The sequence below is a fragment of the Callospermophilus lateralis genome, unplaced genomic scaffold (assembly GCF_048772815.1).
Source record: "Callospermophilus lateralis isolate mCalLat2 unplaced genomic scaffold, mCalLat2.hap1 Scaffold_959, whole genome shotgun sequence".
NCBI classification, from domain to species: Eukaryota; Metazoa; Chordata; class Mammalia; order Rodentia; family Sciuridae; genus Callospermophilus; species Callospermophilus lateralis.
This window is the reverse complement of record NW_027517765.1, coordinates 149,578-221,666: the sequence shown is the minus strand read 5'-3', so window position 1 is coordinate 221,666 and position 72,089 is coordinate 149,578.

Sequence of the window (72,089 nt, the reverse complement as noted above, 5' to 3'; positions counted from 1 at the left end):
ATTGCTCTGTAGTATAGTTTGAAGTCTGGTATCGCTATACCGCCTGATTCACCCTTCCTGCTTAGCATTGTTTTTGCTATTCTGGGTCTTTTATTTTTCCATATGAATTTCATGATTGCTTTCTCTATTTCTATACGAAATGCCATTGGGATTTTGATTGGTATTGCATTAAACCTATAGGGAACTTTTGGTAATATTGTCATTTTGATGATGTTAGTTCTGCCTATCCATGAACAGGGTATATTTTTCCATCTTCTAAGATCTTCTTCTATTTCTCTCTTTAGGGTTCTGTAGTTTTCATTGTATAAGTCTTTCACCTCTTTTGTTAGGTTGATTCCTAAGTATTTTATTTTTGGGGGGGATATTGTGAATGGAGTGGTTGTCCTCATTTCCATTTCAGAGGATTTGTCGCTGATATATAGGGATGCCTTTGATTTATACGTGTTGATTTTATATCCTGCCACTTTGCTGAATTCATTTATTAGCTCTAATAGTTTCTTTGTAGACCCTTTTGGGTCTGCTAGGTATAGAATCATGTCATCTGCAAATAGTGATAATTTAAGTTCTTCTTTTCCTATTTTTATGCCTTTAATTTCTTTCGTCTGTCTAATTGCTCTGGCCAGTGATTCGAGAACTATGTTGAACAGAAGTGGTGAGAGAGGGCATCCCTGTCTTGTTCCAGATTTTAGAGGGAATGCCTTCAATTTTTCTCCATTCAGAATGATGCTAGCCTGAGGTTTAGCATAGATTGCTTTTACAATGTTGAGGTAAGTTCCTGTTATCCCTAGTTTTTCTAGCGTTTTGAATATAAAGGGATGCTGTACTTTGTCGAATGCTTTTTCTGCATCTATCGAGATGATCATATGGTTCTTATTTTTAAGTCTATTGATGTGGTGAATAACATTAATTGATTTCCGTATATTGAACCAGCCTTGCATCCCAGGGATGAATCCTACTTGATCATGGTGCACAATTTTTTTGATATGTTTTTGAATCTGATTTGCCAAAATTTTATTGAGGATTTTTGCATCTAGGTTCATTAGATATATTGGTCTGTAGTTTTCTTTCTTTGAAGTGTCTTTGTCTGGTTTAGGAATCAGGGTGATGTTGGCCTCATAGAATGAATTTGGAAGTTCTCCCTCTTTTTCTATTTCCTGAAATAGCTTGAAAAGTATTGGTGTTAGTTACTCTTTAAAGGTTTTGTAAAACTCTGCTGTATACCCATCCGGTCCTGGGCTTTTCTTAGTTGGTAGTCTTTTGATGGTTTCTTCTATTTCCTCAATTGATATTGGTCTGTTTAGGTTGTCTATATCCTCCTGCCTTAATCTGGGCAGATCATATGACTTAAGAAATTTATCGATGCCTTCACTATCTTCTATTTTATTGGAGTATAAGGATTCAAAATAGTTTCTGATTATCTTCTGTATTTCTGAAGTGTCTGTTGTGATATTGCCTTTTTCATCCCGTATGCTAGTAAATTGATTTCTCTCTCTTCTTCTCTTCATTAGCATGGCTAAGGGTCTGTCGATTTTATTTATTTTTTCAAAGAACCAACTTTTAGTTTTGTCAATTTTTTCAATTGTTTCTTTTGTTTCGATTTCATTAATTTCAGCTCTGATTTTAATAATTTCTTGCATTCTACTTCTTTTGCTGTGGTTTTGCTCTTCTTTTTCTAGGATTTTGAGATGGAGTATGAGATCATTTATTTGTTGGTTTTTTCTTTTTTTAAGGAATGAACTCCAAGCAATGAATTTTCCTCTTAGAACTGCTTTTAATGTGTCCCATAGATTCCGATATGTTGTGTCTGTGCTTTCATTTATCTCTAAGAATTTTTTAATTTCCTCCTTGATGTCTTCTATAACCCATTGATCATTTAGTAACCAATTGTTCATTCTCCAAGTGATGCATGTTTTTTCCTTCCTTCTTTTATCGTTGATTTTCAGTTTCATTCCATTATGATCAGATAAGATGCATGGTATTATCTCCACTCCTTTATATTGTCTAAGAGTTGCCCTGTGACATAATATATGATCTATTTTTGAGAAGGATCCATGTGCTGCTGAGAAAAAAGTGTAACTGCTTGATGTTGGGTGGTATATTCTATATATATCAATTAAGTCTAGGTTATTAATTGTGTTATTGAGGTCTATAGTTTCCTTATTCAACTTTTGTTTGGAAGATCTGTCTAGTGGTGAGAGAGGTGTGTTGAAGTCTCCCATGATTATTGTATGTTGGTCTATTAGACTCTTAAACTTAAGAAGAGTTTGTTTGATGAACATAGCTGCACCATTGTTTGGGGCATATATATTTATGATAGTTATGTCTTGTTGGTGTATGGTTCCCTTGAGCAGTATGTAGTGTCCCTCTTTATCCCTTTTGACTAACTTTGGCTTGAAATCTATTTTATTTGATATGAGTATGGACACTCCTGCTTGTTTCCGAAGTCCATATGAGTGATATGATTTTTCCCAACCTTTCACCTTCAGTCTATGTATGTCTTTTCCTATCAAATGCGTCTCCTGTAGGCAGCATATTGTTGGGTCTTGTTTTGTGATCCATTCTACTAGCCTGTGTCTCTTGATTGGTGAGTTTAACCATTAACATTTAGGGTTATTATTGAGATATGGGTTGTTCTTCCAGCCATAATTGTTTATTTATGTTACTAAACATGGTTTGTTTTCCTTTTTGATTATTTTCCCCCCCTTTACTCTCCTACCTCCCACCGTTGGTTTTCATTGTATTTTCCATTTCCTCTTCCTGTAATGTTTTGCCGAGGATGTTTTGAAGACATGGTTTTTTAGCTGCAAATTCTTTTAACTTTTGTTTATCGTGGAAGGTTTTAATTTCATCTTCCATCCTGAAGCTTAATTTCGCTGGATACATGATTCTTGGTTGGAACCCATTTTCTTTCAGTTTTTGAAATATGTTATTCCAGGATCTTCTAGCTTTCAGAGTCTGTGTTGAAAGATCAGCTGTTATCCTGATTGGTTTACCCCTAAATGTAATCTGCTCCTTTCTCTTGTAGCTTTTAAAATTCTCTCCTTATTCTGTATGTTGGGCATCTTCATTATAATGTGTCTAGGTGTGGATCTCTTATGATTTTGCACATTCGGCGTCCTGTATGCTTCTAGGATTTGGGATTATGTCTCATTCTTCAAGTCTGGGAAGTTTTCTAGTATTATTTCATTGAATAGGTGGTTCATTCCTTTGGTTTGGACCTCTATACCTTACTGTATCCCAATGACTCTTAAGTTTGGTCTCTTTATATTATCCCATATTTCTTGGATGTTCTGCTCATGGTTTCTTAACAGTTTTGCTGAGCTATCTATGTTCTTTTCAAGTTGAAATACTTTGTCTTCATTGTCTGATGTTCTATCTTCTAAGTGTTCTACTCTGCTGGTAGTATTCTCAATTGAGTTTTTAAGTTGGTTTATTGCTTCCTGCATTTCTAGGATTTCTGTTTGTTTGTTTTTTATTACCTCTATCTCCCTGTATAGTTGATCTTTTGCTTCTTGGATTTGTTTATGTAATACATTGTCGAAGTGGTCGAAATGATCTTTCATTGTCTGATTTTGCTGTCTAATGTCTTCCTTGAGACTCCAGATCATTTGCAGCATGTATATCCTGAATTCTTTATCTGACATTCCATCTGCTGCAGCTATAACCTCTTCTAAAGTTGAGTTGACCTGCATTGCTTGTGGTCCTTTCTTTCCTTGTCTTTTCATATTGCTCGTGTTTCTTTCTGCTTAGTGAAACTGCTGTGTTTTTGAAATTTTCCCCCTATATATTTATATTGCTCTTGTATAGTTGAAAAGTCTCCCTTGCAGGGGTGGGCGGCAGCTCTGCTCCTCCTCCAATTGGGGTGATCTGTCTACCACGCTGGCGGGCCGCTGGGACTGTTCTGCCGGTCGGTCGCAGGTCTGCCTACCTTGGAGGCGTGGGCAGCGGCTCTGCTCTGACCTTCCTCCTATTGGTGTGACGTGTCTACCAAGTCACCATGTCCGTGAACCCCTGGGCCTGTTCCACCAGTTAGTCGCAGATCTGACTACCTTGCAGGCATGGGCGGCTGCTCTGCTCTGCCCCTTCTCCAATTGGGTTGTCGTGACTACCACGCCGGCAGGTCGCTGTGCCTGTTCTGGGCGCGGGCTGCGGCTCTGCTCTGCCCCTCCCCCAAGTGGTGTGATGTGTCTACCATGCCGGTAGGCCACTGGGCCTGTTCCGCCAGTCTGTCACAGGCCTGCCTATCATGCGGGCTCGGGTGGAGGATCTGCTCTGCCCCTACTCCAATTGAGGTGTCGTGACTACTACGCCGGCAGGTCGCTGGACCTGTTCTGGGCGCGGGTGGCGGTTCCGCTCTGTCCCCGCTCCAACTGGGTTGACGTGACTACGACGCTGTCGGGCCGCTGGGCCTGCTCCGACCGCGGGCGAAGGCTCTGCTCTGCCCCTACTCCAATTGGGGTGATGGGTGGCGTGTCTACCACACCAGCAGGCCACTGGGCCTGATCTGCCGGTAGGTCGCAGGTCTACCTACCATGCGGGCTCCGGGAGGCAGCTCTGCTCTGCCCCTCCTCCAATTTGTGTGACGTGTCTACCACACCAGTAGACTGCTGGGCCTGTTCCGCTGGTCGGTCGCAAGTATGTCTACCTTGCAGGGTCGGGCGGCGGCTCTGCTCTGCCCCTACTCCAAATGGAGTGATGTGACTGCCACGCTGGCGGGCCACTGGGCCTGATCCGGGCTTGGGGAGCGGCTCTGCTCTGCCCCTCCCCCAAGTGGTGTGACGTGTCTGCCACGCCGGCAGGCCGCTGGGGCTGTTCTGCCAGACTGTCACAGGCCTGCCTACCTTGCGGACACGGGTGGAGGATCTGCTTTCCCCCTACTCCAATTGGGGTTTCTTGACAACCACGCCGGCAGGTCGCTGGACCTGTTCCGGGCCCAGGCGGCTGCTCTGTTCGGCCCCTGCTCTAGCCAGAGCGACGCGACACCACGCCGGCGGGTCGCTGGGCCTGTTCCGGGCTCTGGCGGCGGCTCTGTTCGGCCCCTGCTCTAGCCGGAGCGACGCGAAACCACGCCGGCGGGTCGCTGGGCCTGTTCCGGGCTCTGGCGGCGGCTCTGTTCGGCCCCTGCTCTAGCCGGAGCGACGCGAAACCACGCCGGCGGGTCGCTGGACCTGTTCCGGGCGCAGGCGGCGGCTCTGTTCGGCCCCTGCTCTAGCCGGAGCGACGCGACACCACGCCGGCGCGTCGCTGGACCTGTTCCGGGCGCAGGCGGCGGCTCTGTTCGGCCCCTGCTCTAGCCGGAGCGACGCGACACCACGCCGGCGCGTCGCTGGACCTGTTCCGGGCGCAGGCGGCGGCTCTGTTCGGCCCCTGCTCTAGCCGGAGCGACGCGACACCACGCCGGCGCGTCGCTGGACCTGTTCCGGGCGCAGGCGGCGGCTATGTTCGGCCCCTGCTCTAGCCGGAGCGACGCGACACCACGCCGGCGGGTCGCTGGGCCTGTTCCGGGCGCAGGCGGCGGCTCTGTTCGGCCCCTGCTCTAGCCGGAGCGACGCGACACCACGCCGGCGGGTCGCTGGACCTGTTCCGGGCGCAGGCGGTGGCTCTGTTCGGCCCCTGCTCTAGCCGGAGCGACGCGACACCACGCCGGCGGGTCGCTGGACCTGTTCCGGGCGCAGGCGGCGGCTCTGTTCGGCCCCTGCTCTAGCCGGGGCGACGCGACACCACGCCGGCGGGTCGCTGGGCCTGTTCCAGGCTCTGGCGGCGGCTCTGCTCCGCCCCTCTGGCCTTCACAGTATTCAGCAGGACCCGGACCGAGAGACAGTTTCCGCGGGTTCTTTATCCCTGGGCCAGAGCAGTTCCGGGAGCCAGAATTCGGCCTCTCCGGACTTGGTGCCTGCTCCGACAGGAGCAGGCTCCAAGAAGCAGTTTCCGCGGGTTCTATAGCCCTGGGCCAGAGCAGCTCCGGTAGCCGGAGCTCTGCCGCTCCTGGCTCGGTGCGTGTTCTGATAGGAGCAGGCTCCAAGAAGCAGTTTCCGCGTGTTATTTAGCACTAAGTCTGAGCAATTTGTCTGCGAGACGCAGACAATTGTCAGCCTGAAATTACCTGTTCTATAGCTGAAAGAGCTGCAATCAGTCAAAAACAAGGATGGTGACGTCAGCTCTCCAAGATGGTGGCCGCTGGCTTCCTCCGTGGTCTGACCGGTGTGGAGAACTGAACTGGACCGTTTCCTTCCCCGTCTCCAACCCAGAATTCAGCTCCGAGCTCAGCAAATGCCTAGCTGGCATGAGCCCGCAGAATCAGCATCGCTGTATCTCTGCGCCACCAGCCCATCGTTTCCCAGTGCGCGCCGCAGACTCCAGCCGCAGGGCGATCTGCCAAACAATCAGCGCTCCGTACGGACAAATCGCTCACTTTTGAGCCCCTGAAGCTGATCCTCGTGCGATGAAAATCCTTCCACTAGGTTTTGGAGCACCCCAATTTTGCTGGAAATTCCTAACAAGATAGCTTTTAGCTGTTCTAACTCATATTTTCCCTCACAGTAACGCAGTACTCGGAGTTACTGCACTCCCTTCGCGGCCATCTTCGATAGCCTCCATCTTGGGAACAAATTTTTATCTCTCACACATCAGATAGAGTACTAATCTCTATGATATATGAAGAACTCAAAAAGCTAAACACCAAAAGAACAAATAATTTAATAAATGGGCCAAGGACCTGAACAGACACTTCTCAGAAGAGGATATTCAACCAATAAACATATATGAGAAAATGTTTATCATCTCTAGCAATTAGAAAAATATAGATCAAAACTACTTTAAGATTTCAACTCTAGTCAGAATGGCACCTATTATAAATATAAACAACAATAAGTGTTGGCAAGGATGTGGGGAAAAAGGTACACTCATACATTGCTGGTGGGACTGCAAATTGGTGCAGCAATATGGAGATTTCTTGGAAAATTGGGAATGGAACCACCGTTTGACCCAGCTATCTTGCTCCTCGGCCTATACCCAAAGGACTTTAAAAACAGCATACTACAGGGACAAAGCCACATCATGTTTATAGCAGTACAATTCACAATAGCTAAACTGTGGAGCCAACCTAGATGTCCTTTAGTAGATGAATGGATAAAAAATGTGACATATATACACAATGGAATATTACTCAGCAATTAAAAAAATAAAATCATGGCATTTGCATGTAATTGATGGCGTTGGAGAAGATAATACTAAGTGAAATTAGCCAATCCTTAAAAAAAAAAACAAATGCTGAATGTTTTCTCTGATTTCAGGAGGCTGATTCATAGTGAGGTAGGGAGAGGGAACATGGGAGGAATAGATGAACTCTAGATAGAGTTGAGGGGTGGGAAGGAAAGGGAGTGGGCAGGAGGATAGAAAGGATGGTGGAATGTGATGGACATCATTATCCAAAGTACATGTATGAAGACACGAATTGGTGTGAATATATTTTGTATACATCCAGAGATTGTGCTCTGTGTTTTTAATATAAATTGTAATGCATTCTGCTGTCATATTTAAAAAATAATTTAAAAAATAAATCAGATCAAAAAATGGTGTTCAGTGAATGCAAATTATGTATTATGTTAGTCCCCAAAGTTGACATGTTTCTTAGAATATACTTTAAAGTTATTCAAGAATCTTAATAATTTTGATTTCTTTAAAAAATAAAAAATAAATATTGCTTATTCTGTGAGTATACCTTTGTAGCAAAATATTTTACTTAACAATATTGGAGGATTGGAGGTAATAACCTATTAATGGTTTCTTTTTTATTTTGTTTCATTTAACATGAACATTTAGTTTTTTATCATATGATTGTTTCATATTCTTATGGACTTTAAAAAAAGTAAAAAAGTAATTAGATAATTTATTTTAAACAAGTTCAAGAATGTTGCTTACAGTGTTTATGGTGCTAACTTAATAAAAGCTTGTTACTTTTTTCTTCTGAGTAATTATATATCTTTTATGATAGGACTGTTATATAATACACAGAGTTCTTAAGATTTATGCAATTTTCCTATAAAAAGTGAAGTAAAAATAAAAGTAAATGTCAAATATCTAGTAGTTCTATCCTAAGTCTCCTAGTTATTTATCAAGTTTCAGGAAAACCTTGCCACTAGTATATTATAACAGAGAAACTCACTAACCACACATAGTATAGTTTGATTTTGAAAGATTGCTTGTCTGTCTTAGGACTACAACATGTATTCAAAAGTAATAAGTAGGTTATTATCTATGTGGTCTTTTATAATTATAGAATCTGTAGAGTATGTAGTTTTTTTGTATCTGTTAAATCCTCAAATATATTTTAAATTATTGAAAAGCTAATGATTGTTGCTGGGTAGTATATCTCAGCTTTAAGAATTTCTTTTATCTGTTTTTGGTTGTTTAATGTTATCCTATAGCTTTCAGTGTGGAACCAATAAAAAGAAGTTTGGTATATAAGTAAGTAAATTGGCAGTGAATGACCTAGAATAGATGATGAAGCTAACCAACTTTAATTTTCTCTAGTTCCATTAACAAGTCTAGTTAGAAAACTGGTCCAAGGGTAATTTGTAACGTGTATTTCTTAATGTTTCTTTTGTGATGTATCATTCTGAAGAGGGAGGTTAGTAAAGAGAAAGAAAATGTCTGCCACCTTTCAGGATAAGAAAGGTTTTGGGGATTTATTTTAGTATGAAGAGTGAGGAAGGGATCCAACTGCTATTTTCCCAACTGAGTAGTCCTAGAAAAGATATTTCTTTTTTTAAATTAGATTGTTTATTAACATACTAATATAATGTGGTGTTTTGATACAGGTATATGCTGTGGAATGATTAAATCAGGCTAATTAGCATATCTCTCACTTCAAATACTTATCATTTATTTGTGATTAAAAATAACGTCCTATGTTTTAGCTATGTTGAGAGAATGGATTATTTCTCAGATGGTTTGAGCCTATTTCATAACCCCAGTGGCTGCTGGAAGCATGGGTTCTAATTATAGCATCCCATTCTTTTTTGCAGAGGAATTTTTCACACTTAGGCTAAGGGCAGGTTGTAGCACAGTTTCTCTTGAGCTTTAACCCTATATCAAGGAAGATTGTCAGAAAACAGTGTGGAAGGAAGATATTGTTCAGAACTCTGGAGAATTGCTCTTCTCAAGTTACATTGTAGGATTATGCCTTCTATTTCTTCTATAGATGCTACAAAAATAGCCTTATAGAACCAGTCCACTGGGTGCATGACCTGAAGGGCTACTTGTAGGGCATTGTTTAACTCAGTAGTCCTTTTTGTTTTTCTTTTACCCCAATCCTTTTCTTCATTCCCTTTTATGTAATCCAGTGAACTTCTCCCCCCCCCAACACCACCTTATTGTGTGTTAGCATCCACATATCAGAGAGAACGTTCAGCCTTTATTTTTGTGAAATTGGCTTATTTCACTTAGCATGATATCTCCATATCCATCCATTTAACAGAAAATGCTATAATTCCATTCTTTTTATCACTGAATGATATTTCATTGTGTATTTATACCACATTTTATTTATCCATTTATTGGTTGTAGGGCACATAGGTTGGTTCTGTAACTGAGCTATTGTTAATTGAGCTGCTATAACATTGATGTAACTGTGTCAATATAGTATGCTGATTTAAAGTCCTTTGAGTACATACTGACAGTGGGATAAGTGGGTGATAGGGTGGTTTCATTCCAAGTTTTCTGAGTAATCTCCATACTGTTTTTCAGAATAGTTGCACCAATTTGCATTCCCACCAGAAATGTATGAATGTACCTTTTTTCCCACATGCTCACCAATATTTATAGTTAGTTATATTCTTGATAATTGCCATTCTGTCTGGAGTGAGATGCAATCTCAATGTAGTTTTAATTTGTATTTCTGTAATTAGTAGAGATGTTGAAATTTTTTTCATATATTGGTTGGCCATTTATTTTTCTTCTTCTGTGATGTGCCTGTTCAATTCTTTTGCCCATTTACTGATTGGGTTATTTGGGTTTTTTGCTATTAAGTTTTAGAGTTTTTTATATCTAATGGAGATTAATGCTATAGCAGAAGTACAGGTGTCTTTGAGAGTTTCTCCCATTCTGTAGGATCCCTCTTCAGGTGTTTTTTTTTTTTTTATTGCCTCTTTTGCTAAAAAAGCTTTTTAGTTTGATATTTTCCTATTTATTGATTCGTGATTTTGCTTATTATGCTTCTGGAATCTTGTTGAGGAATTTGGTTCCTTAGCCAACACCATGGAGAGTTGGGCTTACAGTTTCTTGTAGTAGGCACAGGGTCTCTGGTCGTGTGCCAATGCTACATCATTTTTGTTACTTTGGCTCTGTAAAGTAGTGGTAGGTCTGGTATTGTGATGCCTCCTGGTTCACTCTTCTTGCTAAGGATTGCTTTGGCTATTCTGGGTCTCTTATTTTACCAGGTGAATTTCATGATTGCTTTTTCTGTTTCTATTAAGAATGTCATTGGGAATTTAATAGGAATTGTATTAAATCTGTATAGTACTTTTGGTAGTATGGCTGTTTTGACAATATTAATTCTGCCTGTACAAGATCATGGGAGATTTTTACATCTTCTAACATTTTCTTTAATTTCTTTCTTTAGTGTTCTGAGGTTTTTATTTTATTTTATTTTATTTTTGAGAGATAGAGAGAATTTTAATATTTATTTTTTAGTTTTTGGTGGACACAACATATTTGTTTGTATGTGGTGCTGAAGATCGAACCCGGGCCGCAGACATGCCAGGTGAGCACACTACCGCTTGAGCCACATCCCCAGCCCTGTAGTTTTTATTATAGAGGTCTTTCACCTGTTTTGATCGATTGATTCCTAAGGTGTTTCTTTTTTTAATAACCTGTTGTGAATTAGGACAGTTTTTGTAATTTCTCTTTCAGCTGATTTATCATTGGTTTATAGAAATGCAATTAATTTATGCAAGTTAATTTTATATCTTGTGACTTCACTGGACTTGTTTATGAGTTCTAAATGTTTTCTGGTGCAATTTTTGGGTGTTCTAAATATAGGATTATTCTTTTTGCAAATAGAGATAGTTTGAACTCTTCTTTTCCTATTCATATCTATTGAATTTCTTTCTTTTCCCTAATACCTCTGGCTATAGTTTTCAGCACTATGTTGAATAGACATGATAAAAGAGGGAAGCCTGTCTTATTTCAGTTTTTAAAAGGAATGTTTTCAATTTTTCACCATTTAGGATGATGTTGACTATGAGTTTAACGTATATAGCTTTTATAGTGTTGAAGTATGTTCCTTCTATGCCTCCAATTCTTCTTGTGTTTTGAACATGAATAGATGCTTTATTTTGTCAAAAAGCTTTTTCTGCATCTATTGAGATAATCATGTGATTCTTGTCTTTTAAGTCTATTGATGTGGTGAATTACATGCTCAAATCCATTGATTTTGTAATTGAAAAGAAAGGCAAATGTGACTTTTATACTCTGTTTTCTTACTCATCTAGGGAAGGTTGATGATAATGTGCCAGAATTTGAAAGGAGATTAAACTATAGCAAGGATTTAGGGGAAAAAAATCTTAATGGGTTTGTGCATACGTCTTCAAGGAAAAACTCACTATATGTTAATTGGAAGACATAATGTAGTGCCTCATGTTTGGGATGGTAACTAAATATTTAAGTCAACAGGATGGTGGATTGAGCATCTCTCACTTATTCTAACATTTTTATTACCTATAAAATGTATTTTATTACCAATATTTGAAAGATTTTTAAAAAGTTTCCAAAGAGAAAAGACAGAGGCAAACATCAAATAAAATTGTATTCAAAAAGGTAATTTTTTGAGCCTATAAAAGAACATCATTGAAGGTTAAGTTAGATCTTAATTGTATCTGTGTCTATAATTTTCATTGCTGTGGGGCTATTTCTAGAATGTCAGATTAGAAAAATTCAGAGGTAGGTAATAAGCAGCTTTTGTTTTTCTAAATCTGCATTGCAATACTTCAAATTCATCAAACATAAGATTTGGATGCATCCAAAATCTTAGGCTTTCAAGGGTTTTCTTTTTAGAAGAAATAGCAAATAAATAAGATGAAAGAAAAATGGACGAAAGGAGGTTAGAAAATCATCTTTCTGGGCATATTAGGATATGTCAGTAATCACAACCACCTGGAGGTTCAGGAAAAAAGATCAAAGTTGAAGCTTAGCATAGCAACTTAGTGAGACACTGTCTCAAAAAAAATAAATAAAGGCCTAGAATATATCTTCATTGTAGAATTCCCCCATAGCAAAAAAAGTAAATAAAAAACCCAAATAAAGTATCCTTTACCCTGAAGCCAATGAATACTTAGGAGTTTTAAGAAAATTATGTGTATGTTGTTTTGGGCTGAACATGAGATGGCTCAATATTCTAAGAGTTTCACATAAAGGAGAGAATTAAGCTTCACTTTTTTTAACAAATATTTTGTTATTACCTCTGAATGTAAAAGAGTTCAATTTTTTCATGGAAGGCAATGGGAATATTCAGAATGAGTATCTGAACCAGCATATTTAAAATTGTGAGGATCTTATAAATTATATTGGGAAGGGGACTCTTCTGTAGCAGAACAGCAAATAATGGAGGTAATATCTTCAACCAGTTATTTCCTCAAATGGCCTATACAGTGTCCCATTTTCCTCTGACATTTTTTATATTCTATGCAAGGTTTCAATTGTCAACTTTCAGATTTATATAATTTATAAGAAGTTGGTATACATAAGTGTGTTCTTTTTTATCAGAATAAGAAACTTGAATGAGTAGATGTAGAGACCCCTAATTTATAGAAAATGAATCATAAGTATAGATATTATTCTATTCTTGGGCGTGAAACTGGCAGTTCAGGTATAAAATTTTACAGGAATAACACCAAACTTGTGGGATCTGTACTAGATGGTATCAGAATTGAATTATTAGACCACTAATTGTTGAAATACTGGTTGTTGTTTGCACATTTGGTATCAAAAGTGGTTGCAGAGTCAGGAGTGGTGGCACAACATGTAATCACATTGATGTGGAAAAAAATGAGGTAGGAAGAAAGTAAATTTGAGTCCAATCTCAGTAATTTAGAGACCCTAAGCAACTTTTTAAGCCCATTTATCACAATTTAAAAAAATCAAAACTTCTTGAAATGCCTTTCAGGGGTAGAGAGCCCCTGGGTTATATCTCTAATTAAAAGATAATAATGCTGTTTTAGAAGAAAGATATCACATATCACAATGTTAAACTAACTTCATGTATGTGTTGGTTTGCTGGTGATAAGTGACACCCTGGAAAAAGGAGTATTTTTGTGATGTCAGGGAGGCGTTTAGGGTGCCAGTACCTTTCAGAGTTTTTTTCTTAATTGCTTAGTATTCTCTCACTTTCTACATTGAAATGAACCAGATGAGGATAAAGTTTCACAGTGAGAGTGGTTGTATAAATCTGAGAATGTTAAACCTGATGTGTCAGTTTTCTTATGAACTGAGAGACTAACAGTCTATTCACTCAATTTGCTTTTTCAATTACTTTTGTTATAACTTTGTGCCATGTAATTCAAGTTGACCCAAGTACCTTAGTGTTTTGTAAGAGTTTGATAGTTAAAAATTTTATTTTATTGTTTTAAAAGTGAGTTGTGATGTTGTGGTCTGCAGAATTAAAAGTAATTTTTTAAATATAGTAAGATTTATGGTATTTTTAAATAATGAGAAGATAGACAAATTTGAAGATAACCATTCAAATAAATATGTGGACTGTTGAAAATTTTGGTGCATCTTTAGTGATCTTTTATGTCTTTTACACCCTGAGGTGACCACTGTTGTATGAGTATAGTTATTACTTATAATTTTGCTATGCATGTCTTAAGTATCATTTTTTTTGTTTGGTTGTGCTTCTTTTGAATATTCAATATCTAGCTGCAACTGTTATATATCCTTTGGAATTACATTGGATTTTTTCCACTTTTTTGCTTCAGTGTTTTGCTTCACGTGTGCTGCTCCCTGGGTTTTATTATACCAAATTTATCCACCAATTTTACTGCTTATACTAAATTACTGTGACTGGGGTTATAGCTCAGTTGGTAGAGTGCTTGCCTTTCATGCAAGCACTTTCATTCATTTTTATGGATGAAATCACTACCTTATGTGAAAGCCACCTCTTTTAACTCTCATTAAAATTTGTATGAAATTAAATACTATGTCATTAATCATATGGTTTATGTGATATGTATTTATTCATTTTTTTTTCAGGAACCATTGACATTAAGTGATGTAGTCATTGATTTTTCTGAAGAGGAATGGAAATGCCTGGACCCTTCTCAGCTGACTTTATATGGAGATGTGATGTTAGAGATCTATAGAAACCTATTCTTTATTGGTGAGCCTAAATTTCATTCAGAACTTCTAATTCAAAACCAACACTTAATTTTTTAACTGTATAGAGTATCTTATGCCAGCTTCTATTTTGCATGAAAAAGTTTTAGTTTCTTGTTTTTAGGACAAACATTGGGCATTTGTTTATGTAGAAAAGAAAATGTAAAGATTTTTCTTTATGTTTAACTTATCATTTCTAAATAGTGCTCACAATGTAGAGAATAAAAATGGTCTCAGAATATTTTAGTGTTTTTGTCTGAAAAAAAATAATTTGGAAAATAATTGGGTAGAATCTTATAGAGTGTTTTCTCTTTATTTTTTTCTATGGAGGACAACATTTAAAAGACTTCTGTAGTCACCAATAAAATAAATAAATATGATATATTCTATTTTCCATCAAAAACATCTTGCTCTGTAAGTTATCTTTGGTCACCTTTCTGTCATAAAAAAATAACTTTGGGATTTAAAAGAAAACTGATGGTAGACATATATCAAAGTGGGTAGAAATTAATGAAGCAAAGAATACAGATAAGCAATTCAAATGTCAAAGAGGAATTCACATTTTAAAATGTTAATTGATAAGCTAAAATCTGACACAATTAATTTTTTCAAGCCTAGGTTTGTTTCTTTTGCAATAAATAAAGAGAATTCCATGTTCTATGTTTACCATGCTTATCAATTTTTAAGTTCCTTCTTGTTTTTCAGTGATCTTCCTACATTCAAATTAACAAAGCATTGAAGGAAAATTAAAAATAAAAGACAGAGACAAGAGGCAGGAAAGGTAGCATAATGGCATGGAGGCCAAGCTGCCAAGCTTTACTTATATCAGTAGGTTAATTTTGGTCATTGGCATCACTACTACATATTGTTCATTTTATTAAAAGGCAGATTAGAAACTTAGCAACATTATGGACCTTATTCCTCAGTTGCAATGTGCAGTGTTAGGAGTTTTGTGGGGCTCTGAAGAAAGTCCATTGTATAAACTTACTGTTATGTGGACAGGTTTAAGCTCAGTGAAACATTGTGCTTATCTATAAAGAGAGTTCCTTTATTCCCAGGAGCTGTGTGCCAGAGATCACATCTGAGGCTGATAACACTCTAGTAAAGAGCCTTTTCAAGCATGGAATTACCAGAGCAGCTTGACATTGCACGTGTATTTTATTATCTTACTAGTTCCTGGGAAAATTGCAAGGCATTATAAGGGTGGGAAACAGAGTGCCTGTTATCCCTGGGAGTTTGCTCACCAAAGGAATGCTTCTCTGTATATTTGCACAGTCAGAATTCCTACAAAGTATTCCACAATACATGTGAGGATATTCATAACCTGACATTTATTGGTATTTTGAGGCTCCCTAGAAAATTTGCTCATTTCCAAATATTTCTAAATAAAACAATTGTAATATATTAATATTATAGAAGAGTTTCTTTAATATAATTTAAATATTTATTTATTCAAAATTTTCTCATCAGAGCTTTATATAAATGCTTATACTAGATATTCTGTGAAAGTTTTCTAGCACATAATGAATAGCAGTATTTCACAATACCTGCTCCTAGTGGTTATGTAAGTATAGCTGATCAATGTGGTTTAACGAAGAATTTTCAGGACTGGGGCTTTAGTTTCATGGCAGAGGGCTTGCTTCACACATGTGAGGCATTGCGTTTGCTCCTTAGCACTACATAAAAATAAACAGATATAATAAATGTATTCTGTCCATCTATCACTACAAAAACGTTAAAAGAAATATTTCTATTATAAAACAATTATCCAAAAATTTTTGGGTTACATTTCTCTAATTCTTGTGTGTGTGTGTGTATGTGTGTGTGTGTGTGTGTGTGTGTGTGTGTGTCTTTTGAGTTTCACTCTTTAGAGAGCTTCAGTGTTGTTCATTAAGTTTTCTCACATCAGTGATTTTTTTTTATTTCTACATCTGTATGTTATAATTGAATAGAAATTATCATGATTTGTCACTTTAGGATAACATTAGTTGAAATTAAACTGCACTTGAACCATGTGCCAATCTTCAATCAAGTTTTCTATGATTTTAGTTATATGTATAAATTTTACACCTTTTATCTATAATTTTATATAGTACCTTGATTTTTAATAATAAGTTCTTGTGCTTAATCATATAAAGTATCTAAGTTTTGCTATACACACACACACAAACACACACACACACACACACACACACACTGCGTATTGAACGCAGAGGTTCTTATAATATTGAGCTACATCATCACCCCTTTGAATTTTAGTTTATAATAGAATCTTGCTAAGTGTCTGAAGCTCAAATTCTATTTAAATGCCTCAGTCTTTCTTCCAATTAGCTAGAATTAATGGCATATTTATTATCTCTCCATATATGAATATGTTCTTTTCTCTAGGAGTAAGATATAGTTTTTTAAGGTACCATAAAGATGTTTACAATTATGTTTATCTTTTATGTATTTGTCAAATCTTTAATTGTGATCAAAACTGAATACTGTGTAACTTTCCTGAACTTACTCCCTTATATATTTTGAATTTACTGGTCAATAATGTTCATTTAAATTTTTTTGTAAGATTTTTTTTCTAGAAAGTATGTATCACATAAAAAGTAAGTTCATTTTTCCTCCAAACAAGTGCTCTTTTGTCTCACTTTTTCATCCCTGATGCCATTCTTTTGGGTCTCTATATTTGGCTACAGTAGATATCTCTCATATGTAGAATTACCTTGTATTTTTTTGTGTGTGAATTACTATTTCATTTAATATACTATATTAAAAGTTGATCATTGTGGATATTATATAATTTCTTTGTAAAGTTTTAAAACTTTTCATAGTTTATTCTAAATTGTCTTCATGTAGTCCTGTGAAATGTAATTTGATTGGCTTGCCACATTGGTATCTTTTGAACATTGTTTTAATGAGAATAGATTTGTAAATATATTTTGATTTGACCATCAAGTTGAGGGATAATTGATGTACTTTCAGTTTTATTACTCATGGCTTCCTCATTTAACCTCAAATTAACATAAATCTATAGAATATTTTAACTTTTATTATTTTCATATAAGGAAACATTTTCTTTAAATTTTAATATGTATAGTTATATATGCACCCAGGATATTCCATAGAATTGTTCAAACAACTTATTTTGTACATGCAAAAATAATATTGATTTTTTTATTGGTATTACATGGACTTCATAGATTACATTGGATGCTATAGGCATTTTCTGTAGCAGAGGTGTTTAACCACTGAGCCACATCTACACCATTTTTTGGGGAAGGGTACTGGGGATTAATCTTAGGTGCACTTGCCCACTGAGTTACATCCCAAGCCCCATTTTTTATTTAATTTAGAAACATGGTCTCCTTCAGTTTCTTAGCACCTTGCTTTTGATGAAGCTGGATTTGAACTCACAATCATGCTGTCTCAGACTCTCAAGCTGCTTGAATTACAAGTGTATTATCACACCTCGCTGGCAGCTATTTTTATGTTTAATTTTGTTACAATGTCTAGATAAGTTGTTTAGGACCTTGCTTAATTGCTGAATTTGGCTTTAAATTCATATTTATAAATTTTAAATATCACTTTTGCTTTTGATTTCCAACTTATTATGTTAAGTTACAATGCAAATTCAATATTGTAATATCTGTTAACACTTGTTTTGTGCTTTTAATCTGATCTCTTTGGAATAATATTCCATAGACTTTAGAGAATATTGCCTCTATAAACCAAAATGTTTTTTAATATTTTTGAAGGGTTTTTTAAATTTCTTGGGTAAAAATGCAATGGTATTTTTTATTCTTTTCATTAATTGGTGATTGATGTTTCCTATTATTACTTTGTTGCTTTCCATGATGTTGAATTTTTTCCTGTTTTCTTTCTGTATATGAAAACATTATTTGAGTTACAAATATACTCACTTTGATTATATTCTAGGGATTCGTCATATTTATTTTTATATAATATTCTATTTTGTCTCTTTTTTGTATAAATATTATCAACAATTTCAAATGTAATATTTGTTTATCCTTTTGTTTATAGTCTTTTTGTGACCTTATACCTAAAAAGACCTTTTGTAGATTTACATCTGACATAGTTAACAAGTTTTTTAGGTTTTATCTTGTTTGTCATATTGTGTTTTGATTAGATTTTTTTTCAAAATAGTTTATTGATACTTAAATTATTGATGAGGAAGAACTTCTATCGTTTTCAAGTTTTGTTGATTTCTTATAAGTTTTCTACTATTAAAATATGCCTTCATTTGTAGTTCATACATTTTTATGGTGATATTTTATTTTTTTTCTATTTCTTTTTTATCTTTGATGTTTATTTTGTGATTACTTTGGAATTTTTTAAGTGCTTAAAAACAGTAGAATAAATTGGAAATAACATTCTTATATTCTTAAGTGAACATACAACCAGTGTAACTTCACATAATTTATCACCAAAAGAATAGGTTGTTATAATTTATGAATGCATGATATGTGAAGACACATTCTGCAGTGTCATGTATAACTAAAGAAAAAAATAATAAAATAATAAAGTACTTAGTTTGCACTACATTTTAATCAATTAATTTTGGTTTTCTAAAACAATCAGTGTCTTTAAATGTGTTGTCATGATTTTTTATTGATGTCACACCTTTTTTCTGATTTATACCAATTAACAAATATTTATGATAATTTTTATGCTTTAGTTCTCCACATTCTATAGTAGAATACAATGTTTTATGTACAACAATGAAAGTAAAATAAAATATATATTTGTAATTTTTCATTTCCACAAAAGCTTTCAAATTTTATATGATTTCTGTTGTGCAGATTTTTTATTGGAAATATTTCACTGATTATTTCTCTTACAGTAGGTCAAGAAGTAAAGCAATTTTTGAATATTTTCATATCTTGAAAGCATGTATTTTTCTTAAAGTTCCAAAAAATTGTATTGGTTGATAAAGTATACTAGGTTCATATTTTCTTTTTCTTTCAACATACATACCTATATATCCCAATTCCTTTCTGGAAGTCTTCTGCAAAGAAATCAACTATTAGTCATAAAAGAATATCTTTGTAAATAAAATTTCTCTTTTTCTTAGTTATATTAATTTTTTTCTTGAAGAGTTTTAAAAGTTTAAATATAAATTTATTAACTTTTTTCTTTCTTTTATTTATTTATTTATTGGGAATTTATCTCAGTGGCACTCAACCATTGAGTCACATTATGAGGAGCACTATTGTGTATTTCATTCAGAGACAGGGTCTCACTTACCTGCTTAGTGCCTCACCATTGCTGAGTCTGTCTTTGAACTCGTGATCGTCCTGTTTCAGCCTCCCAAGAGGATGGGATTAAAGTCATGCACCACTGTGTCCAGTACTACCTGTGTCTTTTAATTAATTCTAGCCTTTGATATATTTTCTTTCTCAAATTTTTAATTTATGAGACTGTGGGGGGTGGGATTGCTGGGGATCAAGCCCAGCCTTTTGCATGAGAGGCAAGCAATCTACCATCTACAAAGTATCCCCAGCCTGTGACTTTTTTTTAAAGAATATTTCTAGTATATAATTTCTACTTTTTCTGTTGCTTTTTTTCTGAATTTTTTTTCAATTTTCTACATTCTTATTTAGTTTAATAAATATCTATCAAGTGGTTATTTGGCATTGCTTAGATAATTAACAACATATATTTTCCAACTCTCAATTGTTTGTTTGCTTGAGTTGATTATACCCTCTATTGTGTGAGCTATTATTTTCATTGGTATTTTTCTATTTAAAATTTGTTACACTAGATCATTATAGTCATTTTGGAAAATATTTGGAAGTTACAAAGTAAACAAAAACAGGTCATGTGCAATGATATATTGCTGGGAGCCAGTAGCCAAGTAGGTATGACAATTTCCTTGCCAGCGTGCCCCCATGTTGTTTAGTGGAAGGACTCCTGAAAGGTGACCTTGCTCAAGGACCAGGGCGGATCCGTGTTTAGGGTGTTCCCAGTTTAAGATTATTCCTGCTGAGAATAGGGCGTATCCTGCTGCCTGAGTTCCCCTTGATTTCTCATGGGATTCAGAATATATTTGGGAGACAGAAGCCCAGTGGAGGTGTGAATTTGGCCAGAGAACGAGGATTTCCCCAGAACGTGTTTGTAGAAGGCCAGTGTGAGATCGGGAATAAAGAATTGCTGTTTGAATCTACAAAGCTGTGAGTGGCTGGTGATTTGTGCCCAGCCAGACTGCGGCAATATATGAATGTAATTCCATATAATTGGGTATCTAAGGCAGTGGAATGCCAGTTTGAAATAAATTTTAGCACTGTTTTAATAAACTGTCTCATAAAAAAGTATAAACATAGAAAGGTCTATGGATGTAGTTTAGTGATAGAATACCAGTGTGTTTGATCCTAAGAAATACTCCCCACAAAGGTAAAAAAATAACTAAATGAGAAATTTATTTCCTGCAACATTTGAGTCACAGGTGGATTTTAAATATGTTGAAGTAAAGGGCTGGGATTGTGATAATATTAGTCAGTTTGAATGTTGTCCTCATCTGTGGTGCTACAAAGTCTTAAGATAATTTTCAAAGTTCTCACAGCTTTTGTTATATTCTAGTAAATTCTATATATTTCTTGAGTAATAATGGCCTTGAATCATACTGTTCTGTGGCTATCACCCCACCTTGATAAGGTTTTATATATTTGCAGAGTATATTCACCATAGTTTTGTAAGTGGAATAACTTGCTATTTTAATTTTTTTCAGGTCTGACTTGTAATCAAAACCAAGAATTTTCAGAAGAACAAGAAATAAAATATTTTTTGCAAAACTTGATAAAGAGCAGGTATGGATACCAAGACAGTAAATAGTAAAGGAATCTGAGACAGTGCCATAACTTATGTCAAAAGAGGTAAAGCACCTTATATATTCTATAGACCACATAGGATCTAAAAAACAATGACTAGATAATTTTTCCATTTTTTATTTAAGAGAGTGTACATCAAAGGTAGGGATGAGATTTCAACAAGAAGAGTCTTTTTTCAGACAGGTTGATTGGCATTCTGGCAAGTCTCACCCATCTCTGTAATGCTCTGTGGCTATGTGGCTCCAATGGATGATACCATGTCCAGTGCCATGCTGAATTTAGATGAAACTAGGTAGTATGTAACATGCACTGGATAGTCTCAAACCAGCTGGATTTCAACTGTGAGTTCCCAGATACCAGACATTTTTTCTTAATGGCTTCCATGCTTTTATTAGAATTTCTTGCATAGTTCATAGATATCTTTCAGCAGCTCCATCTGACATGCACTGCTTCATCTTCAATAGCAACATGGATTTTGACCAGACTCCAAGTGAATATCCCAAAAGATCTATGCATTCTGTGGTTGTGGGTGCAATGTGAAAAACTTTCCAAGTGTGAGATCCACAGACTTCCTGGATTTTATACATATCTGAAGTGAATTAAATTCTGTTGCTATTAGATTTTTCTGAGACCCTAGCACTACTCATCTGTGCACCTCAAGGAATATGTTTTCAACAAATTAAAAGTATTCTCTAACTGATTTCAGTCAGCTAGTTACATAGAAAGATTTTTAGCAATACCCTCATTGATAGATATTTTTGCTAGAAAGTTGAGCAGTCCAGCTCAGATGCAGTTTGTTCTTTGGCTTAATGAAAAATGCTGTGGCACATCAGGGCAATGATTATGTCACAGTCCCTGCAGTATTCTCCACAAATTAAAACCAGAAAATAGAATGTTGGAGGCAAGGTGGAACTATGGAGTTATGGGGCATTGGCTAAGCTGGAGAGAGACAAGAACATATATGGCAGTCACATTTGAGGAAGTGTACACTATTAAATATATTTGCACAGCATTTTGTAATTATATCCTTCCCCTATAAAATGAAAAATTTTCTATGTAGTCTACTTCATGCTTTAGTTAGTCACTGCAATAATTTGAAATGCACCATTTTGTAAATATCCACAAATATTTCTGTAGACAAGGCAGAATAAGAAGAAGAAGAGGAGGAGGAGGAGGAGGAGGAGGGGGAAAGGAGGAGGAGGAGGAGGGGGGGAAAGGAGGAGGAGGAGGAGGAGGAGGAGGAGATGATTCTTACTTTACAAAAATGATGCAATGAAAAGTTTCCCCTTGTGGCAATGCATGGAATTATAATGAATGTAGGAGTATTTGTACTAACCTAATATTTCTTAATTTAAAGTTATGTGTAGATACTCAGACAGACCTCTATATTTATGATAAATGTTTCAGGACGTGTAGACAATCTCTACCCTAGGTAATTAGCAGTATATTAGATGTGGTGTAAAACAATGTAAATTCATTAAAATTTCCTTCTTTTTTAAATCCTAGAACACATTCATGTGATAATTTAAAAGAGCTTTACAAGAATAACTGTGAAAAAGTTTTTAATCCATGCCCAATATTTATTTATCCAACCTTTCATAATCAAGAGACAAATTATAGATATAAGGTATATGAAAGCACTTTTAATAAAACTACAAGAATTCCTGAACTCCAGAGAATTATTATGAATGAGAAGCCCTACCAGTGTAAAAAATATGTAAAAGCATTTAAAGATCCTCAATTGTTTATAAGAGCAGTGATAATTCCTCCATAAGTAAAAAATGTGAAAAATATTTTACTCAAATTCCATCCGTTACTAAAAACCGTAGGCTTTACAATGGAGATATACCATATAAATTGAAGAAATGTGAAAATGTCTTTAAGTGTTGCCCAAACCTTTCTAAACACTACAGTAATTATACTGGAGAGAAAATCTGGAAATGTAAAGAATGTGGCAAAGCTTTTAATCAAAAATCATGCCTTACTCAACACAAGATAACTCATACTGGGTAAAAGCCATACAAATGTAAAGAATGTGGCAAAGCTTTTAATAAAAAATCTCACCTTACTCAACACCAGAGAATTTATACAGAAGAAAATTCATACAAATGTAAAGAATGTGGCACAGTTTTTAATCTAAAGTTACAACTTACTTGACACCAGAGACTTCATACGGGAGAAAAGCCATACAAATGTAAAGAATGTGGCAAAGCTTTTAATCAAAACTCACTTCTTGGGGCTGGGGATGTGGCTCAAGCGGTAGTGCGCTCGCCTGGCATGCATGCGGCCCGGGTTTGATCCTCAACACCACATACAAACAAAGATGTTGTGTCCACCGAGAACTAAAAAATAAATATTAAAAATTCTCTCTCTCTCTCCCTCTCTCACTCTCTCGTTAAAAAAAAAAAAGAAAGTTATGTCTGATCTATTCTACTGTCTTTCCTATTAAAAAAAAAAAAAAACTCACTTCTTACTTGACACCAGAGACTTCATACAGGAGAAAAGCCATACAAATGTAGAGAATGTGGCAAAGATTTTAATAAAATATTATGCCTTAAACAATAACAGAGAATTCATATTGGGGAGAAACCATACAAATATCAATAATGTTGCAAAGCTTCTAATTGAAGGCCACTCCTTAGTCAACACCAGAGACTTTGTATTGGAGAAAAGCCATACAAATGCAAAGAATGTGGCAAAGCTTCTAATCAAAGATCATACCTTATCTGACACCAGAGAATTAATACTGGGGAAAAGGCATACAAGTGTAAAGAGTATGGCAAAGCTCTTTATCAAAGATCACACATTTCTCAACACCAAATAATTCATACTGAGGAGAAACCATACATATGCAAAGAATGTGACAAAGCTATTCTATTAGGAAAAGTATTGTTGTTCATCAAATATTCATACTGGATAAGAGCCATGTAAATGTTGAAAATATTGCAAAGTTTTAAGTGTGCTTCAAGTGTTAACAAGAAACCGATCATTCATACTTGAGACAATTCTCACAAATCTATAAACTGTAAAAGTCATTTGTTGTAAGATCATACCTCATTGGTCACCAGAAACTTCATACTGAAAAGAAAAATTACAATTTCCCAGAGATAGCTCTCCAGCACTGACTCCATGAAACCCCAACCTTGCCCAACTGGCCATTACTCAGGAGCCCATGGGAGTGGGTAGGAAGCATAGTTGGATCTTTGACCCTCTTTCCTTCTGAGGACCTCTTCAGATTCACTTGTCCTTTCCTCAGTTTCTCTGTTTGAATTGATTGAATTCAAATCATCTTTTTTTCAAAGCTATCTCTGGACTTAAAGGCCTCTTTCGTACCAAACCAACACTTTAATAAAACTATCTTATGCCTGAAGTCTATGATCACATCAATGTTTTTACCCATAACTTCAGATGAACAGCATGTTCCTTTGTCAATGTCTTATTTATTTATTTTATTTTATTTGTGGGTATACTGAGGATTGAATTCAGGGGCACTCAAACACTAAGCCACATCCCTGCCCTATTTTGTATTTATTTATAGACACAATTTCACTGAGTTGCTTAGGGCCTTACTTTTACTACTAAGGCTGGATTTGAACTTGTGATTCTAAGTGAAACAAGCAAATCTCAAAAAAAAGCCATAGGTGGAATGTTTTTGCTGATATGTGGAGGCTAAACCACAATAAATGAGAGAGGAAAAGAGGAGAAATTCAGTAGATTATCCAAAGGAGCCTTCAAGAAAGGTAGAATAAATAGGAAAAGACAGTAGAATGAATCTAAAATAAGTTAGGTTGTATACATAAGAAAATATATAAATGAATTTCACCATCATGTCCACCCACAATAATGAAATTCATAATTAGAATAATTATGAATTATTGTTTTAACTGGACAAAATATCACTATTTATTTTTCTGGTGCTGAGTATTGAACCCAGATCTTTACATGTGAGGCAAGGACTTTACCAATTTGCTATATCTCCAGCTCCAAATAATTATGAATTTTAAATAAGAATTTATATGCTTGTATAATTTTATCAAAATGGATTCTATGTCATGTATACTTAAGAATAACAACTAAAATAAATAAATTAAAAAATAGTGAATAGGTACATGAAACAAAATTGATAGCATCTTAGCCTGATGATTAAATGTCTTTAATTTCAACTCAGAATTTACTGAATCTCTCCCTATGTGGAGTCTGCCAAAGATATTGAGGTCTGAAAGAAAGGTAGAAGTTCAGGATGGTGCAAGAAGGAGAAGGGACTGCACCCCTGCTGCAATGATATACTGGTGAAGGGATCCAAATGTAAAGATAATTTCAAGGTCCCCCACATTTAACTAGGGCAGAGAGGAGCAGGGTGCTTGATTATATATTTATTTAATGGCAAATACATGGATATATATAGAGAGAATTAGGAAAATCTGGAATTAGTTTTTCTGGGCTCACAATGAAAGTCAAATATTTTTTCCTTGAAGAGAGAGACCCTTGACTCTCTTTTAACAATTAGAATTGTCTGTATTATATGACTTTTGGCACCCCTGATATTTGGGTAGCAAGATAAAGAGCTCTCTTTTGAAACAGATCAAAACAAGCAGGCAGAGGTGAGAATTTTTTAGCATTAGAACCAAACAGAACTTAGAACTCTGGTAACCAGGCACACACATTCCAGAGAGGGTGCATTATTCAGCTCATATAAAGGGAGATGCACAAGATAAAAAGATGTTTTCATAATTTATTCAAAACTTCCAGTGTTCTAGGTCCAAAAATATCCAGAGCACATTTGCATGTTGGCTCAGCCTTCTCACCAGGACCTATGAGTATTTATCAGAAGGCATTTATGGGTAAAATGGAGTAGTTCTGAGAAGAGCAATCAAGGCAAGTCCTTATCTGCGAACACAGCTGGAAAGTTTTTTTTCACCTTCCCATTCTCTGTGTGTGTGTGTGAGGGAGGGCAGTAATTGAGGGGCACCCGCAATGGCAGAATTAGCTTATATCATGACATGGGTGGTAGGGTGGATATTTAAATATTGGTTTGTTAGTTTTATTACTGAAAAAAACTATCCAAAGACCTTATTCTGTAATCCAATGTGTGGAGGTCTATGCATATATTCATCTATTTCTAATCTGTGTATAAATTTTTTCAGTGGGAGTGTCATCTTTGGAAACAGCCAGTATGACTTATTGTCCTACATGTTTTACAAACTTTTTGCCGAGTTCCATGTAGACCACAAGAAAGCTACTTGTTAATTCTGTCACCTTGGGAAAGAGCAAGTGCACCAGAAAACTCACAGTGATATCTGTGGTGTGAGGTTAGCTAAGCCTTCTGGAGAATTGTCTCCTCAGGTGAAAAACAAAAACAAAGAACTGGAGATGGCCAGAATATGCAGAACAAATACCCAAGATAGGGAATCTCCTAAGCTCTGAAAATTTTACTACTTGAATGGTCTACATGCCCATTCCAAAAAATTTCTAGACTGTATTATTCTCCCTGACAACTTAATATATGTAAATCTTCAGATTACATACGTGAAGAAATATCAGAAAAATCATTTTCACATCATTGTCAGTGTTTATTGGGGACTTATAGTTCTTTTTCTGTTGCTACTGTTTTTGTTTTAACTATGTGCACCAGGTAGCCCATGTACCAGTCAACTCCACTGGCCTTCTAGTCCTTTATGAGACTTATATATGAAATTCCTTACCAGGAAAGTTTTGACACAAAGAGAAGTGGGAGTTACACAAACAAAGGAGGTAAATGTAGTCTATATTGTTTTATGGATGTGTCATACCAGAAAACAAGTCTCTATAGCCCCATCTGGTAAGAAACTATGTCCTTGAATGCCTTCAGAATATTCTAGTAAGAAACTTTTTTCTTATTTATTTATTTATTTATTTATTTATTTGCAGCAGGGCAGCCTTTCAATGCTGTTGGAATGTTATTTGATCCAATTGTACATTCATTAAACCAAGGGGCAGGGACAGTGTAGGTGTATCCTAATGGGCTGCATCAGTGTCACAGGGATCTCATAAGACAATGAATAGATGGAGTTACACAGATATTTATTTGTCCTAATTCTTGAATTAGGACAAATAATTCAAGATACTTGCTGGAATGATTTCCTTTGAGGCCCACTCTTTGAGATGTAGATTGCCATCTTCTGTCTCCCTGTTTGTATGACATTTTCATGGGATTCTCTGTGTCCTTAGAAAGTAGGTTGCTCTAAACATTAAAGCTTCAAATACAATTGATTTTACCTGCTGTCACCATTTGCATATTAAGTGAATGAATTAAAATTACCAATAATTTGAAAAGAATATCCTCATTTAAGAGTGTTAACTCACTCTTTAATAAACAGCTATTTTGAGAATAGCTTGGTTATTTTTCAGCCAGTGCCCATGTAACATTATTCTTTGTGGCTCATTGTTCTGTTCTTCAATAGATGTTTAGGTGTCACTTTTATCCCTGAATTGTGTCTAGCTTCTAGTATTGATTTGGCCAGGCCTGCTGTTTACTTGTACAGTGGTGGGCTTTCCTTCCTTTTTTTAAATTGAGCTGAGTTTGATATTACTTTCTCTAATGACAAATCAGTAATCACTGCTTATTTCTCTTTATTCTTTTATCTTATCAATTTTATTTACTTTTGTCTAATTCGTGGCAATCTATTACAGAATAGTCACTTTGTGATTAGTAAAGCATTATTTCAAGGTTTTCTTGCCTATCTCAGATTCAAGATATTTTTATAATGCTAGATTAAGTTATTAACAAGAACATTTTGTATACTTTTTAAAAGATTATATTTTTAATCTAAAGATAATATTCTGAATATAAAGGTTTTAAAAATAATACATTTCAAAGTAATCATGAAAGCTTGGTTTAAAATATATTGATGCAGCCAAGTGGCTTTGCTTGGGTAAAAAATTTATATGTAAGTGTAAGAAGATTTTGTTGTGTTTTGTTGTTCAAAGCAGATATATCTAAGACAATTTTCTGAATAGATTTTAATTAAAATTATGATAGTAACTGTGGCATAAAGTTTTTTTCTCCCCTAACTGATCATCAATGAAATCTCTTTAAGTCCAGTTTGGTCATTTGTCCACCTTGGCCTCCAAATACAGTTTGAATCTAGAGTATTTTTAAACTTATTTAGCAAATATTTCTATTTTGGCTATTGAAACAGGAAAACAAACCTGAAATATATTTAAAAGTCATATTTAAAAATTCTAAAAGCACTGATTACCTTAGAAAATGTGATAACTGCTATCTCATTTGATTTTTATGAAAAATAATTTAGATATACACTTTATGTCAAATTCTATCATAAGAGATGCCTTTTTTGTTTGGGTGAAATAAAAAAAAAGAAAGAATCAATATCTCATTGCCTTAGAAAATTGTTAGGCTGAGCAAATGTCAGTGCAGAGTTTTAGAGAAATGTTGTGGAAAATACCACTCAGAATTATTGGAGATTGAACTCAAGGGCACTCAATCACTGAGCTACAACCCGATTTTTTTTTTTTTTTTGGTATTTTATAGAGAGATGGGGTCTCATTGAGTTGCTCAGTGCCTTGCAATTCCTGAGGCTGACTTTGAAATTATGATCCTCCTATCTCATCCTCCTGAGCCACTGGGATTACAGGCATGTTTCACCATGGCCAGCTGTGTAAGATATTATAAATCACTATATGCATGACATTTTTTACAAGTTTATATATCACTCAAAGACATTTAACTTTACATTTCTAATGAAGTTCTGTTTTTTAATTGAAGATGGAATGACAGTCCTGCATTACTCCTGCCCATATGGTTGACAGGAAAAAGTCAGTTGGCATCAGATGTGTTCTACACCACAAGAAGTGCTTTTTAGCCTGAAAGATGTTGGGAACTGCTCTGGAAGTACACACATTCAAGGTCTGAGTCAGGGGTACTGAATAGTTATTACACCCCACAATATATTGGACTTTTACCCCCACTCAAATAATAAAGTATGGTTCCAGTTTTGGGAATCACCCATTGGGGTTGAGTTACATACTCCTTAGTAATCCTATTCCTTTACCCTTTTTGGATAGAATTTTCCAGGAAACTTTCCCTTGTGTGTTTCCCTATATCAGAATAAAAAATTCCAGTTGCTCTCTCTATTTCTATGGATACCCAAGGTTGGAGAGCCATTCCAAAGTGTGAAAACATACTTTTTTGTCTTATGTGTTTCTTTCACTATTTTCTTAGTATTTGAAGTAGTCATAGTTGTGAACAAAGCATACTTCACCAGCTACATTGGATGGCAATAGGGATATTTGGCTGGAAGCCCCCTACACCTTCTACACATTGAAACATTGCATCAGATTTAAACTTCCTTAGTCAGTTCACAGACACAACAGGAGTGAGAGATTTTTTCCCAGGGAGAGGAACCTCTTCTCCACTCCTACTACTTTTTTTATGTTAGCTCATGTTGAGATTTTAGGCTTACATGTAATTTTTTTTTCAGTTTGAAGAGAAACAGTAAGTCTTATTTTCCAACTTGAAAAATTACTTAAATAGCCTACTAATAATTTTAGTGGATATTATATATTAAGGGCCTCTTGAAACATATATATTTTTTAATTCCAACAATTGGCTTCTGAGGCAAGTGTAATTAGTTTCCCTTACAATTCTCAGAACTGTGGATTAGAGCTGATAACTTACACAAGGTCACTACTGATGAGCTAGGACTCCAACCCAGGTCTACAGATCATGCTCTCCTCTGCATCAGCCTAATTTTTCTTTTCACTTTTCTCACTGAACTATTTTCATGCTCTTGATAATTTTTTCCTAATATTGTCTTTCTTTTTCTTCTTTTATATAGAAGACTGGCTTTCAATTTGAAACAAATTTCCAGTTTTGTCTAAAGATGGAAAGGCATTTTTTTTACTGCTTCCCAAATGGATTGCAGGCAAAACTCAGATGGCTTCAGATGTATTCTGCACCACCAGATGTTCCTTTAAAAAATCTGAAACATTTGACCAAAAGTTTATTGTGCCCAATTAAACATTTATATTCTTCTTATGTAGGTTATATTTAGATTAACCTCAATTTGTGTAGGAGTGTAAGTTATTGCTGCAATTCAAAACTAGAATCAATAATAATTTTATATGGTAATGGCAATCAGCCATGGATAACACTTAGGATTTCTGGCCTGATCAACAAATAGGATAGATCTTTTTCTAAAATAATGAGACTTTTTTTTTTCCAAGATGCAAGTTTGTATATATGTGTGTGGGAGTTGATGGTTGTTTCTACAGTTTATTTTGGACATGTGAAATTTGTAATATATATTGTTTAGTGAAAAGAAACTAATGTATAGAGAGTTGTATGTATGGACCCTAAGTAAGCAAAGACATCTAGGTTAAATTTGGCATGTAATTAAATTTAGCATTTTTTACAAGCCTTTAAACATGTGAGGCAATAGATTAAGCTCAGGGACTCCCATTGCATCAGGCATGCTCTTATCTTGGAGTCACAGTGTTGATTTTGGTCATATTTTGTAATAATACTTATTTTGGAGTATATAGTGATTTGTAAAACTGAATAATAAAAGAGGACTCAGCTGTTATAAAAGTTGCTCTGTTGTTAAGAGAGCAAGTAAACAGTGAAATGATTTCCCCAAAACATCAAGTGCCTAATATCTGGAAATTGTGAACATGTTAGGTTACATGGCACAGGGGAATTAAAGTTGAAGAAGCAGTGATGAAATCACAAAGATGGAAAGAAGGGATGAATGGAAAAAGGGAGACTTCTAGCTAGTGTGGCAAGATTTAGTATGTCTACCATATATCAGGCACACACTCAAACAGTGGCATCTCTTTGTCTTAACATCTTCTTCACAGGCTTTAGCCTGAGAGTCACATTTCAATGTATGTTATCTATACATAAAGAGAGAGAGGTCTAATTTACTCAAGTTTCCTCTTCTTCTCTCTGGGAAGAGAAAGGCTTAGCCTTTCTTATGTAGTTCATGTAGGAGAGGTAATAACTGGATCCTCATACCCACCTTATAGCTGTTCTCATTTGCATGCTTGGGCTCTTACAACATTATTGTCCTAACATTATGATTTTCATTAAAACTGTGAGATAAGTAAAGAATTTTCTATTTTTTAAAATATACTGGTTATTTTATATTGAATAATATTATATTATTATTAATATAATATAATAATATTATATTATATTATTCAATAAATATAACATAATATTATATCTAATAAATATTAAATCTGTAAGTCTTTTCTAGTTTTTGTTTGTTTGTCCCAACCATCTCTCATATTACTGGATATTGAACCCAGGGAGTTGTTCATCTACATCCCTGATTTTTTTATTTTTTTTGAGACAGAGCCTTACTAACTTGCTGAGGCTGGCCTCAATTTTGTGATTCTTATGCCTTTGCCTCCTGAGCCACTGGGTTTAGAAATGTGTTACACCACACCTGGCCCAGATTATTTTCTAATCTTATCTATCCCACAAGCCTAGGTTTTGACCCTCTAAAACATCTTTCTTTTTATAAATATATTTGGCCTGCTGATATGTATAGAAGATATAAAGTACTGGTGCACCTGAACAAATGAAAAGATGTGAAGGAAAGTCATGTACTGTGTTTAAACTTTATCAGAAAAAGAAAAAACTAAAAGAGTAACTAATCTCAAGAAAAAAATATTTTAGAGGAGAAAAAATATGAACAAACAAATTATATTTTGAATAAATGAGAATAAGTTGTATTCAGAATTTTGAATAGGTAATCATGGATTCTATTTTTCTGAGAATATAAAAAATACATGTTTATTCCCTTGGTTACTGAATTCAAATACTTAATTTTCCATCTTTGCATATCAAAGATGAGTATAACTTTGTTTTATACATATAGTCATTTTTAAATATAATTCTTCTGTGTGTGCTTTGGTTTTTATTTTCTCAATTTCCTTCTCTTACTCTGACTATTAAATGCAAATTTTGATGTCAAGTAATGCTTATCTTACCTCTGTGAGAAAATTTTTGCAAACAGTTATCAGCTTATGACACCAAAATTGGGTCTGAGCAATGGCAATCTTCTGCTTAATTTCAGGGCTTTGTGCTTAAATAACATCCTGTAGCCTACATGACAGGAATCTGAAAACATAAGTGTTCTTGCATAATTTTTCTGGAATTGTAAATTATATAGGTTAAATATATCAAACCTTTCATCGGCATTTTGATAGAGGGCTTGCCAGTAATGATCTGGACTGTGAAGTATGGGCATCCCAAGTGAATGGGAAACAATCAGACTCATAATTTTCCATGCTAAAGTGTTTGAAAATCCATTAACTTATTAATATTTCATTTCAATTGCCCCAAGAAATATATGTTTAATTTAGCACAAGTCACAACTTAAGGCTTGCATGAAGATTTGATTGTAGTAACAAAGTATATCTATATGTGCAAACAAAGTCATTTTGAGTTTGAATAATAATAATAATAATAAAAGTTCTAGAAGATATGCATTTCAGGACATCTTCCACTTGAGAAATTTATTTATTTTTTATTCTGTTGTTTCCATTCACTCATGTCAAAAATGAAGATGATGTATTGAATACTTCTAAGATTCTTTCCAGTGTTAACATGCAACAATGCTGTTATGGATGTTGGGAGCTTATGATAAGTTTAGCCTCTCTCTCTCTCTCTTTTTCCCTTCTTCTATGCAGTCTTTGAATAGTTACTGAACATTTACATAGTGCTGGGTACTGTTCTGGTTGTTATGCAGAGAAAGGAGAAGGAAGTCTGAAATTAATTATAGGTGATAAGAAAATAGATTAATAAGCAGGTTCCTGTAAGGTGAGGAGAAAGGCACAGAGGACATGAGCAAGACATAATTGGAAAAGAGCTCTGAGCTGGGGTGAGGATCCTTTAAATTAAGTGTAAATGATAGCCGCCTTGTAAAAGTGATATTTTAAAAACTATTTTATGAATTTATAATTAATGTGTAAAAATGCACTAATTTCAAGCACACAGGTTGATAAATTTTAACAACTGTGTGCATAGAAGAACACACTATGCTAGTGGTAAGAGTTTTCTCTACATTTCCTCCTGCCCTGGCCTGCCAATAATCTAATTTCTTTTACCTCAGTTAGCAATTGTTGCCTATCCTAAAATTTAATACTATTAGAATCATTGAATATGAAATTCTTTGAGGCTAACTTAACTCACTCACTCAACATAATTTATGTGATATTCCTAACTTGATAATTAATAATAACAATAATTAACAATTTTTGAGTTCCAGTCACTGTTTTGTTTTGTAGATAATGATTTGTTTAATCATTACCACATTTCAGTTAGTCAGTGCTGTTATGACTCTCACATTACTGGTGAGAAGAAAGGCAAAAAAGCTGACATCAAGAATGCCCTTGGGTGCTGGGGATGTAGCTCAAGGGGTAGTGTGCTAGCCTGGCATGCTCAGGGCACTGGGTTTGATCCTCAGCACCATATGCAAATAAAAAATAAAGATTTTGTGTCCAACAAAAACTAAAAAATAAATATATAAAAAAGAGTGCCCTTGGATTCCTGAGAACACACTTGACCCTCTGTGCTCTGCTGGCTCTTAGGGTGAAGTTCAAGGGTAAAAAGTAGTTAGCAGTGCAGAGCCCAGTGGAGGCATGTCCTAGCAGAGGATAAAGGCAGGCAGGTGCAGGAAAGAGTTGCATGTATTTGCAAAAGTGAAGAATTTATGGTTAGACAACTTGTTGATACAGGACAGATGGGTGGACAAAGAGATTAGAGTCCCTGTAGGCCCGAGAATCTAAAAAGGATTATAGATTTTATTCTTTAAATTCTAGAATTCTTTGAAAGATTGTTGTTTTTTATTTTGTTTTTTAAAATATTTTTTAATTGTGTAAATTATCTATATAACATGAAATTTACCATTTTAACATGTGTAGATAAAAGAGGCATTAAATATATTCATGGTCTAGCAACCATTACTAGTATCCATCTCCATAACATTGAAAAATGAAGCTCTATACTCATTAAATATTAATTCTTTATTCTCTTTTCTAAGCAGCCCTTTGAAACCACCATTCTATTTTCTTTCTTTTTTTTTTTTAAGAGAGAGAGAGAATGAGTCTTTTTTGTAAATGGACACAACAAAATGCCTTTATTTTTATGTGGTGCTGAGAATTAAATCCAGGTCTTGCCTGTGCTAAGCGAGCACTCTACAGCTGAGCCACAATCCCAGCCCACTATTCTATTTTCTAACTATGAATTTCTCTGCTCTATGGTCCTCATTTACATAGATTCTACAGTATTTTTTTTGTCCTATTTTTTTATTTTTAATTTAATAATGTTGGGAGATAATTTTCAATTCACATGCACTTTCAAAAAGTAAATCAGGATGATGATATGTCCCTTTAGCCAGTTTTTGTACATCTTAAAAAATGAGCACAGTGTCAAATCAGTATACTTATGATGATACAAATAAGATACAGAATATTTTTTATACAATGATCTGCAACATTTCTCTTTAATGACCATAATTATTTTTTTCTCTTGCCTCAACCCCTATCTAAACACTGGAAATCACAAATCAGCTATTTCTTTCTATAATTTTGTCATTTCAAGAATTTGTATAAGAAAAATACTGCAGTGTGTAGTTTTTTTGAAGTTGAATTTTGTATTCAGTATAATTCTCTGGTTTGTCACACAGGTAAAAAGATCTTCATTTATTTAATAAGTCTTTTAAGGGCTGTAGTTGTAGCTCAGAAGTAGAGTGCTTGCCTACCATATGTGAGGAACTGGATTCAATCATCAGCACCACATAGAAACAAATAAAATAAAGGTATTGTGTCCATTTATGATGTAAAAAAATCATTTGAGTCAAAAAGCATAAAATATGTAGCTAAAATAAGAACTATTATTCTGGTAGATGTGAAGAAAATACTCAGAATAAACCACTGAAATAGAAATATGAAAATTATTAAAGAAAGAATAAGAGGATAGGAAGTTAATCAGTAGACATGTAAGAAAAATTTCAGAAAAAAATGGAGATAATTTGGGTTAGATAATGTTGAAAGAGATAATTGTTATAATATTTCCTAAAATGATGAATCTTTGGAGTCTAGAAGCAGAAAAAAAAATTGAGTAAAAACAAATCCAAACCATACACACTACAGTTTAACTACAGAATTTCAAAGACTATAAAGATATCATTTGGGGTGTGGTAGGTACTGGGTATTGAACTCAGGGGAACTCAACCACTAAGTAACACCCCAAGCCCCATTTTGTATCTTATTTAGAGACAGAATCTCAATGTGTTGCTTAGAGCCTCACTTTTGCTGAGGCTGGCTTTGAACTTACATTCTCATGCCTCAGCCTCCTGAGCTGCAGGAGTTACAGGCTTTCACCGGCATGCCGAGCAATAAAATCTCTTTTTAATATATACATTTTAGTTATAGGTGCACACAACACTTATATTTTAATTATTTATTATTGTGTGGTGCTGAGGATCGAACCCAGTTTCTAACACATGCTAGGCAAGCCCTCTACTGCAGAGCTACAACTCCAGTCCAACAAAGATCTTAAAAGCAGCATAAAGAGAACAACAATGAGAAAATAACAGAAAGCAATAATGGACAAGATAATGTAATAATACCTTCAGGAAACCATGGGATGTAACTGTAAGAATAGAATTTAATATCCTGCTAAACCAACATTCAAAAATAGAGAAAAGGTGAATATGTTTTCATATAAGACTGAAAATTTATATTTCTAAGCATGTTACTGAAAAATTGAGGTTGAAGAAACATACTGAATTTAGAATATATAGGGTGTTAGAAATGTTGGTCTTCATTTAATATCTGTAGTTAGGAAAGTTTTACTAATTTAAATATATGAATATAAAAGATGGATACAAAAATTAAGATAATTGTTTGGCACTCTTGTAAATGCCTGTAGAATATAATATAGTGTCAATAGTAGGTACAGTAAGGTGAGGGTAGTGATTTTCCCTAAGATGAGAGATACCAGATGATTTTTGTATGCCAATGGAAATTATCTGATGTACAGTGAGGATGGAAAGATTCAAAACAGTGTGAATACATAGGAGAAGCAAAACTCTGTGAAGGGGATTTGGGTTAGGGACTAGGCAATTACCAGATGAGGACCAGAAACTGAAAGCTATGAAGTGTACAATATCATAACTATGTTGTCTTGCTTTGAGGCACTTAATAAAGTCAGAGAAAGCTTTCACTTTAACAGGTCAGAAAACAGAAAACAGGTATGGACATATGTTGTTTGATAGATGTACTGTGTGAAATCAATGGATTTTTTGTGGACTTGAAGTCTCTGTGAATATTGCAAAGAACTTTTGAGTTCTGGGTAACATATACCACTGGAAGAGAAGTTAAAAATTAATAATCATCCAGAGTCTACAGAAAACAATGCAATTCATTACTTCATGGGAAACACTGAATGCAGGTACAGTTACTGTGTGTGGAGATAAATTTTTCCAGTACACTTGAGAGTTTAAGATAAAGGGGATCAGGAACAAAATGGTAAGGGAGTTTGCAAGGGGGTTATATGTGTAAATTGTCTGTGAGATTTATTAGGAATGGAATGACAATTAGACAAATATGATACAGTTAAGTGGACAAAGATCAGAAAGTGGGCATATAGGCTTAGTTTTCTTGTTCTCACCTAGACCACTCAGCCAATCCAGAAATTAGGCCTCTCCTCCCACTCAAAGAGCTCAGATGATAGAATCCAGGAAAATGGTAGAGCTGAATTTTTTGATGGATGGGTTTTGACCCTTAAAGAAGTAGAACAGTTGAATGCATGTGTATCAGAACATAAATTTCAGCTCCATGGCCCTTCCTGAGGTTTCCCTGTGGGTTATTCACTCTTTCCTCCTGCTGTTCCGGGATCACTTCTGTAAACGTTTGGTCTGCAGACTTTTACAAATGCTGTGCTTTCCAGGAATACTAGACTAAGTTGTGGGATATTGGAAGTCAGGACTTCAGACTGGAACTTGAGAAGGACTGACAAATTTTAGTGAGTGACCATGCTAATAAAGGGCTGAGATAGTAAAGAGGAAAAATTTAAGAGTAGTGGGAAAATTAAGGTACCTAAGCAAATGTTAGAGTGAGTATAATAGTCAGGGGGAAGTGAAGATCCCAACCTATAGAAAAATGGAGTGGAAACAGAAACATTTGGAGCCTTGGAAGAAACAGCACTGAGAAGAAATTCAAGATATCCTGGGCTTTAAGGTATCTGGGAATTGCACAGAGAAAGGGCAGGATGGTTGGTTAGTGCCTGCTTATGACTTTGGTGGGAGCTTGATATGAGTAGACAAGATGGTCTAAATGCCTCCTGGAACTGCCTCTGTGCGTGTTTCATTCCATTCTCTGGCAGCTTTGAAAATCACCAAAGAGCAATGTGTCTAGGGGCACCTCATCTTTATTTATGGAGCAGGGAGAATGTTTTATGGAGCTAGAATAATGATATTCACCACTAGATGCCAAGCAAGAAAGGAATTTTCCAACTAGAGTCCCAATTAGTGAAGTCTGTGCTATATGCACTCCACACACGAAAAAGAAAAGAAAAGAAAAGAAAAACATATAATGTCCATGCATGTAGCCTTGAGGATGCTGTAGATGGGTTTCTCTGCATGGCTGTGCACATGTGTTCTGTGACTCATAGCAGACTGGATGAGTAAAGGATATGCTTCATCCTCAGTTCCTGTAAGATATACTTGGTGATTTTCCTAGTGTTGGTTTCTAAAGTGCAGAAAGTTCTTTTGGTTGTTTCTGTTGTGACCACATCCAGGAGGTTAAGTCACAGGATTCTTTTGTCTGAGCTAATGTTATTCTGAGGCAAAATAGTGTCCCTGAGAGTGGTTAAGTAGAAGATAGAAAGTGTTATGTTGGCTCAAGCAATAGAATCCAGCCTGTTGACTCAGTTGCCTGTTCTGGGTGATTTACAGTGATTTACACAGAATCCCACTGTTCATAGTGAAAGCCTCTGTGACCAAGATTATTATGAGAACTTCATATTTTCTTTCACATTTTCAGGAGTCATGAGAAGGGCAGCCTCACAGATAGTGTTAGACCAGGACATGGGCACTGGCTGGCAGTGGATGGATGGTTAACTCTGAGGTCTTCATCACTGCTGAGTGCAGCTGGAGTGATGGAGGTCTCTAGTATCTTCTCTTGGTGACTGCAGGTAGCTGATGCCATGATTCTACTGATGGTGTGTGACAGGCCAGGAACTCTTTCTGTGCAGACTGAACAGCCCAAGAATGCTGGACCCTTATAAAGATTTGGTTCCATTTAAGTTGGCAATGTAGTGTTTAACTTTGATAACAAGAGTTTAATATCCTTGAAGCAGAAGTGGAAAAAATGAAGCCTATGCAAATGACATGGGAGACAAACATTTTTTTTAAAATCTGCCTGCAGGAATCCTCTCAGTCTTCATGACATACAATGAATGAAAAGAGCAGAAGTCTTATCACAAAGATTCTGTGCATAACTATATGGGAAAAGAAAGTAACTAGAATATTTAAAGCCAAATAATGTTAGAGGTGGAGCTCTAACACTGAGAATGGTCCTCAGTGTTCAAATAGTACCTTTATGGTAATTGTTGTGAATGCTGCTGACAGAGTTCATCTCCAATTGCCCCTGAGAGTGAATATATGGCAGAAGGCACTTTACTCAGCCTTTGGAATTGTGATACGATACTCAACCAGGTGCCAGGGGAGAATGCTAAAATTTGCTTAGTTTCTTTTCTCTTCCTGTGGAGTTCAGGGATAATGATGGGCCTTCTGACCTTAGATGACTTTTATATGTGTACATAATTATCAAATACTGGCACAGATTTAGGAGTCTTTTGTGGATTACTAAGTTTCACATATGGTTAATGTGAAATTAATTCTCATGAGGGCTCACTCTTTGTTGAAATCAGAGCTGAGCAAAGCTTAGCTAGATCTAATGGTTAGAATAGTTACTTTCAAACGACAGTCCCTAGTATCCAGTCATCATTCAGCCAGTAAGTACCAGGTCTGTACTAAGCTCTGCAGATAAAATGATCAATAATATGGCCTGGTTTTGAGAGCTTGTGTTTCCATTAGTGTGATATAGCAGCTTCACAGCAGTTCATCTCACATACCCTTTTTAAAAAATAATTTCTTTATTGAGATGTACTCTACCCACAATAAAATTGACTTGTGAAGTACCCAGTTCTAGTTCTAGGCATTAGCACATTCACACTGTTATGCATCTATCACCACTGTCTATTAGAAATTCTTCTCTACCACAAAAGACAACCCTTTTCTCATTTGTAACCATTCCCATTCTTACTTCTTCTATAGCTCCAGAAACCATGAATTTTTCTTTCCCATTAATTTTTCCCACTCTGAAGATTTAATACAGATGAATATACACTGTATACTGTGGCCTTTTAACACCATTTGTGGCCTTAAGTAAGTTCATTTTTTTTCTCTTATCTTTTCATGACCATCATCATATACTTCACTGAGTCATTTTATTTGTACTTCTATGGTCTGTGTTCTGTGAAATAGAGGAAAGGCACGCTTTTCTTCAACTAGTACTTACCAGAAGTCTCATTTTTGTAACATTCCACTGATCCCTGTTACAAAATTAATAGTTCAATAAAAGTAAAATGACAAAAATGAGCAAAGCATAAACACATAAGCATTATCTAATGATCAGAGAAGCCTTATCCAAAGATAAACCATTCAAACCAAAATTTGAAGAAGGATCCAGTGACATGAAAAAATGGGGCTCAACACTGGGCACAGCATTTGCAGAGGAGCTAAGGTGGGCAGGTGTCTGGTGAGTTTTGAGGCCTGAAAGAAAGCCAGAGTGGCTGCAGTACAGTTGAGAGAAGCAGATCCAGGTCACCTGGGGCTTTGTCTTTGAACACAGGTTTAGATTTTTTTTTCAAATGCAGTATAAGGTTTTCAACCAAGAGAGTGCCGTGATCTGATTTTGTTTAAGAAAAACTGGCTGCTCTGTGGATAATGGATAGCAAAGGTCAAGTTGGAAATAATATTTGGGAAGCTTTTGCAAAGATCCTGGCAGAGGGCACTGGCAGCCTTGGTTACAACAGGGCAGAAGAAACGAAGCAGAGTGAACACATGAAAAAGATATATCAAGGCCCACTTACCCACCTATTGCTTGCCCATTACCTGCCACCTGCCACCCATCCATGGATTACCCAATGTTAGTATGCAGACTGTTTGCACACTGCAGTTGGATCATTGATCACTGCCTTCTGCTTCCTACAAGTCCATTCTCACAGTACCCAAAGTTTTGTTTACACATGCCCATGACCATCTTGGGATACCTACTGAGACTGCAGGTTTCCCATCAACACTGACACCATCTTGAAGCATGGCCACCTAAGTCTGGGGACACTGGCCAGGGCCTGGAGATATATTGGTATGCTACTTGTGGGTCTGCTTGCACCTGAGGTCTTTCTGCAGGGTGTGCTAGTAGCCACCGTCTGGATGCTTCTTTGCAGGTCACTTCTTAGTGTAAGTGCATATCTTGTGGCCTCTCTGCAAAATGAAATGGTATTGAAATCTTCAAATGCAGCCAAGCAGAGTCTGGGGAAGCTGAAACACAGTTTCATACAGCTCAGCTCACAGAGACCTTAATCATTTTTTACTTCCACATGGTATTACATTGATCCATTATAATAATGATATTTTGTTGGTTGGACCAACTGAGCAGGAGATAGCAAGCACTTAGAACTTGCTAGTGAAGCATTTGTATATCAGAGAATGAGAAATAAATATCATAAAAATTTAAGGGCCTTTCAACAAGTAAAATTTCTAGCAGTCCACTGTTGTGGGGCCTTTTCAGATATTACTTCCAGAGTAAAGAATTAGTTGTTGCATCTCTCCCTTCCTACAAATTAGAGAGAAACTCAATGCCTGATGGGTCTATTTGAACTTTGGAGACAGAACATTACTCCCTTGGGTGTGTTACTTCAGCTCATCAATGGAGTGACTAGGAAAGCTTCTTCTTTGAGGGGTGTTTAAAACAGGAGAAGGCACTGCCACTGGTCCAGGCTAATGTGCAGGCTGCTCTGCCATGCAGGTGATGTGATCCAGCAGAGTAAATGGTTTTTGAAGTGTCAGTGGTAGATAGAGACAATGTCTGGAGCCTTTGTCAGGCCGCAATTGGTGAATTACAGATAGGGCCATTGAGATTTTGGAGCAAGGCCCTGCCATAACCAGTAGACAAATTCTTTTCCTTAGAAAAATATACCTTGGCCTGCTACTAAACCTTAGTGTAAACTGAATGCTTGTCCATGGGCCACCAGGACACTATGCGACCTGAGCTTCCCATTATAAACTGGGTGTTATCTTACCCCCAAAGCCATTTAGTTGTGCATGTGCATTATCACTCTATCATTGATTGGAACTGGTATATACATGAACAGGCATGGGTTGGAGATAAAGAAACAAGAGGGTTGTATAAAGATGTGGTCAAATTGCCGGTGGCCCCTACTCTTGCTGCAGTACCTTCTGTTACACTAGGATAGAGGAAAAAAAAAAAGCCAAATCAATAGCCGTGTATCAGGTACCAGGAAATGTATTAATGTACTCAAGCAAATAAACTACAACTTGTACAGCAGCTGCAATTAAAGTCACAATCTGATTAAGATTATGATTATAAACTGTCATTCTCCAAGACCCATCTGTCTTCTGCACAATCCAAATAGGAGAGTTAAATGGGGATTTTGTGGAAATCACTAGTTCTTCATCTTTAAAGTTTTTGATTTTGGCATTAATCTTTGCAATTTTTTCAGGGGTGTGGCATTGCTTTAGATTTAGTATTTTCTAAGTTATAGGCAACATCAGATACTTTCATTTATTCATTTCCACCATAATAACCCTCACTCCATAGGTCAGAGGACCAGGATGGGAGTTTTGACAATTGTTAAGTATATCTATCTTGACTATACATTACAGAACTCAGAAAATAACCACAGGAAAAGTCTAGGAACCCACTGAAAAACCATGTCAGACCTTGCATAAAACTCCATTGATCTCCTGACTTCCATATGTCTGGAGGGCAAAATTGGCATTCTTGGTCTCCTGGAAATAAGGTCAATTCAGAACCTGTGTCTAGTGGTCCCTTAAAAATCTTATCAATGCTTTTTCCCCAATGCAGTTACTCTGCTAAAAGACCCTAGGTTCTTTTGGGAGAAATATTAACAGAAAGATTTTTGGTAGTGTACCAGTGTCCTTCTTCAATGGGACATCATCTCCCTTTCATTTAAGGGGTTCAGGATTTGTAAATTGACTTAAATCTTGAAAGTAATCGAGGAATTATTATTCTCTGTTATTATGATCTGGAGAAGATATTTGTACATTTGCTCTGATTTTTTTCTTTTTATATTAGTCAAATAAGAATTTAGTGAGTTTCCCATCTATTTGGCTTTTATAAACACAATGACTAATTAGCCAATGCCTGAAGTCAACCGAAGTCAGAACATTATGTTCATTTTTTCCCCTTTACTTTCCATTATGTTAAGTACAAGCACTCTGTTTTTGGTAATTAAGGGGAGCAACTTGACCTTTTTATCCTCTTAAATCTATCATGCCCATTACATTGAAATTTTCTAATTGACCACAGCTCTCACAGTAAGGTTTGGCCTGCAAAAAAGAGCAACCATAGAGTTCTTCAAGGATCTTTTTGCTTCCCTCACAAACTTGTTTCTTATAGTTTTGGTGAAGCACACATCTTCTGAAACCCCAGATTGTGGAGAAGTAGGTTACACATGACAGATCCACTCCCACATTTCAATCTCTCTTAGCCTCTGAATTCTGATCAATCAGTACAAAATGTTTGCTATCTACACTTTGGTTAAACTCTTTTCTTCCGGGATATAAACACTGTCCTCTCTGGTCCTGAGCCATTATACAATCCCTCTTAGGCCAGCTAGCCCCAGGGCAAAAGAGTCTCTAAACTTTGAGTTGATCTTGTCACTCTTTCCTTTAGATTTCTCACACTCAGTTTTATTTTTCTAGCAGTGGCAACAAAAGAGATGACCCCTTTTATGTCTATCACAAAGTATGTAGGCTGACATGCCCATAAGAAAAGGCTGGTTTATAAGAGAAAATAATTAAGTTCTCTGATGTAACTTTTACTTGGCATGGAAACCTTCAGATCTATTCTGAAAATTCCAGGGTGATCTATTTTTTTTTTTTGATGAAGCATGAACAAGTATGTAGAAGTGTAATTGTACAAAGAGCTGATATGAACAAACTGAAGGAGTAACCCAGCGAGGCCTATTCAGGCTCTTGTCTCTCTGTGTGTCATCCTTCCTCCCTGGCATGGGGCATGACCACTTCCAGAAAGAGTGTGCTAAAATCTCTTGTTAGTTGATTTAACACAGAGAATTTCTCTATGGCTAGCTCTTACCCATAGGGGAGTGAAAAGCAGGAGTGATATTTTGTTGTGGTTGTTATTGTTGTTGTTGTTTTATTTTGCTTTATGACTATCTCTGAGAGATGAAGCCTGGTATACATGACCCACCTCCAAATTTTTTTTTTTCTACAGACTGCCTTTGTGGAGAAGAAGAGCAGGAGAAGGAAGGACTAAAGACATCAAAAATTCTGCTTCTGAGGTCCTTTAGAAGTTCTTCAGTTCAAAGCACTGAAGCCAAGGAACCATAATTTAAAAAATCATGTTCAAGGTCCCAGTAATAGACTGCAGAGGAGGCCTATCTTTAAACCTAGTGAGTTTATATACATGTTTTTCTGGGTTTCTCTTTGAGAGTGCTTTGGTTAGAAGCAATGAGAATACCTTGCACCCAGCCAGACCTAAGTTTCTAAGTAACACTTTCTAGTAGAAGTGCTGCATTCTAGGAACAAGGCAGGGAGAATAAAAGTTGAGCATAGGTCATGTAGACACGAAAAAATAGGGAAAGTAAAAAGGGGTTGGGTGTATTAAAATTATATGGGAGCCAAATGAAAGAACTCTCAGTGACCAAATATTGTTAGCTGAATTAACAAAATAAATCATAATTGCATTCGATTATAGCCCAATTAATGAAATAACTTTTCATCCACAATAACATAAACTTATGATTGGATAATTAAGTTTTCCTCATATAAAAGAATTATAGATAATAAACAAAGAAGGAATAAGAGAAATAGTCTTCATCAGAACATTATAATCAGGAAAAAAGCTACTAAAAACCAAACTTGGTATGAAAACTTCAAGGAGAAATTGAATACTTGTGCAGCCTCAAAATACTCTCCCAAAAATATTCTAGTTGCTGTGATGGTATGACACCAGGTACCTGGATAACCACCCTGTAAAAAGTGAGGCATAATCCAAATTCTCCTTATGGTAGGCTGGACCTAGAGATGCTTTCTAGAAAACAGAAAAGTTAACATCACCAATAGTCCAACAAGGTGTTGGGCTGAGCTACAAATTTAACTGATGTAAGAGAACAATTAAAAACTAGTGAAGTTACATTTGCATATAGAGAAGTCCTACAGAGAAAGAAGCCTCCCAGTACAACAGGGCAAGCCTGGAAAAATTCTGTGACTTCTTCCACTCTTTGTTACTTGCTTATGGCTCAAATTTTAGAAGTCACCCAGCTAAGCAGTGTGCACCAATAGCTTAGCTGAAATATCTAACAATAGGATCACAATAGTAGTGGTCACTTTTTTTTGTTTGTTTGTTTTCAAGGAATGTGGAGGCAACTTCATCTATTGACACTTCACTGGGCCTTTACAAATGTCTGATGGTGGCCTTCTGACACTAGCATGTGAGCCCACCATTATCTGAATGGCTGGCATATAAATTTCCGAGTTTGATGCAGCAGGGGCAACCCCCGGTTATTTAACTTCAGTACCTCCAGTCTGTCTCCTTGCAGCAGACTACTGGCTTCCTTATCCTACAAATGCCCCTTAACCATATGCTCAGGAAGGAGGGTTTGACTAGGGGTTCCCACTGCCCCATGACTGGTGAACAATCTCTTTCTATTCTACAGAACCCATTGGTTCAATGATTGGCATCATGCTCATTTCAACAAATAAATTCACCTTTTGATTATGTTGTTTTTTTTTTTTTTTGAAAATACAAAAATTCTAAATTAAAATAATATTTTAATTGCCAAAAGTTTTTGTTAATTATTCAAATAGAAAGTTACTTCCATAAGTAAATAAAGCTAGAGTATTTAAAGCCAATGAATAAGCCCACTCTAGACTATACAATGTGAATAGATGACAACCCATTACAGCTTCTGGGATAGAAAAAAAAATGAAATTCATGTTCCTTGAAATAAGAATTTTTTACCTTTATCTCATGCAGAAGTTTGTTGAAAAAAATATCCAAGTAGATTTCACTTACCTGAAAGGGCCTAAGAGTTCCCAATTCCATATATATATATATATCCTAAAGTCCAATAGTATACATTGGACTTTAAAAGAATTCTTAATGTAATGATGAGTTTGCTGGATGTGAGAGTGCCAGAGAATGAGAGAAAGCAGATTCTAAAATAATATAAAGTTTTTTTAAATGTGGTGCTTGGAGATCTTCAAGACATCCTAAAAAGGTATTCTGGAGAACTTGTTACCAGGACTGAAAGAAGAAGGATTATGCCTTGTGAAAAAAGAACAGTGATTCTTTCAGGGCAGCTAAAAGCTTTACAGCTCCACACTTTCCATGGTCAGTTATGACCAAACATGTGTTAAATGGAATATGTCTCTCTTGTTCTGACAAAGATGAATGATATTGAAAATGGAGACACAGGTTGTTCCTCAACCTAGTGGAACAGTAATGTGAACCTGAAAAATCATGAGGAGAATGTATCACTAAGTAGAGTGAGTACTATTAGGAAGTACTTGTTAATGGGCAATAAAATGCATAAAATGATACAGGGTTACTTGAAATTACTCTTAAAGTTCTTCAAGTTACTGCCAAGACACTTTAAAGAAGAAGACATATTACAGGGTATATATATATAAATATGATATTATATATAATATATAAATATATTATTATTATTATTATTATTATCTTTAGCACTTAGAGAATGCAAATTAAAACTACACCAAAATCCAGTCCATTTCCATCAGAAGGGTAATTATCAATAAATAAAATCAATAAAATAAATCAATAAAAAATCAATTAAATCAATAAAAAAAGAAGGAAAAATTTTAAAAATTGTCCATTGTTTGGGCATGGTGGCACAAAACAGTAATCCCAGTGGTTCTGGGGACTCAGGAAGAAGTATCATGAGTTCAAAGTCAACCTCAGCAAATTAGAAAGGACCTAAGTAACTCAGTGAGACCCTGTCTGTAATATAATATAAAAAAGGGCTAGGGATGTGGCTCAATGGTTAAGTGTCCCCAGATTCAATCTCCAAAATAAAAAAAAAAATTGTCCACTAAAACTTCATGAAAGAAGGTTCTAGCTTCTCTAAGCAGATGCATCCTTAGGCCTGTTAAAGTTAAAGGAAACGAATGTGTATACAAAAAATTGTGAAGAATTTTATTTAGTAAATTTTATTAGCTCTCTCTCTCTCTCTCTCTCTCTCTCTCTCTCTCTGTATATATATATATATATATATATATATATATATATATATATATATATATATATATATATATTCCTGAAGAAGACTAGTCATGGAATGAGTATATGACTCAGCTATACTTCTCATTATTTATTCTGAAGAATGTCATTTTACTATACATATCCATGTTTAAGATATATACATATCAGCATAATTAAAAATACTCAGACTATGAAATCAGCCTTTATAACCAACTATGGATGAAAAAATAAGAAAAACGTGCTATATATGCACTATGGAATTTTATTTAACTATAAAGAAAAAAGAAATTATGACTTTGCAGGAAAATCAATGGTACTAGAGACCATCATGTTAAGTAAAATAAGGGCCATTTTTTTTCATAGATGGAAACTAGGTAGCAAAAAATAAGATAAAAAGTGAGGGTACATTGCCTGAAAATCAAAAGGAGATCAGTCAAGAAAAAGGACCAAGGAGTGGGAGGTGAGAAAATTCTATTGTGTATTATGTTTGAATGTTTTACAACACATCTCCATATTATGTATAACTAAAATACAACAATAAAATGTAGAAAAAATAAAGTACTTAAAAAATGATTATGAAATATTCTTCAATAAGCTATTTCTTTCAAACAAATATTTAGGAAAGTCAGATCTTTTCCCAGAATGAGTGAGATGATTCCTTAGGTCTGCAGACTAAAAAAAGATGGTAAATCTGCCACAAATGTGAGACAGGATAATATATTAGAGGACATCACCTTTGATATCTTGAACAGAGAAAATTCAGAAATCACCAAACCCAAAATAAATTTTAGGTAAAGAGTAAAGAGGCACATTCTGAGAGTTTAACTATGTTATTTACTATACCCCTGTTATCATCTTCCAAAATTGTAGAACCATGCATCAACCTCACTAATTTATTATTTTCATGTTATCATTATATTTCACCAACAATTCTTTTGGGCCACTGACTTTACCCTCACATTTGTGCAAATATATAAAGAAAGAAAAAAAAAATATATATATATATATATATATATATATTCAGGTGTTCTCACATTTCTATGATTTTGTTCTGAAAAATTCTGTGATATCGTTTCCTTTAAATTCACTTTTTGTCACTTGAAGTCAGTGTCTAAATACTCCATTTCATGTGGTTGAAAAAGATGAGGAAATAGCAAGGCGCACCTGATTTGACTAATTATACATTAAAAATTAAAACCAATTTCAGTGCTACTAGAGGACTTAGTTTTCACTCACCTTCTCATATACTGTGTTTCAGAGATTCTCAAATATATGGATTTGTGGTGCTGAATCATCTGGATAACATTCCAGTTGAACAATTGGTGTCTGCTTTGATTGAATGTACTTCATTGGTCCTGAATATTGTCATGTATCTCCCTGCAAAGAGCTTGAAAATGTATATATTATATAGAAGGCTTAGAATCATCATTTTCATCATACTTCACAAGACTAATTTTTACGACCTATTCTCATTTGAAAACAAGGGAAATTTTCCAGCCATATGCAGGTGAGAAAATAATTCCCTATTTTTTTAAATAAACATAGCCATTAATTAACTTCATTTATTAAAATATATTGAGCAGTAATATGTTAGTGTATTGGAAAAAAAGAGAGTGAGGTGAAGTAAACTTCAATAACAGAGTTGACTGATTATTTTAAAGAAGGTACAAAAAAAAAAAAAAAAAAAAAAACAGAAGATGACCAGAAACCCAACCCAACAGTGTTAAAGAGGTAGACAATTTTAAAAAGGATTTGGGCTGGTCAATGGGAAACTCATCTGGGTTAATTAAGTGCTACTTTGATAACTTAGTCTCCTGATCTCCACTAAATGGAAGAGAGACATGCGTCTTATCTTATGGTATTCATGGGAAAAAAAAAACACAGAAATTTCTACACAGTCTTCAGTTTACTCAAATATTCACTTCAATGTGTGTTTGAGTCAAACCTACATGAGAGGGCTGTATGAACAATATAAGTTTTGTTTTTGTTTTTGTTTTAATTAAATCTTCATAGGCCACAGCTAAAACCTAGTACAAATAAGGCTTAGAGGCGCCGGGCTATAAGTGCATATAAAAGGGAAAATTTCTAAATCACAGGATACATGACACATACAATTTGAGCATGCAAAGAGGCAACCAAAAGCCTTATATTCATCATAAATTGGCAATGTTTCTAAGTCTGTCTCCTCTAAATTTGGAATAAAATGGGAGCTATATTGACAGATAATTTATTACTCTTTCCTTCTCATCTTGAAGATAAAGCATCTACTATTTCTGCTGAAGTGAAGTTCAACTCTTTCCAAACCAAAAAACTTTAGGGTAACATCATGAAAAAGAGTAGTAGCAACAAAAATGTTGGGGTTAAGCATATGTGAAAGAGCCCAAGAACCCCCAAATAATGGTGAGATCCATAAAATGACATATAAATATCTTCTGCAAGTCTGGTACCATCTTATATTTCTTGGATCCACAGAGTCTCATGCAATCACATATTTGTTACGGGATCCAGGGAGAAAGGTAGAAATGTTTAGTTTTAAAGACAGGATTTAAGAGAATTATGGTAAAAATGTGTCTGGAAAAATACATTTGGAAAAAAGTTATTTTAAAAATGTTATTATAAAAATCATGCTATGGAGGGAGTGAACATTTTCTGTTAGACATTTGGTTTTACCCTACTTTCCATTTCATTCTCAGGTACCTGAGTCTTCTCAGTTCATCATCTCATTGTGACTTTATATCTGGTGGTAATATGAGCCCCATTAATTTGATTTGAATAATCTATAAAGGAACATTTATGTTGAGATGTTTATTCCAGGCCTGGTGTCATGAAGCAGTGGACAACTGCAGTACAACACACACACACACACACACACACACACACACACACACACACACAACCACACCTAATACATAAAGGCACAAAAATTTGATTGTTCTTAAAATCAATATTTTATTTTCTAATAGAGAGGTGGGTAATACATAAATTATAAATGAGAAGAAACTTATTGAAAATTGTCACAAGTAAAATAAGTAAGAATATTGTGAGGTTTTTAAATTCTTATGAAATTTATTCAATAGTAAGAAACTAATTTTTGTTTTATTTACCTAAACACCTAAAAACATAAAAATTTTAAACTTATTTTTACAATGTGTGATGGTGTTTGATGCATATAAGTAAATTAACCAAGTTTTATTGAATTTACTCTCCCTATAATGTTAAAAATATTTACATAGAAGACAAATTAACAAGATTTTCAGACACGGCCTTTTCCATTTCCACCTGGCACAGATTGTGATGCTGAGAATCTTAAGCTATCCCAACTTCTCCCCTGGAATATATAGGGAATGGCATTGTGAAATTTTCTTCTCAAAAACATTCCAATTTGTGTATCATAACTTTGATTTTCAAAAAAATATTTTTTAAATCCTATGGAAGACTTTAATTATGCTGCCCTGGAAGTGACTCAAATTTTCCAGTAAATTTACATTTAATTCATATGAAAGCCCAATTCTAAGGCCAATCATATTTTGAATTTCTCCAAGTACAAAGTATTTATAAGTTCTATCTTGGGTTTTTATCTATCAACATTGTATTAATATGTTTGCTGAATATTTTTCCTCAATATTTGTTAGGTATTTCTCCTTTGCTCTTTGTGTAACATTTGCTTAGGAAATGAGAATCTTCATGTTTGAATCAAAAACCCCACAGGAAAAATCTGTGAATGTCATTCACTAAGTATACAGACTCTTTGTTTGTTTTGTATTGTTAGTTTTGTATTGTTGTATTGGGGTTTTTTGTATTGTTCTATTGTTTTGTTTTGTTTTTGGTATTGGGAATTGAACTCAGGGGTACTCAGCAGTATGTGTATTTTATTTGGAGACAGGGTCTCACTGATTCACTTAGTGCCTCACCATTGTTGAGGCTGGCTATGAATTTTCAATCCTCCTGCTTCAGCATTCCCAGCCACTGAGAAAACAGGTTTGCACCACATTACCTTGAAACATGCTCCTTTGATAAGTATTCATTATTGGTGGATAACATGCTAAGCTCTAGGAATGTCATTTTTTTAAAATTTCTAAATTAAAAAATAAGTACTCAAACTTTACTAAACTTGCAAAAGTACAATGAGGTGTGTATATGCAAATTCTGATATGGTAGAAATATGATGGAAAAATGTAGTTTTTGCTGTGTTACATCATCACCAACATTTCAAACCAAGCTTCTGGGTGAAATAAAAGTATATTAAATATATATATATATATATATATATATATATATATATATATATATATATATTTTTTTTTTTTCCACCAGAAGTAGCTGTACTTGCCATTAATTTCAGTGATTTGGGAGGCTGAGCCAGAAAGATTACAAGTTCAAAACCAAACTTAGCTACTTAGTGAGTCCCTAAGAAACTTAGTGACACCCTGTCTGTAAATAAAAAATGAAAAGTGTTGGGGAATTTAACTTAGTGGTAAAGTATGTCTAAATATAATCTCTTGTTTCAAAAATAAAAAAAAAATAAAGTAAACAAACAATATATATGATCTTGTCTTACACAGAAAATCTATAGATTCAAATTCAAAAGTTAATTTTGAAGAAAAAGAAAATTATTGTGTTACTGGAAAAGTATTATTACATTTAATATGAAAATTAAATAAAATATAAAAAACAAGTACAAGGAACTCATACTGAACTTTATTAGAATTAGGATTATGTAGACCAAATAATGTAATTAAGACTATATGAAAGTATGACATAGAAATAGAGATAATGTTTGTATCACCCATTTCTAGTATAAGGCTTGTAGTGAAGAATACTGGAGATAGTACATATAGCTATAAAAAAATCAACAAAGAAATACAATAGTCAAAAGATTTTTTAATAGCCAAATGTAGTGATGCATACCTCTAATCTCAGCAGCTGGGGAGGTTGAGACAAAAGGATCATGAGTTCAATGGCAGCCTCAACAATGGTGGAAAAATAAAAAACTCAATGAGACCTTGTCTCTAAATAATTTTACCAAAAAAATAGACATGGTAATGTTGCTCAGTGGTTGAGTGCCCCTGAGATCAATCCCAGGTACCTCAGCCCCACAAAAAAAACAGGTTTTAAAAAGCACTTAACAGGGAGAAAACATTGCAAATAATGAGTAAATATATGTATATACATATATGTCAATATGATGAGAGATATGTTAACATTCAGAATGCAGAGAGTATTGTATACCCAGCAGAATGTTAAAAACAATGACAATAAAGGCATACACATATTAATAAAGACCTATTAATTGCAAAAATATTAAGTGACTGGAATTGTCAAACACTGCTTGTGGCCACATAATTTTATAAAGCTACTTTGAAACATTGGTTTGGCACTACCTAATCAGGCATGCCCTCTTAACCACCAATTCTGCTTCTGGGAAAAACAGATATGCACCAATAAGATTCTATACAAATGTTTTACTAGGCCCCTGACCCTCATATAAAGCTGAGCTTAAAACTTAAAAATTAAAATCTTAATTATATTTCTAAGAGTATCTAAACTTCAGTATCATATTGTACGAATCTCTGTAGTTTAGAAAAGGTGAATTTTACAAAAGAAAGAAAGAGAGAGAGAGAGAGAGAGAGAGAGAGAGAGAGTATATAGCAAATACTAAGTAAAATAACAGAAATTGAAAGATATTCAAGATGAACTAATGCCCAACTTGTCAGTAATATCAGATGGTGGTGCTTTAATATGACAAATAAAATTGAAAGAGCTCTGGTAAATACGAAATATAATAATCATATACTAATTGTATTTCTACTTGTAATATATAGTATGTGTACAAGTGTGTCTCCTTAAGTGATAGGCATACCTTCTGCGAAATGCATTCAAAAGTGATTTTGTAATTTTTGCAAACAACATACCATGTAGTGATATTTATATTTTATATTACTACAAGCATAATCTATAGGTTGTAGCTATCATTATTCACAGATTCCATCCCTGACCAAAAGAAGATTATGCCACACATTACTGTATGTTATGAACTTAGAGAAATCAGTGTAAATCCTTAAAATATTATGAATAATTAGACCTGTGGAACTGAAGTGGGAATTTTAAAATGACAACAACTACACAATGATAAATGAGAGTTTCCACTCCTGAATAAGTAGATAAATGATATTCTCTCTAAAGGAAGCTGCTGGAACAATGGGATGCCCATGTGACTAAAAAGCCCCTGTCTCAAAACAACAATAATACTGGGGTCTACTTTTGAATAGAATGACACAATTGTTTTCAAACCTAAAAGTCACAAAAAAAAAGAATTTTTTTAAAGTTACACAAATTAAAATGTTAAAAAAATTTATAAATTGGAGATGGGTCTGTGTCTCAGTAGTGGAGCAATTGCCAAACACATGTGAGACACTTGGTTTGTCCTCAGCACCATATAAAAATTAATGAACAAAATTGAGATGTTGTTTCCATCAACAAATAAAAAATATATTTGAAAACAATTAATACATTGTGCATTAAAATAATCAATTCATGAAATGACACCATTAAAAATACAAAGTGACAAATGAGATAAAATAATTATCTCACATATAACCAAATACCTAATAAAATGTGACACCAAGAGAAGAACACCAAGCCTCTTGAATAGCTTCCTTATATAGGTGATATCTAAGTGTTCAATATTCATAAAAGGTCAACACCTTAGGAAATTAGAGAAATATACAATAAAATCACATTAAATACATAAAATTAAACAGTATTGGTGATAATGTCAACTAAAAAGTTATCATGAATACTGATGGAGTATAAGTTGGTAGCTGTAAAATAATGTGACTGTTGAATATACATCATCATTCCTCACAACTAGCATTGACTTATTGAAATATATGTCTCTGTAAAACATAATAACATATAAAAATACATTAGTATTGTTCTATACAGCTAGTAGGTGGTAAAAAAAGTACATTTAAAAAGAAACAAATAGTAAAGTGTGAGGAAGGAGTTTGCTAAGTCTCAGACATTTTTTTTCCACAGTACATCTAGTATAACAATATGAAACACCACATCGGTATTCTACAAATGTCACATTTGCATACTACTTCACACATTACATACAAGTTTTAAAAAAAAATGTAGACTTTACAGAAAAATAAAAACTTGCAGAAGCACATAAAATACTCAATTACTCATATAATGTGTTTAGATAAAACTCAGCATTACAAAACAAGAATTTTCTCTCAATGTAATCTATAATAAAAAAAAATCTATAATATTTTCCATCAAATTTTAGCATGCTTGCATTGTAATGAAAGAGAAAACTTAAAGTGAAATACATAAATAAAAATATAATTCATCTGTGAAGAAAAGTATGTATAAAATACTCCCAAAATATGTGCATATGCTGTAGAGAAGCAAATGAAGTAGCAGTGTCATTAAGTGACACTGAGTATATTCTAAAACTGTAATACAATAATAAAGATTAAAAAATCATAATATGAACCAAACACAAAGATGATTTCATAAACATGTAATTTTTTGTATTGTGAAGACCAAAAAAGTGGTCTACATCTAGCCCTATGAAAAGTAACTCTATATCTAAATGGATAATAAAATACAATCCAAAATCAGTGGTTAGGGCTTGGAAAACAGTTCCCAGAGAGTTTGTGTACAGAGTATGTTAAAATACCGGGTTCAAACTCAAAACAATAAGTAGATTTTAAGGTTAGGACATCTAAGGTTAGAAGATAAAATTTTTTAATGGGTTTTTCACTACTGTGACTAAAAGACCCAACAATAAATTATAGAGAGGAAAACTTTATTTAGAGGCTTACAGTTTCAGAGGCGTTAGTCCATACAAGGCTTGCTCCATTCCTCAAGACTCAAGGTGAGAAAGAACATAGAATTGTGTGGCGCAGGAACAAAGCTCATATAGTAATCAGGAATCAGTGAAAGACACTGTGAATTTAGTGTATATGCAAATAAAATCCCCAAACCACACCCTCGATTCCCACCTTCTTCAGCCACAACTCACCACTTCAGTTACCATGCCATTAAGACTTTCATGGATAAATTCACTAATTATGTTAAGGTTATAGCCTAATTCTTTCTCCTACAAACCTTCTTGCATTGTCTCACAGATAAAGTTTTGCAGCACATGTCACATCAAAACCACAACAGAAATAAAGCAGAATATGAGACTTCTGACCCTCCTTCAATCTACTGATACACTGAATAAACATCCACTCATGTTATGTGTTTCTCTTTGACAAAGTCATGAATGAGTTGAGTGACTTAGATACCTTAGATAATTGAGAAAATGTCTGCCCTCCAAATGGGTAGAAAAACCTAGGGTATACCTGAACATTTGAATTGCTGAGTGAAGTGACACATATTTGAAACAAATTTTCCTATAGTCAAGGTCAACTTGAATAAAGAGTATTAGTATTAGAACTGTAAAATGTTCTGTGATTTTCATCTTTATTTATCTAGTGGTTAGAGAAGAAGTGATATACAAGTATCAAAATGACAAAATGAAATCTTCTATGGCTAAGCAATTCTCTCCATGTGTATCATCACCTGAAACCAGGGCAGAGGAATTACATCTCAAAGGTATTAGTTAATCCCTAGATAAGTGCCAACTTCCACTTCTAAAACATGAGTTTCTCTCTTGCTTCAATTACATGTTTAATAGGGAAACACTCAGCAAACCACTAATAGAATAATTGACAGCTCAGCACTTTCTGAGCCACGACTACCTTGCTCACTTCAGTAATAATTTCAGGCCTACATAATTTCCCCAAAATGAGTTTGTCCATGCACTGAATGTCTAAGTTTAGCTCCTCTGCTCAAGGGAGTATATCCTAAACTTCCAAGATCTAGAAGCAAAGGTCACTGACCCTGTGCAAATCTCCATAGATTGCAAACAACTGGATTTACATTGTTTGTAACTACTTCCAAGATCTAAAATACACAGCAGTATTGCAGAAAATGAGTTAAAATTCACAGATCTTTGTTTTAAACCAGAAAACATTTAGAATACACTCTTCCTCTGGCTACTTAACAGCCTGGAGTCTAACAAAATTATATGCAAAATTTAATGCATCAGTCAGATAGCTAATTTCCTGCAGCCTGCACAGTGCTGTCAGAATGGCTAAGATAAAAATATAAAATTTAGGGGCTACGGTTGTGGCTCAGTGTTTGAGTGCTCACCTAGCATGTGTGAGACATTGGGTTTATCCTCAGCACCACATAGACATAAATAAAAATAAAATAAAGGAACTGTATTCACCTGCAACTAAACATAAGTAAATAAAAAGAATACTTAGGACTAAAACAACCAAAAATGTACCTAGTAAAAGATAGTAGGTACTCCAGATCATATTAGCATGGACCTTGTACAAATGTCAGTGAGAGCATAAATAGAATAAAGATTTTATTGAAAATGGTGTTAAGGTTCTGCAAAAAATTCAAAATTAAAATGCCTAATAATTCAGTGTTAGTGATTCTGAGTATTTTACCTAAGAAAATTGGAGTCATTGCATCATAGAAAGCATTGCACTCCCATTTTCATTGTAGAATTATTTAAAAACATGGTAAAAGAACTAAAGCTCCTTCAGGTTAAAGGTAGGCTGGGAAGTTTCCACAGTTTTAAAGGCTAAAAGTGGAGGGTCATAGGTTAAAAACTAGCCTCAAAAAGTTAGTGACCCACTAAGCAACTAAACAAGATTTTAACTCAAAAGACTATCAACACTTTTATAAAATGAAACTTAAAAAAGAGCTAGTGATATAGTGTTTGAGTAGCGCTGGTTTTAATAAACAGTACCAACAATAAACCAACCAACAAAGCAACCAAAGAAACAACCAACAAATAAATAAATAAATGAATTGTACACTACTGATAGTGGACAGAAATATGTGAATGGTAGAAGCAGATTAAGAGAAAACTCTAAAATGGGCCAAATATTCTGATGCCATGATTTCTTTTCCAAGCAGCAATTTACCTGCAGCACTGCCTAGCATAACTAGAGAGAATATGTCATATTCCTGCACAAAACATTTTATGCAGAACAAATGCAGTCCCAAAATAATATCTATAAGAGTGACCCAAATTACATTAAAGGGAAGAATTTTGAACCTATCAAAGACCAGATCTCAGGAACATAAAATAATTTCTACTAACCATAAAATTTACAACAATTTTTGCTTAAGAATCCAAGTAGAAATGGTGAGCATGGGCATAATTAACCTAAAGTTTTCATGAATGTGGGTACTTGAATTTTTTATGTTATCCTACTCTCTGTTCAAAGTCAAAAAGTGGACTGGAGTGGGATTCATTCAAATATTTTCTTACACCCCCAATAAAACTGGAGTGAACAAGAGCCATATTGTCTTTTTAATCTCTAAGAGGACAAACTGTCTCCCTGCAGAGTGTCCCATTTTTTTCTTTCAAATCACTTCTAATAAACACATGGCTTCCTGTTCTGAGTGATAAGTCTAAAAGCTTTATGTCTTGATTGAAAAAATATATGCATTTAAAGGTGTGTGTATTCACACTACCTCAGTTTCACAGAAGGCTTCAGCCATGTCTTACTAAAAGATTCTCGTCAGCTGAAGGGCTTCTAAAGATGCCCTTGAGAGCCTCTACTTCATAATTCATACAACTTTATAGAAAGGAAAGTCTCACAGAATTATAATCTCTAGGCACCCCCAAAGACTTTAGACATGGTATCTATTAAAAATTTGTGCCAGGAAGTTAGGAAACCCAAAACTATTCAAATATAGGGAGTTGCAATGAGGACAAATCACACAATAATTCTTCAAGGAGGAATCTCAAATGAGAGGTTGTGATATAATATGTATACCTGGAAAGGCAAAGAGAGGAGAGAAAGGGTTTCATTATTATTTTTCAAATTGTCTTTTTTCCTCTCATGTGAAATGACAACCAAAAGAAACCAAAACTTTAAACACTTCCATTCAGCTCTTGAAAAATTTAGAAATACTGCATCCATTTTAAATATAGAATGAAAAAAAAATTGACAAAGGAAGGACAGAATGAAAGCTCTAAAATGTGAACAGAGCCACACCTAAAATCTTAAAGTGTCTAAGGAGTCTGAAGCAAGAGGATCATGAGTTCAAAGTCAGCCCCACAAAAGATGAGGTGTTAAGCAACTCAGTGAGACTCTATCTATAAATAAAATACAAAATAGGGCTGGGGATTTGGTTCAGGGTTTTAGTGTCCCTGAGTTATGTCCCAGTACCCCACCACAAACAGAATATGAACAGAAACCTCGAAGTTTAGAAATATATCTTGAGACATATAAAGAGCTAGGCTGGAAGACAGGGTTCTTAATTTTAGGTACTGCTTGCCAGTCATTTGGGAAGCTCAGGAGAAAGAAGAAATGTGGGCTCCTTCAGAACACATCTGTTTTTATGATTAAACAGAGTACATAAAGTTAGGGTTTTCCCCATTATCGTCCTAGTCTTCATCACACAATCTGGGAACATGCTGGGCTATGGCACACTGATGTTCAATCAGGCCTTCAGAAAATTACTAAAAACATGATAAAGTGATGTGACAGGATGCCCAGAGTCTAGCTACTTCCCTAAACTCCACTAGAATGGTCAGTGGGGACTGAGAGCAGAGCTGCCACAGAAAAGCCCAGTGACCAGCAGACACTGAAGAAGACAATGCAGTGTCTCCACTTACCATTTATAATGCCCTATATTACCAAGCCCATTAACTCAAACAGCCTCCTATACAATCTCAAGATACCAGTGCATACTCACCATTTCCTGGCTTACACAATGCCCCAAATTCTCCCTATGATTCTTTCAGCACCTGTGTGGCACAGAAGCATGGAGCTCCTGAGGATCGAAGAGGAAACCCAGAAACAAATGTGTAAAATGGCAGACTTGCCATAATAACCCAAATTCAGACTTTGAAATTCCACCACCTCTTCATTGGCTGTGTGTGGATTGGACAGATTTAATGAAAGTGCCTATGATTAGACAGGGCTTCAGACACTGTCCCAGGCTAAACTTAGTGACCTATGTTATGAGTTTATTGCACCCAACAAGGAATCAGGCTAGAACGACAAGTTCTTGACTTAAAAAAAAAAAAAAAAAATACTGGCACTGAATGCGCAAGGGAGATTGCTGTGAATGCCCATAACCACTTCTCCTTTTTTTTTTTGAAACAGGGTCTCAGTAATTTCCTCATTCTAGACTCAAATCCTCCTTCCATGGTCTCTAAATTGATATTACTGAAATGCACAGATGCACCTATTGTTTTTATTTTTTTTCCATTTGTGTAACAGAGAACTGAATCCACAGCTCAAAACATGGTAATTTTAAGGCAGTACTAGGATATAGCATTTTTCATTTATGACTGTATACAAGGTCAACTCAATTTATGAGTTACATATTTGTATATATTACTCATAAATAAAAATAATGCTTCTGGGCATGGTTTGTACCCCTGCAATCCCAGCAGAAGAGTGAGGAAGAAACATAATGAGTCAAAGCCACCCTCTAAAGAAGGTGCTAAGCAACTCAATGAGACCCTGACTCTATATAAAATGCAAAATATGGCAGGGGAATGTGGCTCAGTAGTTGACTTCCCTTGCCAATTCCTGGTAACCCCCCCCTCATTACATGATGAAAAAATACCTTGAATTTTATATAAAATTCTGCTCTATGGTTTTTGGGAGAAGAGTTTTTGAGTTTTCAATTTGTAATCCATCCCCTGAAACAGCAATGTACATCAAAATATTTGTGAAGCACAAGTGTTATTTTAAAGTTTCTAGTATTAATGTTTAAAAAAAAACATGTGAAATCACTTGTAATAACTTAAGCCTCTCTACCCAGAATATTATCATAGGTTGATCACATAAATTAATGAGTATATGCATTTTTGGGAATTCATCTTAATATTCACTATTTACCTGAAGTCTCAGGCACATCTCAGTTTATTGATCCCAATTTCATGTTTGAGAGATATGAATTTCTTGACTTCAGGAAGATGAAAGGCCTGAACCACTCATTTTTATGTCCTAGGTGATGAAATACACTTCCTGGATATATTCTCATAAGGGCCAAAAAAAAAAAAAAATGGAGCAACAATGCATTTTGAGACAGCTGGCAGCTCCAAAATAGAAGTTTACAAATGTAGGAACTGTTTCTCACTAGATGCCGGCTACAGATCCATTCCCACTTCAAATATGAAACTGTAAAGTACAAAGAATTGGTGTTCAGGAGGTGGAGGGTGTCAGGTATTCAGACTTATCAGTAGCCCAGAATCTAAAGTATAAACATATTAAAGAAAATTTTATTTTTCAATTTTGTTCTTAGCCTAATGGCAGGGTTGTGAAGTCTTTTTTGCTATAGGTTACTGTGAAAATATTAGCACAAATAAAAAGCATATGTGTCTTCACATATTTCTAAATAATTAAATACCATATATTGAGTGATTCAACTTGAATCTTAAGCTAGAAAAAATTAAATCACTACCTATAAGATATCTGCTGCTTTCCAAATAATTTCAGTAGGACATGTTATTGAATCTTGACCTCTTGCATACAGTGAGTGTATTTTTTTAATCACTGTAAACTTACTAAATCATATTTGTTTTGTTCACCAGTTAGATTGAGTTCACCTGGGATATTTTTGCTACATATGTTTAGCTGATGGTTGATAAGATTACCTGACTTTAAAGGGTGATCTCACTGTGAAAAAAATCACCCTGATTCTCCTCAACAGAATATCTCATGATCAAACTAATGTGGGCTTGTTATCATGAAGGTGACAGTGTTCTAAAGTAAAAGGAAAAGCATTCAAAATGGTTTCTGACTGGGTACCTGATAAATAATTTTTCATACCACAGCTTAACATAAGCCATAAAAAAAAGAAGAGCCCAGATTCAAATTTTGGGAAACGCATTCTGCATTTTTGCTAGAATAGGAGAAAAAGCACACTGCCAACTTTTTGTATACAGACGAGGGAAAGAAAAGTCGGTATTTTGGCAGTCAGTTTTGTTCTGCCTTTTGTAGTAGATGAGGCCAATAGAGCTGCTCAGTGTCAAAGAACATTTTCAAAACACCACCAATAGTGTGTGTGGGCAGGTACTGGTAATTAAACTGAGGAGATTATTACTCCTGACTAATATTTCTGATTCTTTCTTTTTTAATTTTCTTTTCATTTTTATTTTGAAATAAGGTCTTCCTAAGTTGCTGAAGCTTTTATCAAACTTGCAATCTTACTGCCTCAGTCTCACAAATCACTGGAATTTCAGGTATGTGCCACAACATTCAGCAGCCTCACAATTATTTAGAAGCTTGAAGTGGATTCAGGATTATATGTGCTTGACCCCACAGGTAGAACCTATCTTACCTAGACCACATGATTCTTCATTCTTTTTTTATTATTTTGAAGAAAAATAATGACATTTATTTAAAAAATAGGATTAGCCACATGTGGTGGCTCTTGGCTATAATCTTAGAAATTTGAGAGCCTGAAGTAGGAAAATAACAAGTTCAAAAATAGTCTCAATTATGTTGAAAGACTCTAAGAACCTCAGCAAGATCTTGTCTCAAAATTAATAAAAAAAGAAAGAAATTTAAAAACTTGTGAAAAAAAAGAGAAAAAATAAAAAGGGATGGGAATACAGCTACATTAGTTTAGTGTTGGCCTCATTTGCACAGGGCATGGGGCCCTGGGTTCAATACCCAAAAGAAAGCACATAGTCACACACACACACACACACACACACACACACACACACACAAACTCACACAAAACCTGGGGATATAGCTCAGTAGTTAAATATTCCTGAATTAAATACTCAATATTATTTTAAAAAATAAATAAATAAGTTAAAAGCAGAATTTCCATTAATCTCATACTGTTTTATCCCCCACATCCATGGAAATAATATGTTTGAGCAAAGACTTACAAAACTTCTAGCATAAACTTGAAGTAAACTAGGAATAAGGCTGAAAACTGAATTGAAGAAATTAAGAAACAAAAATATGTTTTTATTTTCTCATGAGAGAAGAAATTTCAAAATGGATATGCTTTATTACAGGCATGTTAATATTGCAACATGCTATGGATAATGCAACCAGAAGACTGTATTTTTATTTCAACATTTTTTGTAAATTGAAGCTGGTTGCAGTGTCACATGCTTGCAATCCCAGTGTCTCTGGAGGCTGAGGCAATAGAATTGTGAATTAAAAGCCAGTCTCAGCAAGAGTGAAGTGCTAAGAAACTCACTGAGAATCATCTCTAAATACAATAAAAAGTTAGTCTTCAGATATGAATCAGTGTTCAAGTGCCCCAGAGTTAAATCCCTAGTCCAAAAAAAAAAAGACTTTTTCAAATTGAAATTATGAAATTTCACATAAGAAAATGAAGGAGAGAAGTAAATATGAAAATGTCTGTGATCTATAAAACAAATGATACACAAATCTCCACTATAAGAATACCATCTGGGAGTATAACAACAACAACAAAAAAAAAAAATACAAAAAAATGATACTTCTTGGAACTTGCTTTAAATCAGAGGACTTGTATTAGCCTCAAATTACAAATTGTTTTCAGGTCTTTGGCTGCTGTGCAGGGGCTGAGATCCATTTAACAAGGTTTAGGGCTCCAGGTGTTTAAAGAAGCTGTGAGGAGCAGGTGTGATAGTAGGGCTGCTTTATTTGAAGGCAACAGTTGTCTCTAGCCACCCTCTAGCTTGTAGCCCTCAGTCCCTTAAATTATTTCATAGAACTTTTTTTTTGATCTGCAGGTCAGACAAAGAAGGCATGTTGTGAATATTTTACTGAAGTAAGTACATAAACTCAAGCAAATGTTTATGACTTTGAGTATGTACACTGAATCAATGAGTTTATAACCTTGGCTATCTACTACAACCATAGGCCTCTGAAAGCCCTGCCACCTTGCAATGCTGTCAGTCACATTTGGCCCTATTAAAAACCTCATGGCATTGAGTATTTTACAACTTCTGCTATAAAGAGCAGTGCTAACGTCTCCATTTTCAAGGCACTGCATAGAATGCTATTCATCTCTAAACCATACAGACAAAAAAACAAACCAGTCAGGGGTCTCTCGCTTTATGTTTAACTTATTTTCATAAGACCACAGATTCTGCTTGATAGGTAAAATGTGATGCAATTGGATACCTGGGCCAGCCCTGCCAGGAGGTCACTGGAGTCATTGACTGCTCTTGTTTTATTTTATGCATCACCATTGGCTAGATTTGCTGGACTTTATACTCCTTCTCCTTCCCTGACTCACTCAACACTATGGGGAAAGTTGATGTGTATTTTCAAAGTACAGAGATCCTTCTCTACTGATTGTGCTCTGGCTTTATAGTCTTCTTGTTTGTCTTACAATTTTCTAATTCTGTCAGTCTCTCATACATTTTAGTCAGTTTTTTTCTTGTTCTTGTTGTTTATTTGTTTTGTTTTGTTTTGTTGGTAATGGGAATTGAACTCAGGCACTTAACCCCTATGCCATATCCCAGCCTTGCTTTGTATTTTATATAGAAGTGTGGTCTCACTGAGTTTCTTAACACTTCACCTTTACTGAGGGTGGCTTTGAATTCAGGTTCCTCCTGCCTCAGCCTCCTGAAAAGGTGGGATTACAGTTATGAACCACCACATCTAGCTTTCTGTCAGTTTTTTTCAGTCACATAAGTAGAAACCACTCATACTGTGGCCCTAGAACATACACATGGTCCTTAGGCTTTTTCTGCAAGTCATCAGTGATACTCCTGCCACTTTTTTTTCATAGCCAGGGACTAAGGCCTCTGCTTAAAGTAGTCCTTGACAGTTAAACTTTCTGGGTTCTTGTAAACACACAGTGCAATCAGAAGCCTTCCTTAAGCTTACAGGAAGTGCATCCCATCATATCTTGACTCTTCATAGTGGTACATTATAATAGGATTGTGGAAACTAAGTTCTATATGTTTTTTGATTGCCATAGCTGCTCCCCACTCCCCAAACCAACACCACTAATATACCAGGGCTCAGGTATCTTTCTTCTGCAAAAGATCCTAAAGACTATGCCAGTTGCTTTGTGGCAGATCAGATTCAGGAAGCTAGGGTTGGGTCTTTAGCAGTTGAAATATATCCGGCACAGTAGGCATAGTAGCCATGCTTATGCAGAGGTGGCCATAGCCTCCTGCATCATTGTATAAGATATATATATATATATATATATATATATATATATATATATATATATTAAAAAAGAAGGCGAATTTCAAAAATTTTACATAGTGAATACATGCTGAAAAACAAATATTTATGACATACACTTAATCAGGGTGTTTATTACCTTGAATACATAATAGAAACCAACCTGCTGGAAGCATCAGCAAGACAGCATATCTATAGCCATCATGGGCCTTCCCAACAATCCAAATTCTTAGGATCCCTCATCATAAAATCCAAACATCTGAAGCTTTCTGTAATAATCCCTTATCAAGAAGGACAGAGATCTGAATCTCCAGTCCAAAACAATGTATGCTGCAAAGTCATGTAACCAGAACACAAGACCCTTGCCTAGTATTACTGAAAAACACCTCCAGGTGGTACCCAGACAAGCTCATCATTTATGCAAATGATCATCAGTCAGTTGCTGTGTGGCTGAAACTTCAGAAAGCATATGTTCTGAACCCATACTAATATTCTTTTAATTATCTAGAATACATATACAATTGAATATTTTACATACTCATCACTGTGCTGCTGTTAACAAACAAACTGTCATGCAATTATGCAACACAATAATATATATCAAATACTCTTTTTTTCTTTCACTAGAAACAGACCCTGCAGTGTATGATTTAAGGCTTGTGCTGTAGGCTCTCTCAAAGCAAATATCTGCCTCTAAGTCACCATGGATAAATTTTAAAGAAGAAAAAAATGAAAGTACCTCATCCTTGGGAGTAACTAGACTTAAAGGCATGCACCATTAGGTTAGTTTGTATACTCAACTTTTAAGAATGTTACAAAATAGCCATGTGCATGGCCATGCACTTCAATACCAGTGATACAGTTTTCTGATGTATGAGGATCAAAAATATGAGATTAGCCTTGACAACCGAGAAACATCTTGTCATAAAACAAAGAAGAAAAAAAAACTGGGAATGCAACTCAGTGATAAAGGACTTATGGTTTCAATTCCTCATATTGCTAACTAAGTTAGTAATATGAAACAAAAAAATATTAAAATTAATATTATTGATATTTTACTTATTTATATGGACTTCTCTTTAGCTGTAAATTCATCATATTTTTTCCTGGGAATTGAAACCAGTGTTCTAAGAGAGTGCAGTGAAACACAGAAATTTAACACGATAAATTATATTTTCAAATTAAATCATAGTTTTACACTGTTACAAATTGTGTAGATAAAATGTGAATCAACAGAATCCTTTTAAAAATAGATAATATTTCCTCAATATGTGTCAAAACAAGTCCAATGTTTAACCTTAGAAAATAAGACACCATTTAACATGGGGTGATTATCATAGCTCATTTTCTGTTTGACATCCCAATTCTGCCTTTGTATGAACCTGAAAAGAACTGTGGGGACATGCTGGATTCATGGCACGTGGATGTCCACAAACAGCTTTAGAGACAAGCTGAAAACACCATACAATTATGGAACAAAATGCCCAGGTTTTTAACTGCTGATCTAAGCTTCACTAGACTAGCAAGTGGGGGTGGTAAAGGTTGAGATGCCACAGAGACCCTCTGAAGAGTTCTGTGAACATGGCCTTAGGCCTGAGCCTACACAACTCTATTTTAATATCTCCAGTTTCAAACTTCAGGCACTGCCTCCAACCTAAGCCAAGTGGGCCAAGAATCAAGTCCAAAAGTCAAGCTGTTTTATTTTCATTGTTAAAATACTAAGGATCGGGGCTGGAGATATAAACTTAAATAAGAGAAATTAAAATACTACTTATAAGGTATCTGCTGTTTTCCAGATATTCACTGTACCACATGTGACTAAATCCTGACATTTTTCCTACAGTGGGTATGTTGTTGTCTATAACTATATAAGAAGTCACTCTAAAACTTACTAGTTCACATTTGGATTGAACTGCATTCATCTGCAATATTTTTACAGCATGTGTTTAGCTGATAAGATTACTGAAGTTCAGAGGGTGATCTGGCAGCCAAAGAAAAGCACCCTGAATCTTCTTCACATGATATCTCAGAATCAAATAAATTAAGGTGGATTTGTTCTCATCAAGGGGACAGTGTTCTAAAAGCAAAAACATTAAAAAATATTACCTGACTAGGTACCTGACAAGTACTCTTTCATAGCCACAAATTTATATAAGCCATAAAAAATAATAAGAGCCCTGACCCAAAGTTTGGAGAATACATTCTGCATTTGACTAGCATAGAAGTAAAATCGCATTACCAAATTTCTGTACACGGATAAGGCTAAAGGACTACTGATATTATGGCACTAATTCTGCCTTTTGTAATAGATGAGGTTTTTTACAGCTGTTCAGGGTTAAAAAATCTTTTCAAAATTGCACAAGTACTGTGTGTGTGTGTGTGTGTGTGTGTGTGTGTGTGTGTGTGTGTGTGTGTTTATATGAGTGTAGTACTGCTGGTTAAACTGAGGGGATATTATTCCTAAGCTTTATCTTCATTTTTTTTCCTTTTTTTAAAATTTCGAAACAGAATCTTACAAATATGCTTTCTTCTGTGCCCATAATTTTAAGTACATAAAAAGATCAAATATGCCTGACCCAAAGGCAAATCTTATCTACTTTAGTAGCCATGATTCATCATTATTTTTAAATTCTCTTAAAAGTTAAGTAGTGACATTTTTTTCAAAAAGGGGAGTTACACACATATGGTGGCTCATGTCCGCAATATTAATAATTTGGGAGACTTAATCAGGAGATTCACAATTTCTAATTCAGCCTAAATAATATGAGGGACCTAAGCAACTAAGCAACACTTTGTCTGAAAACTAAAAATAAAATAAAATACAATTAAAAATGGCTGGTGATACAGGGGTTTAGGAGAACTATCCTTGGTTAAATACTCATTCCTCTTCCCTTAAAAAAAGGAAAAGAATAAGAAAAATTTTTTACATCTGGTGAACTTTTTATTCAATGGTGATAATATGTTTGAGAAAAACTTCTGAAGCTTATAGCAAGGATTTAAAATTAACATGAAAAATGGCTGAGAACTAAATTGAAAAATCAAGGACAAGCAATATTTTTAAAATTTCTTATCAGGAGAAACTTAAAAACAGATATATTTCATTACAGTCATGATAAAAATGCAGCATGGTATGGAAACTGCAACAAAAACAATGTATTTGTATCACAAGAGTTTTATAAGTGGAGAATATGAAACATGAAACACTATGTAAAAAGTGAGTGAGAGACAACATTAAGGCAATATATGTAATATAAAATAAATAATACACTAAATATCCACTATATGAATATTATCTGGGAGCATGTCTACAAAACAACACAATACTCCTTACATAAAGCAGAGGATTTGTAATAGTCTCAAATTAAAAATAATTTCACATCTTTTGCTCCTATGTAGGGACTCATATCAAAAAAGCAATGTTTGGGGCTCAAGCAGTTGAAAGAAGATGTGAGGAACTTTTGGGATGGTAGGCATGTTACTTCTGAAGGCAGCAATAGCCCATAACCAGCCTCTAGGTTCTATCCCTCAGCCCTCAATGTTATTAAATAGAATTTTTTTTAATGCAGGTCCGACAAAGAACGCACATCAACAATATTTGACTGATGTAAGAGCATGCTCACAAACAAATGTTTTTGACCTTGAGTACATACATTGAATCTGAGTGTTTATGACCTTGGCTACTTGCTAAAAAGGTAGCCTTCTGGCAACACTGTACTAACACCCTTGGTCTTTTTGGTCTTTTTTTGGCCCTAAATGCCTCATGGTATTGAGCATTTTACAACTTCTACTGTAAGGAGCAATGCTAACCTCTCGATTTTTAGGGTGCAACACAGAATGCTGTTTATCTCTAACTCTTACAGACAAAAAATAATAATCTTGCTATCTTCACACCTGGGTAAATTATTTTTTTAAGTCCATCAGTTCTGCTTAACAGGTAAAATAGGTTAGACTTGGATACCTGGGCTGGCCATTGGCTGCTGTTGTTTAATTTTATGCATCATCCATTGACTGGACTTGAAGGCTTTTATCCTTCTTCTCTACAGACTCAACATCACAATGGGGAAGGTTGATAGGTATTTTTAAAATACTGAGATCTTACTCTACTGGACGTATTTTAGATTCCTAGACCTCTTTAATATCTTGCAATTCCTCATTCTGCTAGTCTCTCATACACTTGCATCAGTTTTTGCTGTCAGATCTATTGAAACCATTCATCTCATGGCCAGAGCAGCTGCACATGACTCCTTTGACTACTTCTCCAAATCATCTATGCCACTGCTGCCACTTTTTTTCTTTGGCCAGAGGCTGGGGCCTGGGCTTCAACACTTCATTGACACTTCAACTTGCAGGGTTCATGTTTGCCCAGAGTGCAGTCAGAATCCTTATTTCTGATTACAAGGAACTAATTCCATTATATCACAACTCTCCATAGGAATCCACTGTAAAAGGACAGAGGCAACTAAATGTTGTAAGCTTCTTGGTGTGTATAGGTGCCACCACTCCCTTAACAACCTCTACTAATCTATCAGGACTGAGATATCTCTCACCTGCAAATATCTTAAAGACTTCGCCAGTTGCTGTGTGGGTGTTGAGACCCAGGATGTAAAATTTGGATCTCTAGCAATTGAGAGATGTTACGCAGAGTTGGCAGTGTAGTCATGTTTATGCAAAAAACACACACACAAAAAAACAATAGCTCCCAGACAGACCAGAGCCTTCAACCCTTAGATTCCTGCGTCATTCCATAGGCCTTTTTATATATAGGCCAGAAAACAAAGGTGAATGTTCAATATTTTACATAGTGAACACATGCTCAAAAGAAAATGTGTATGACAATGAATACATACACTAAATCAGGGTATTTATTACTTGAATAAATTATTATTATTATTATTATTATTATTATAACCTGTTAGAAGTTATCAACGAGAGAGTAGATATAGCCATGTTTGGCCTTTCCAATGATCCACCCTTTTAGGATTCATCATCAAAAAATCTACACACCTAAGAGCTCTGCATCCACAGGCCACAAAAAATACACTGTATTGTGATATGACTAGAATACAATCCCCTTGCCTAGGATTACTAAAAGCCATCTCCAGATGGTATCCTGACAAGCTCATCATTCTTTCAACTTATAATTGATCAACTGCTGTGTGGCTGCAACTAAAGATGTAATATGTATTGAAGTAATACTGATAATATTTTGGTGATCTAGAACATACATACAACTGGATATGGCAGAAATCCATTAGGGTGCTGCTGTAAACAAATGAAGTGCCATGTGATTTTGCAACAAAACTTTTTGTATTTGATATTTTTCTTTATTAACTAGAGATAGAGCCTGCTTTGTATGATTTAAGATTTGACTGTGTACTCTATATCTTATACACCAAGAATACATAGAAAAATAACAAAGAAAATACCTCATCCTCGTGTGTTTAAAATTTTATTTATCATATAGTCTTCTCTATAGCTATAACCACACCATAATTTTCCGTAGGCTGTAATGTTTGAACCTAGTATCCTAATAATGCCAGCAGAAAAACCAGAAGTTCAAACATATTGAAAAATATTTTCAAATTAAATCAAAGTCTAGTCAGTAAAAAATTATCTGGATGGAATGGAAATCAACAGACTGTGGACTATAATAGATAATGTTACCTTCAATATACATTGAAATATTGGTTTCAATATTTAAACCTTAGAAAATAAGACAGAATTAACAATGGGTAATTATAACAACTGTTTCTCTGCTTAGCATTTCAATTTTGCTTGTTCATAAACCTGAGAACAAGAGCCAATATTTTAATGCATGTCTGTAATTTTTGTGACTCATGAGACTGAGGAAGAAAGATTTTAAATTCAAGCTAGGCTCAACAACTCAGTGGGACCTTAAGCATCTTAGTGAGAACATGGCTTGTCTTAAAATAATGGGCTGGAGATGTGATTTGTGATAAAGTGCCCTGAGTCTAGTCCTTGGTACAAAGAAATCCTGCTTTTGTGTGCCACCATCTAACTTATAAGAAAATAAGGAAAGATTGATAATTCATGTAATCTAGAGGGTCACATAGAGTTGATCCTGAATTCCAGTAAAGTTGCTTAATATTTGTGAGACCTTTCAAATATTCTTTCACACTTAACAGCTATGTAAACCTCATCTATCACAACATGCAAAATGATGCTGAGTGTCAACATATTGGCAATTCTTTAGCTTTATCTGTACACATAAAATTGACAATGTATTTTTACTACTCTTCTAGCCAAAGTGCAGAGTATATTTCCCAAACTTTGGATCTGAGCTCTTATTTTTTTGTGTGTGTGTGACTTATGTAAAGCTGTGACTATGAAAGTGTATTAGTCAGAAAACATTTTGAATACTTTGTTTTTGCTTTCACAACACCGTCACCTCCATGAGAATGAGTCCACCTTAATTTATTTGATTCTGAGATGAAGGATACTTTTGTTTGGCAACCATATCTCCCTCTGAAGTTCAATAACCTTATCAACTATCACATAATTACATTCAGTAAAAAGTTCCCATATGAAACCAGCCATAATTGATGATAATTCAACACATGAGACAATAATGTTTATATAGTTTCTTCTTATTCAGTGATAGATAACTAATCCACTAACGGAGTGCCAGGATTCAATCACACATGGAACTGAAGTTATGCGAAAAACACAAAAACATCGTGCCTTACAGGGAGTGTTTAAATTTTTATTAATTTCAATTTAACTTTAATCTCTTAACAGACTTTATTGAATTATATAGAAATGTATGTAGACTTGTATGCTTTAATATCTTATGATATTCTCACAGTACCCCATATCAAAGAAGAAAATTGAAATCACAACCCTGCATTAGTCTAAAGACAAAACTTCAAAATAAGTTTTTCATTAAAATGTTTAGACTCTAGTTTCTGGGTTACTGATTACCTGATGACCTAGAGTTTTCTCTCCAGTGAGGCCCATTTCTTTTGGTTACAGTATGATATTTAAAATGGAAATAGATCTGTGCCCAGAATCCTGTGAGAAACAGGGTCCCCTTTTGTATAGTTCTGAGTTGTAGATGGCAGCTCTCTCAAAGTTCACAGTCTCTCCTGTTCTTTGGCCCTGAGAGAATGTTGTTTTGTACGTTTATTTCATAACCTATGACACAGAACTAAGTTGTCCAGTTTTTTCACCCTGCTGAGGTCGGGTATTTATAGATCTCAAACACGAAATATAGCTGTGGTGAACATAGATATCTCTGAGAGGTCAAGAGTAAAGTTTAGGATGAAGCTTCAAAAATACATTTATTTATTAGTCAATTTATATTGTCAAAAATAATGATATTTTGGATATAGTGCTTTAAGTTATTGCAACTGATTTAAGCTGTCCTTCTTAATTTTTAATAGAAAATTTTAAATTATACTCATGCTTTATATTGTTTTTCTCTCTGGAGAAATATTACTGCCTTAGGACATTGCTTAGATGTTTAAAATACAATTTGCTTTCTCATAAGACCAGACAGCAGTAAAGTTAAATGAAATTTTAAAGTAATTGTGATAAAATTTTTATTCATAAAAATATATATGTTGGGTGTGTGAGAAACCATGACTCTTAGTTTTATTCTCCCCAATGGGTTTCTCCTCACTGAAATTAAGTTTTCATCACATGAGAAGAACATAACATAATCTTTTACCCTTCCCACTCTCACTAAGTTCCCCTGGGTTTAATCCCAGGTACCAAAAATGTTCTCTTATCTTGTACTGTTGTACTGTTGTGATATTCTCATTTTGGCATCCATTATTACTAAAATAGCAGCCCCGTGGCCTGTAATATTAATACCATATTTTTTAATGTTTTTTTTTTTGTTGTTGTTGTTGTAGATGGACTCACAATGTCTTTATTTATTTATATGCTGAGGATGAAACCCAGGGCTTCACACATGCAAGGCAAGTGCTTTAACACTGACGTACAGCCCAAGGCCAATACCATACATTTTTGTCTTGATAATATATTTGCTGCCTCATTGTCCTTTATTCTAATGTCATGTTTATAGCTTTACCTATAAAAGTAATATTTCAGCTTC